Genomic DNA, 72,089 nt, shown 5'->3' on the forward strand with positions numbered 1-72,089 from the left:
TCACTCCAATGGTTCTCCTGCATTTGAGCAGCGCTTGAGAAGTCTAAACACAGTAGAAATGCTGCCACCACAGTGACTACTTTACAAGGGCTGCAGGAGGTAACAGTTTAGGATACACGAGGCCATCAATTGATTGTTTTACATTTAGCTCCAGTAGGCCATTGTAGCTACATGCTGAGTCACAGCAGTTACTTTCTAGGCAAGTACTTTCTTAACTGAACATTCATATACTTTCAAAAGTAGTAATCTCTTTTTTTAATAATCTTGTAAAAGATAAAATGGTTTCTTCTTTCAAAAACTACTTCCAACTGTGAGGATGTGTCATGAATTATAAATTCACTAGGGTAGCTATAGCACACAAACCAGCCCATATATATTCTTTCCATTCTTGTTTGAAAATTCATTACGAGCTTCTCTGTAGGTGTCTTCCAACTTAGTACCTGCTCTCCTGACTCCCATAACTAAAACAAATTCACAAGACAGATATTTTGTGCCATAAAAAAAACTTCACCTGCATGTAAGTGGAAGTAGAGCCTTCTCTTTGCAGCTCTGTAAGGGCTCATTGCAGTGGGCCAGGATTTCTCAAATTCCTTTTAATTTATCTAAAGTGTTCCATTCCAATGATAAAAAACTTAGTAGATCAATATAGAGCAAGTGTTCATCCAAAAAACTTCACACCCCATAAGCTATTATTTTGACAATTTTTTTAATCCTGCCTAGATAATTTTGGAAATTTCTCCCCAAAACAACAACCGACCTCTCATGAAAGCCTATGTGAAGTTTGCATGTTGTGACTTAACAATGGATATAAATAGTACATTTCCATCACCTCTACATCTGCAGTATCCTGGCATGCCCAACTGGTCACTCAGAATACCTTCACTTCTAATTAATTTTACTCTGACACAAAGCAAGCCAAGACAACAGAAACTCAGCTAGTCAAGTTCACAGAAGAAAAATACATGCATTTCTAAACAGCCACCATATTGCTGGGCATGTAGAATATCTCTGAGTTTTAGAAATTTCAAATGAACTTTTATCACATGGGCTTCCACCTAATACAGAAAATAACAGAATACAGATGTTTCACAGAATTAAACCAGGGAATTTTGTCAGAGAGATTACAAAAGTCCTGTCATGTCCTAATGCTGAAAAATGTGGATCTTCTCCTTTTGTTAGCCATTCAGATGCTGGGAGGGACTTCCTCCGGCCATTGGAGGTGTGATTAAAAGAAGGCTCTAGAGAGTGCACAAACAGGAGCAGGCAACCAGAGGTGTGGCACATCTTTGAGGGCGTGGCACAGCAGTTTGCACAGGCATGGTTGCAGTCATCCTCCTGCTACTGGGTATTTATTTTATGTTGGGGTTTTGCTTGTTTCTTTCTTTTTAGTTGGTTGGGGTCTCCAAACGATCAAAAGCCGTACCTAGTTAAAGTACCAACCCAAACAGAGCCCCCATTGACGGATGCATCTGTCCAGACCTCTTCCTCTAAGAGTGCTTGAGCCTGTCAGTAGCAGCATGGGATGGTGCAAAAGACTGCAGTCCAAACAGCTGAATGATCTCCTCTGTCTGGTGGCTGAGCTTGAGGAGGAAGTAGAAAGACTAAAGAGTATTAGGGAAAGTGAAGGGGAAATCGACCGGTGGAGTTCCACCCTTCCATCCCTGAGAGAAACCCATCAAGAGTCAGAGGACACCCATGCCTCCCACCATCAGGGAGAAGGAGGACCTAGTAGATGAAGGGGAGTGGAAATGGGTCCCTCCTCAGGGAGGTAATAAAAATTCCTCCCAATCCCCATCACCTACCCAAGTGCCACTTCAGAATAGGTATAAAGCCCTGGATCCAGAGGGTCAGCCAAATGACATTGAAGAAAATAAGCTGCCTGGAGAGCCTCCCACTTACACTTCATCTGTCAGACAGATTACTATCTCTAGCATTAAAAAGAAAAGGGTAAACAAGGGCCCCATATGTCAACTGGACCCATCCCACAGGGAGGGATATTACCAAGAGACTCCCTGGGCTGATTCAGCCTTCTGATTGTTACCCACTGCTGATACTCCAGGCTGGAAGTGATGAGATTGAAAAGAGAAGCATTGGAGCAATTAAAAGGGACTTCAGGGCTCTGGGTCAAGTGGTTCATGGCGCAGAAGCACAAGTGGTATTTTGCTCAGTCTCTTCAGTAGCAGGGAGAAATGCTGAAAGAACAAGAAAACCCCCCATTATCATCAAGTGGTTTAAGGGCTAGTGCCATTGGCAGAATTTTGGGCTCTTTGATGATGGGGCAACTTTTATGGCACCTGGCCTGGTGGAGTCAGATGGGCTCCATCTATCTATCTATCTATCTATCTATCTATCTATCTATCTATCTATCTATCTATCTATCTATCTAATCTATCTATAGCAAAAGGATTCTAGTCCATGAATTGGTGGGACTCATTAGGTTCAAAGGGGGAAGGATATGCAAATAGGCTCACCAGAAACAAGCCCAAGGGTGGTAAGCCTGAGTTAGGGGTGAAATCAGTAACTCAGCTGATTACATGTATACCATGCACGTATACCAATGCATGCAGCATGGCTAACAAACAAGAGGAACTGGAAGCCATGGTAAAACAGCAAAGCTATGATGTAGTCACCATCATGGAAACATGGTGGGATGACTCACATAGCTGGAGCACTGCACTGGATGGCTACAAGCTCTTCAGAAGAGAAAGGAGAGGGAGAAGAGGTGGAGGGGTGATCCTGTATATTAAGGATGCTCCCAATGCCATGGAAATTGAGATTTATTATGATAAGGTTGAGTGCCTATGGGTAAGAATCAAGTGGAAGGCCAACAAGGCAACAACTGCCTGGTGGGAGTCTGTTGTAGACCACCCAACCAGGATGAAGAGGTGGATGACTTATTCTACAAGCAGCTGGAGGATGTTTCAAGATCACCTTGTTCCTGTAGGTGAATTTAACCTGCCAAATATCTGCTGGGAGCTCAATACTGTGCAGAAGAGGCAGTCCAGGAGGTTCTTAAGAGTGCATGGAGGAGAGCTTCTCGTCACAGCTGGTGAGCAAGCCTACCATGGGAGGGACTATGCCAGACCTGCTGTTTGCAAACAGAGATGGGCTGGTGGTGGGACATGTGGTGGTTGGAGGCTATTTGGGGCACAGTGATCATGAAATTATAGAGCTTTCGATATTTAGTGAAATGATGAGAAGTAAAACTTACAGAGTGGACTTCCACTGGGCAGACTTTGGCCTATTCAAGAGACTTATTCGGAAAGTACCTTGGGAAGCAGCCTTAAAAAAAAAGAAATCCAGGAAGGATGGACACGCTTCAAAACATAAATTTTGAAGGCACAGGAACAGACTGTTCCTAGGTGCCTGAAGATAAACCAACAAGGAAACCAACTGGCCTGGACAGGCAATGAGCTTTTGAAGGAACTAAGGAAAAGAAAGTGGGTATATCACCTTCGGAAGGAGAGTCAGGTATCTCAGGAAATGCTTAAGGGAGTTGCTAGGTCATGTAGGAAAAAAAAATAGAGATGCAAAAGCCCAGTTAGAGCTCAATCTGGCCACTTCTGTGAAGGATAATATTTTTATAAATACATTCATGGCAAAAAGAAGGGCAAGGACAACCTCCATTCTCTATTAGGTGCAGGAGGGAATTTAGTAACCAAAGATGAGGAATAAGAACAGGTACTTCAAACCTTTACCTCACTTTTCAACAGAAAGACAGGTTGTCCTCAGGACAACTGTCCTCCTGGGTTGGTAGGTGGTATCTGGGAACAGAATGATCCCCCTGTTGTCCAGGAGGAGGCAGTCAGAGAACGGCTGAGACACTTGGATGTTCATAAATCAATGGGACCAGATGGGCTACATCCCAGAGTGATGAGGGAATTGGCAGATAAGCTTGCAAAGCATCTCTCCATCATTTACCATCAATCCTGGCTCACTGGTGAGGTCCCAGGTGACTGGAAGCTGGCCAGTGTGATGCCCATCCCCAAGAAGAGCTGGAAGGAGTATGCAGGAAACTGCACACTTGTCAGCCTGACCTCAGTGCCCAGCTCAGGGAACAGATCACCTTGAATGCCACCACATGGCACCTACAGGATGGCCAGGTGTCACGATCCAGATATTCAAGTTCTTAGAAATGGCTCTTCCCCAATTAAGTTGCAAACAAGACCATGTGCCCGTAACAATTGTATAGATTTTATTTGATAGTAAATATGAGAGAGAGAGAGGTAGGAGAGAAAAAGTAAGAGAAAAGACATGGGGGAAGACAGAGTGACAAAGACTCAAATAATAAGAAAAATTTCACCACTCTGTGAATCCCAACAATGTTCCATTGATCCTCTCCAGCTGGTCGTCTTGGTGGTGAAGGTCCCCCGAAAAACATAGAATCCGATGGGTTAATATATGCTCGGGCCAGGTAGGAAAACTCGGGCACCTTCCAGGGGCGGGGAGGGGGTCTTTGCCATTCTCTCTTACAACAGACTCTGGGTTTGTCACACCACACCCAGTTCTGTGGTGAAAGGCTTCAGGAATGATTCCAGGAAGTGCTCTGGGAGGCCTTTGCTTTGGGAGGATCATGGTACCCCCTCAGCTGCCTCTCACGTGAATGTCCGCAGATATTTCCTTTCCAGGGTTGGGGGTTTCACAGCTGGGCTAGTTTCTGCAAGGGAGGATGGGTCACTGCCTCTAACCAGAGGTTACACCCAAAACCTCCTTCCCTGTTTTAGGGAGGAGTCTGTGTAAACCTGGCTTCTGTGGGCTGTGGTCTCCCCCACCCCAAACCCAGACAGAAGAGAGTTTCTACTGCATTTGGCTCTCTTGTAGATGCATTCCTTTCCCTCAGCCTTGTTCATTTCTCTCCAGGCCTGAGATGAATAACAGGTTTATCTTTATTTAATCTCAGCAGTTTGACTTACAGACCAAGGTTCTTCAAGGAGGTTTCTGTGGTTGTAGCTTCTTTATAGAGTTTTTTCTGTAATGAGGAAAATTTTATATCAATGTTTAAGGCATGAACTATTTCAGTCCCTGACACCAGGGGATCAGACCCAGCCAGCATGGGTTTAGGAGGGGCAGGTTGTGCTTGAACCAATCTGATCTCCTTTTATGACCAGGTGGATGTAAGAAAGGCTGTGGATGAGAAAGGACTGTGGAAAGTCTTTTTGGACTTCAGCAAAGCCTTTGATACTGTCTCCCACAGTAAACTCCTAGAGAAGCTGGCAGCCCATGGCTTGGACAGCAGCACTCTGCTGGGTTCAGAACTGGCTGGATGGCCAGGCCCAGAGAGGGGTGGTGAACGGTGCTGCATCCAGCTGGGGGAAGTCACCAATGGTGTCCTCCCTCAGGGGTCTGTGCTGGGGCCTGTTCTGTTCAATATCTTCACTGATGATATCAATGAGAGGATTGAGTCCACCATCAGTAAATTTGCAAATTCCACCAAGCTGGGAGCGTGTGTTGAACTGTTGGAAGGTAGCAGGGCTCTGCAAAGGGACCTGGACAGGCTGGATAGATGGGGAGAGTCCAATAAGATGACATTTAACAAGTCCAAGTGGCAAGTCCTGCATTTTGGCCACAATAACCCCCTGCAATGTTATAGGCTAGGGACAGTGCCCACGCGGAAAGGGACCTGTGGGTGCTGGTGACAGCCGGCTGAACATGACCCAGCAGTGTGCCCTGGTGGCCAAGAAGGCCAATGGCTCCTGGTCTGTATCAGGAACAGTGTGGCCAGCAGGAGCAGGGAGGTCATTCTTCCCCTGTACTTGGCACTGGTGAAGCCACACCTGGAGTGCTGTGTCCAGTTCTGGGCCCTCAGTTTGGGAAGGATGTTGAGACACTTGAGCACTTCCAGAGGAGACAACAAGGCTGGTGAGGGGCTTGGAACACAAGCCCTGTGAGGAATGGCTGAGGGAGCTGGGGTTGTTTAGGCTGGAGAAAAGGAGACTCAGAGGTGACCTTATCACTCTCTACAACTCCCTGAAAGGTGGGTGTACTCAGGTGGGGGGTTGGTCTTTTCTTTCTCTTTCAGGCAACAGCTGACAGAACGAGAGGACACAGTCTTACCCTGTGCCAGGGGAAATTTTGATTAGACATCAGGAAAAAATTCCCCACTGAAAGAGTGATTGGGCACTGGAGTCATGTACCCAGAGATGTGGTGGAGTTACCATCCCTGGACATGTTTAGAACAAGACTGGACGTGACACTCACTGCCATGGATTAGTTAATGAGGTGATAGGTCATGGGTTGGATTTGATGATCTCAAATCTCTTTTGCAACCTAGTTCATTCTGTGATCACCAAGAAAAGACAAAGCTTATCATTCTCTCATTATAAAGTATGAGAGATTGCAATCAAAGTAACAAATAGTTAAATGGCAGCTATAGTATATTGCTTTGAGCAAAACTTTATGTAAAACAGGAAGTCTGTAAGAAAGCCTAGCTCTGTTAATGTTCTCATTTAAAAATCAAAGTTCTTTCTCAGAGTAAAGTTATTATTTTCTTGGGAATACTTGGTGTTTATTTCCCACCCCAACTTTGTTAATGAACCATATCTAATAAGGCCAAAGTAAGAAACTGTAGCATCTATATTATCAGCTGTGACTGAACTCTGTTGTTTATAGAACCTGATTCAGTAGGAATGTTGCAAATACTATGGCACTGCACAGCCTGCTTGCAATACTGCTTTTCTTAAAATTCCCAGGTAAGTCTTATTTGTGAGATCAGCTCTTCTGTAAACTGCAAAATCATCCTTCAAGTGAGATCAAATATGTTGTATTAGCAACCAAATAAAAAAGCAAGAATGTGGAAGCAGCAGCTCTCCCCACAAGGGACACTCTGAAATGTGCTATAACCACAGATTAGAAGTAATAAACACCAAATTAGAAAGGGCAGCAATCTTCTTTTCTATTGCAGTGTTTTAATTGGGAAGGAGAGGAGGGAAGGAGGGGGTATTGGGAAACAGGAATGGTTTCAACATTTGAAGTTTTATAAAGCTCAGAAATACAAGTGATATAAGTGGTCTTATACCTAAAAAGTTTACTTGAAATTTCAGGAGGTATTTTTGTGTTGCCTTGGTGATCCACCAAGTCAATACCAGGCCAAAAAAGCACAAAGTTTCTATTTGTGAGTGAGAATAGGAATTTACTTTTCCCCAAGCAAGCCAGGAAATACAAGGACCAAGACCCTTGTTTCACTTACAATGTACCTCCCACCCCTTTTCTACCCAACAGTAAAAATTACAAAATGGATAATTGTAATTGTAGCAAAAGGTCCTCAAAACTCTTGATCATTAAAATGCCTCTCTGCCATAAGAAAAGAAGATTCGATATCATGCTTCAAATTTTAAAGTCTTCCAAGAGAGATTCAGGAACTACAGACCTGACAACCGCAATACTTCAGAACAACATTAGATGGGCATGACCCACCAAAGCAGAATCAGCAAAGCTTCTGTCAAGGAGAGTCACAGCCCCCAGATTTCTATATTTTAGGAAAGAACCAAGAAGCAGATGGACAAAGAAGATCCAGCTGATAACAGTCTACTCACACTGCTGAAGGCCCTTCACAAAAGGATTTCTAAGGAGAACAACGAACCATGAGAAGAATTTCATACGGTTTAAGTAAAGGTGGCAACAATAAATACTAATAAAATTTTAAAAGACAAAATAGCAGCCATTTGTTTGCCTACTCTAATACCTCAATGGAGGGAAGGACCTTGTAGTCCCATATATTCATAATCAATCTAAGAAAAAAAAAGAAAAGGATAGCCTAGGACAACCATACACAACTGGGATATGCCCCATTTTTGTCAAATGTTGTCCAGCTATTTATAAACATTTGAATTCTTAATAAGAAAGAACATACAAAAATTTGAAGAGGAGAGAACATTGTGGAGGGAGGACGCACATGAAGAAAAAAAACTTCCTCCAAACATTCAGTGGAAAAGTGACTGGAAAAGAAAGGTCTGAAATCAGAATAAAAGCAGTCGTCTGGTGAAATCCTCACTGAAAAAGACATCCTTGCAGTCCTGAAACAAAAAACAGAGAAGGAGCCAAGAATGAAAGAGGGGTGAGCCACCAAACAAGGGACATAAAACTTGCTTTCAAACTAAAAGGAACAAAACATAAAATAAAGCTTTCCTTTAACTTCACACTTGTTAACTGAAATTGCAGTAGTCCAAATACAAAACCCTATTTGCATCCAAGCAAGCAACCAAGACAGACAGATGAAACAACTTTCAGAAGTTATACCTGAAAGATATGAGACTGTGGGAAGCTACTGTCAGGAAAGAGATATACAGAAGGATAAGGAAAAAGAGGGAAATCAAGCGTGGGGAAGAACAACACAAATACAAGAATCATCACAGCATTTTTCTTCATTCCATAGGTTCATGTCAAACACTTGCTGCCATTTGTCAAAGACTGGGTCTCCAGTGAACCTCAAGTCCAGCTTAGAGCCTTCAAATACTTCCAGAAGTGACTGTACAGATGAAAATACAACACAGACAAGCAGGTGTTTGAAGCGCTCATCCGATGAATCCTGCAGATCATAGCTGTAATTTCAGTCTGAAGGACAAAGCACATGTAACATCAGTACTTTTGTGCAGTATAGGAAATTAAGAATACAGTGGTCTAGCACTTCATTTCCCTGACATACTGAGACTACTGTATTATCAGCATAATCTATATTGCCCTAGGTAATGATATATCAGTGCCATCTTAAAACATTTATACACACATTAGTGTACTTTTAGTATAAACTAAGAATTACTGAAGGAAAAGGTCACGATGCCTAAATGATGAGCCTGCTCAGAAATCAAAACTTCTAGAATTAGCACAGCTTTTTTTGAGACTAAAATCCTGGTTTGTACTGGAAGATTTTGAGTCCTAAACTACAACAATTTTATTAAGACAAACTTTAAGCAGACCTTCACTGTTTGTTAAACATCAAAACTTCTGTCAGTCTTGGTGGTGTGAGCAAGGAAATACTATCAGAAACTGAAAGAACTTTAAAAAAAAAGTAATTCTTACCAAAAACACTAAAGATACTCCATTTGAATATAAATAAGATTATGCAGGAAACACATATCAATATTGAGATCAAATTTCTAATTCTGTAGAAATATTCTGCTGAAACAATAAGATCTGACAGGAAAGGTCAGCGAGTTAATGAATTAATAGGGCCTCAGGATGGAAATAATAAATAATACACAGTTTTATATATTATTATGCAGCTTTGTACAATAAGGCATTTTGTAGAAGAATTGATCATGACACTACACAATAAAGTCATAAGCCATCAATCTGGCATCGAAAATGAGACATTATGATTTATTTGGAGAATATTCAGATGAGACACGTAAGTGTTCTGGGAAATGTAGTATAAAATATCCCCCAGCTAAACTATTAATACTGAGGTGAAAGTCATGGAAGTCATTCTGAAAAGGTAATTGCCATAAAGAGGAAGACTGGCACAACCACTTTTAATCATTGGAGCTACTTTTAATATATTTAATATATTTGCATTTTAAAAGGCTCAGCCTTTTAGACTAAAATATGCACCTCTTATCAATGAGTATTTCCACAAGTTCACTCTTTTTCCTCAACTACTATAACACAGGAATGACAAACAAGAATACATCTGTCACTGGCCTGTCAAAGCACCACTCCTGTAAATAGGTTCTAAAAGCACAAGGTATTAAACACGACAAGAATCTACCTCAATACAAAGATTTTATTCCCTGCCCATGCTAAAATACTCAGTTTGATTGGAGAGAACCCAAATAGAGGGTCACAAATACAAGCACTAAAAATATTGCATTCATGTCATGTATATTGTACTAGACATCAGCATATTTTTTTTTCCTCCAAGTCAGACTCCTTAGAATCTGTTTATCTTAGCAAGGCAGATCTTAATAGCTGAACAGGTTTAATTAAATTGATCTGCTTACATCAAAGTATTTTTTCATTCTGACCACCCATATTTTTAAAATATCAAGAAGTACCCAGATGACAATGGCTTTTTATTTTTGGATGGGCAAAGGAGCAATTATATTAGTCATTTATCATAAAGCAGTACCTTGCAAAAACAAAAAGGTTGGGTTGAAAAATGTTAAATGAAACTCTGTAATATAAAATTCTGTCCTGACATTTCAGAAAACAGCACATTTTAAGAAGTGACAACCACAACCCCCAACTACTCCTTACAAAGCTACTTATTTGAAAGGTTTAGGGTAACTCAAGTATTTTCTGTGAAGACACCATAACATCTTGAAGGCATCAGCATCAGAAGCACAGTGTCACAGGAAAAGTCAGTTTATAATAGAGCCTGGTCACTTGATAGAGTGACTGGATGTAAGCACTGCAGTTATCACAGCCTTGAATCAGTTGCCTTCTAGAACCATGCATAACTACTTTTTTAGGAGTTAACTTCAGATCAGATTTATAAAACAATTTCCAGTCACCTCCAGCTTCATCATTCCTCTTAAAGGGGTGGTTTCCTCCCATGGATCCCAGAAGAGAGATATACTTCAGGAAGCGTCAAAATAATTATCTGTACTCAATGTGTGAGGTAACAGCATATTCCCTATGTTTTTAGAGGTAAACATTACTAAACACAGCTACCTGGATCAATAAAGCCTTCCAGAAAGTGGAAATGGGATATTATTAGTGTAAAATGAGAAGGCAGTTCCTCTTCCCCTCTCTAGATTTTGCCAGGTAGGGAAAAGACTACAAAGTACACTCAGAAAGATGCACTATGCAGTCACATTCTAAAACATGATGACTGCATAAGAGACTGACATTATTAGATTATCTCATTTGGAGCAGCAATTTTTGGCTGACAGATGACTATTGTCATTGAGTCATCCCCCTAACTCTGATGCGGTTTTTTGTTCTCTATGAATACACCTTTTCCTTGCTGGCCAAAGGCAGTCTATTTTGTGCTGCAGTTTTATCTTTATTCCCTGCAGTGCCTGACAATGGGGTTTTGAGAAAATATTGTTTAAAACATCTCACGTAGTGCAGATAATTATGAGTTTGCATGAGTCTGTGTTGTCCATATCTATCCATTTATTCAAACACATACCAAAACCAGCAGGATGCACTAACAAGATCCAACTGAGTATGTAAGAATGTTATTATACCTCCCCTAGAATAAACATCTACTGCTGTGAACAATTCAAAGTCTTTAAATGCCATCAGCATGCAAGAAAAGAGAAAATTACAAATCAATGTGTACCACAGATTTAAGTGTATTTTCCAGCTGCCAAAATAAATTATTCTTATGTGCACAACAGAGAACATCTGAAACAAATCAAGCCATGCAAATGCCTGATTGAGTGAAGTATACAGCATGCAATGACTCCCTAATACTAGAACACTGAGTGTGTCATTTTCTGGATACAGTGCTGCCAAACAAGTATTGTAATTTAGCAATACTACTACTAATTTCTACAATAATATTTATAATCTATTCTTCAAAACATTTTCTCTAGCACCATAATGAATTATCATGCTTCCATCTTATCAGAAATTTGCTGCTGCAATGCATATCGTGGTTTTTATTTCAGAAAATAATTTATTTCTTACTGCCTGCTAGAATCATCTTTAAGCTATCACTGGCATTGCATACTACTTAAGGTTAATCTACTTATTGCAAGTTACATCCATTATGCCATATTATGGGGCTTCAACATAAACTGGACTGTTCTTGTCCATCATGTATAAGAAATATTGTATAATTCTGTCATATTACATATGTGCCTCATTTAACCTCATCACATACATAATAGACTGTCCCTTGACTACATTCAGATGTTGCACATCAATATCAGAATTGGTGAAGCCTGTAGATTAATTTTTATTATTTTTTAAATTCTGGAAGAGGACTTTCTAATAGCTCAGAATGCTTAAAAATTTTCAGCCTTGGGGTGGCTTTTTTTTTTTTTTAATCAAATTATTTAACATTTCACTGTATGCTGTACAGAATAGTTAGAAGAATACCCAAGCTAACATTTTGCTTCCAGTTCCCAAACTGTATCAATACAGTCTGATACAAACACATTTGCCCTGTGTTGCCATAGCTATACTTTTCCTTGAGTCTGCACACAGTTCTACAAATCAACACTAAGGAACCACTTTGCCAAAGGTTGCACTGCCAAAAGCTTAATACAAATTGTGAGATTTTACAAACCCTATAATAAAAATAATACTTGGGATTAGTCCCTGTCCTGGTTTAGGGCAACAGGACACTCCCCCAGAACTTTACCTTTTTGAGGTTTTTAAGTGAAGCAGAATATTTTCTGAATCTATCCAGCTTGATGTGGTACAGAAAAACAAGCAGTTCTAAGGAAGAACTAGACAAAGCATTGTTATGATATCAAAGACAAATATCTAAGTCATTTGCAGAGCAGGGACAATGAAGAGTTTTAAAATCTATACAAATAGTTGGTTCACTGATGAAGATCTGCTAGCAAAATAAACATTTCAAAGCAATCTCTTGCTTCAAATTAGCTGAGCAATTGTTCCAACCACAGTAATGAAACAATAAGAAGTGAAATGCAAGCCACTTTCTATGCAATCCTTAGAAGCGAAGTCCAACTCTGACCCCACTTGAACATTTTACAGCGGAACCACCCCAACTCTTCTACCCAAAGAAAGTTTCTTTATTTATCCTGTAAAAATTAATGCAGCAGGATATAGAAACACTGGGATTGACTCAGGTATAATGAAAATAAGGATCCTGGAACAGAATTTACTGAGGAAATAGAAACTGCTATAAGGTAGCCGGATTGCTATTGAAAAAGCCGTTTAGGGCACAATGCTAAATGACACCAAGGTCACAGTTTCAATCCCCATTCAATCTCTGTACAGGCCATTCACTTAAGAGTTGGACTTGATGATCCTTGTGAATCCCTTCCAACTCAGAATATTCTGTGAACTCTGTGAAAACATTATTCAAGACAAAAATGCAGAATCCCTGGGGTCAAAAATGAATGTGAACTAGAACTGCATACTCAGTAACTCTTCAATGAGTGACTCTAGGGCCGTGATAACCAAGCACAGATCACCAAATAATCCTGACCTACAAACTAAAGATTGTTCATCAGTGCAACCCTATGGCGAGAGCAGTTATGTAACCACACGGGGAGAGCAGATACCCAGAAAGGACATTTGCCTGACTAACTCTGGGTTTACTGCTGCAGTTTCAGGATACATTGACTGGAAAAAGGAAAATGGCAAAGAACATGAAGGCTTCGCTCAGCTAACCCAGCAAAATTGGAGCAGCAGTTCAGCTACTTTCAGAATCCCTCTCAGCATCCATTTCCAATCATTTAACTTCACTTCTCAGGGAAAAAAAGGGTTTTTCAGAGAGACCCCAAGAAAGTATCCTTCTCACAATAATCTGTGAACCATTACAAGGAGACGTATTTTATCATTCATTATATTACATGACTACAGGTGCTTTAAGACAAGATCAGTGCTTCCTATGTAATGCTACAAAGATAAAGAAATTTTCCGATGAAGACAAGGATACACCTTCTCAAAAAGTCAGTGAGGGAAATGTGAACACAGGAGGTAAATTATGTATTGACTGAACTTCAGACATTTCAAATGTACACTCACATGTTTAACTGTGCTTATCACTTAAGCCCTGCTGGGATCAAACCCTTTTCCACAGATATGCTTCTGCCAATATTCTCACTGAAAAAAAAAACCAAAAGCAGATGGTGAATTCATTCACAAAAATCTAAATGAGACGTATGCATAAGTACTCAAAGAAATTTTGCAGAAAACACCTTTCAAGTCACTGGTTAAAATTTACTCAAAGAAATTCAACGTAGATTTCTTTCATTATCAGATAAGATATGATACCTTATAAATTTCAAGGTAGCAGAATAAGATAGGCCATGTAACTGAAAAGCAGGCAACACAGTCATGAACTGCTTGCATGCTAAAACCTATTTCTCCCCACAGTTAATTAAAGAAATATGAAAGTAATGAAGCTGCAGGTTTCTGCTACTTGGGGTGGAATTTCTGGATAATGATGATGATGATGCCAACTTGCTTCATCATCCTTACTATCTCTAGAAGAAGCAAAGCTGAAAGGACATGACTGAGGAGCTACTTGCCTGTGTCTGAAGGTGACATTCCCAGGCTGAAGTTGCTGATGCACCCTGCGCCATTCTTGACACACTTAAGAGTTTCTCTGCCTAAAGGAAGCACTTTCTACAGCCTTACATTCACTTAAAATGCAAACTAGGAAAAGCACCACCTATAATATCAACAGGAGTTTTCTAAATCCAATGAATAAAATTAACCAATTTCAGGGTCAATTACAAAATTCCCTTTCAGCCAATTCATTAAACTCACTTATGTGCTCTCATTAAATTCCCCTTTATGCTAACATTCTTTAGTGGTAGAAACACACACACACACTGAGGGCCAGAGAAGTCTCTTGATTGTTACCATGCATGACCACAATCCCCAACCTGACCAGGTTATACACATCCTGCAAGAAACCCACCTAGAGTGGGCTTTTCCTGGGAGTAGTGGGGTTCTGAGTGGGAGCCTTTCCCTTGGGGCTGGGACACCAGACAAAGACACTTTCTGGGACTGAGTGCCCTCAACACTGTCTTGTGGAAGTAATTTTTCTGCTGGATACCCTTTAGTGACCCTTTGGGCAAAGCAAACCCAGGCACCGCTGAGTGAGAGGGGCTTGGGGAAGGGGAGGGTGTTGTTGCTTTTGTGAACCCTCATGACTATTAGGAAGGTGCCGCAGAAGTTAAATCAAACTTCTTTGCAAAAGCATCTTTTCACTGCTCCCTATTTTATACCCTATTCTGCTAGATGAGAAGAAATCTATGATAAATAATGATGCTCTGATAAATAAATGATGCTAAGTCTCACGTGCCTGTGTGACTGCTCTTGCTGCCTCCCAAAGTTATGGAATACAATGTGAAAATGAGCATTAGTGAAAGTTTCAGGAAGGAAGTGTTGATTTGTGATTAATGTCCTCTAAAGATGAGATGAAAGTTCACTATGTCCCTGTTGCCAGATTGCAGCTACATTAATTAATACATTAATGTATCAGTTCACATATTCCTTACAAATGGTTGAATTCTCTTCTATAACCTGTCCAATTCTGACAATAGTAAAAAGATGCTACCCAAGTGACATACTCTGTATAAACTTTACTGTTTTACAAGTTTATATTACACTGCAATCTTCCGTCTCACAGTAATCTACTGGGCAGCTACCAGTTATTTTCATCAAGGACATCAGGAATTTCCCCCATGACTGCTTAAGATAGTTCCATGCTTGTGGGAAGAGATCAAACAAGATTTATGATAGTCACTATGTGGCAAGACAATTTGCCTGACACTGATGAGGCTAAAAAAGATAAGGCAGCTCCCAGCAGCAGACCTGCCAAATAATTCAGCAGATAAATGAATCCCTCTGTGATCCCCTCTATGAATACCACTAGGATTATGATAAAACAAAGGCAGATTCTGATGTAAGTGTGGGAAGAAACAGGTAAAGAAGCAAAAGCAGTAGAAAAAAAATAAGGGAAAGGAGGTAGAGACTGAAGTACAGAACTTTTTTCTACCTTCAGCTGCAGCTCTTATCCATGTTGTTACATACAGTGAGGTGTATCTTGCAGATTCCTGCTGCAGTTTCCAAGCTGCAAAGAGTAGCATATGTTGGCTACATTTGTTGTACCAGTCCTACACTACATTCCCTGAGTCCTTAACAGTGGCCAACAACAGAGGAGACGGGTTGTTAGTAACACAAATAAATTACAGAAAGCCTTGTCGAAAAACTCCAGCAAATTACTGCTCAGTAAATTGCTCATTGAATTCTGAGAGATATGCTGGAAATAAATTCACCTCTCCATAAGGATTACAACAGATCAATGCATTCCATGGCCATCCAAAATGACTTTCTGATTCTACACAAACTCCATCACTCTTTTGGGACTTGTCCCATGACAAGTTCTTTACTCTACCTTGGTCCATGAAAGTTCATGTCTAAGGCTCAAAGGCCTTAGATTTATCTCACCCCTTTCCATGAACCTTAGCAAGTTTCCTGTTACTACAGTAATTTGCCACCTTCATGGAAAAAAAAGAGGTACCTGAAGGAAGCCAAGGAGGGGGAAGTATTCATTTTCCTTCAAGAGAGCAGAATTTTGGAACTTGGGCTCATCAGATGAAGCCTTAGCATGCCCCATGGGAAACACTGGTAGCAACCTGTGCCTAATTTGCCTACACTATAACCCCTTAGTAATAAAAGTCTTTGCTTTCTCATGCCAATGTCTTTACAGGAAATAGCAGGAAATTAAAGTAGCAGGCAAGCATCTGCAAGACTAAGTCATTCAATGGAAAGAGATTACAAAGATGGCCAGGCCATCTTATCTTAGACCAGCTATTTAGGTGTCTTACAAAGCATCCCAACAGTAGAAAAAATGAATGCTTAAATTGTAGGTGACCTTGCACAGGTGCCAGATGCTGCCTGTGACAGAAACAGAGTGAACTGTCATGGGCCATTCTCTATGAGCAAGGCTTTCTGTGCATGTCAGTGTATGTTACACATCACATTGAAACAAGAAAAAGCAAATGAAAGGATTACACTGCCCTATACAAGATATGCCAGGAATGTTTAATGCTTGGTGCTTCCACAGGACTCGAAGAAAAAAATCAACGGAATAAACCAAAAATTATTTGCTACAACACTGTCAAATAGGCCTCCAGAGACAGAACAAAAAAAAACCAAAGACAAAAATCAGAAAGAGAAAAATGGGGGCGGGGTAGGATGGTAAGTAGGAGACATGTCTACATCTTGCAGCTTAAAATCACACTGGAGTCTTGAAAAAAAAGCCACAAAAAACTTCCAAAATCTTAGTCCTTGGAAAAAGATTCAAACTGCATCTTTAAAGGAAGCAGGAAATTATTTACAGATAGAAAAAGTTATGATTACCTGTTCATCAGTTTTCACAAACATACATACATATGTTTTACCTAGGTAAGAATGTCTCCACTATGAGAGTATCAATCTAACAAGAGATTGACAAAAAATAGTTTATAATTATTAATTGAGGGCAAATCAACTTCTGATACTCTTTAAAACGGAATAAATTACTTTTTTGAAGACAAATCTCAGAGAAAGCTATAGTAGCTGCTACAACATTTGGACAGCATGCAATGCTTTCAGTTGACTAAGTCATAAATTTGAGGTAGTCTGATAAGTTTCTATAGATGTTCTGGCCAAAAAACCAGTGAGAATCAAGACTGTTTTTATGTGACTATCTAAGTATTAGCTGGAAACAAGCCATTTCCTTAAATAGAATTTTCAACAGTCAAGACAAAACTATCAACACAAATCAAAAATTTAAAGCTTCTTCTTACTGAATGTAATTCTGTCCAGTTTCACTGCAAGACAATTTATTTGAGCTCTCAGAGACGGACCATTATAAAGGACATCTACACTGGAAATCCTTACTGCTGAATTAGTAGGAATAAACATAAAGAGCTGAGCTAAAGCTCCAACCAAAACTCTAGTTTTAATAAATCCTGGAATAAATGTCCCATGTAACACAAATATGGATGTGCAGTCTGACTTGCAGATGGGGCTCTCTTTGGATTTCAAAATTTGCAGACATTTTCCTCTTTTCACTGTAATATTACAGCACACAATTTGCACAAAATTACTGCAGGTGCAAAATGAGGGACCAAGGCATAGCAGAAGAAATAAAGGAGAGCCCTGTGACAGTAAATTTAGACTCCACATATAAGTGCACGAAGTAGCTGAAATGGAGGACCCCATGTACATTAGCAATTATGCTGTACTTGCAAACAGTGATTGTGGGGAGATGCCAGAAAAAAGCCTCTGTCTCTCAAAAGTGATAAACTTTGTGGCAGTTTTTTTCCAGTTCGGCTTGCTGGCTAATGAGAATGAGGCAATGTACTTATCAGGAATGGATACATTCTGAATTCATGCTTCTTGGAAAGAATTCACTGCAGATTGGCTCTTAACAGAACAGAGCTGCATAAAACAATGCAAACCTTTTCATATATTGTTCAACAATAAACAGGTTAACTACCACTTCAATCCAGAAGAATACCCTAAACCAACCCACAGACAGAGGTCTCCAGCTGCATGAATGATCCATGATCCAGTTATGATCCTTCAGAAATACTGAGGAACAAAGGCAATAATTCTTGTGCTCCACAAATTCCTATATGTTTACAAAATATAGTGAAAAATGAAGGCAAAAATAACTGTCTTCTGCTCATGCTTTGAATAAGTTTTAAACATGAAAAGCTGAATTTCTAAAAAACAGCATACTATCAATTACTTCTACTACTTTCTAAAGACAGTGTTATTTCCAGTTCAGTCTTTACCATGTGTTCTACTATATTTGAAAGCAGGTGCAAAACTTGAAATTAAGAAATTACTAAGTAATTGTATTACACTATTACTTGTTCATTAAATGTCTCTTCAGGATGCAGAACACTAGTCTTAGGAAGTTCTGCTTTACCTCACACACAAATATTCCATTAATTACTCTACAGTAGAATTAAATCTGAATTTTTAAGATCCTTATATACATGTGTCATTAGAACAAAGCATAGTGGACATGTGGTATAGTTACTATGATATGTTTTTTTCTCAAAAATATTGCTTTATTTATCGTCTCATCCAGATAGCAAGCCCAGAATAAACTTTAGTTCTTAGTACTTTACTAAAAACTTTTCATTAAACATTTGATGAAAACGTTTTCACTAGGTATACAAGTGTACCTGTCTTTGCCCATTTCTATCAGAAAAGGCAAAGTTGTAAATCAAGGTGTTAAAAACAAATGAGAAAACAATGAACAAAGAACCACTGAAAATCACAAATAATTAATTTTATTAATTATTTACAGGTTTTTTTTCCAAATACGGAGAGTTTTCTAAGGTTTTAGGGTTTTGTTTGGGTTTTTTTTTTAATCAAGTACGTTTATTTTCAGATTCTTCTAAACATCAAGAGAGTTTTTCTGCCCTATTTCTAAGGATATTGTTTCTTTGGCACAGAAGAGTTATTGATGATTCTGATATGCTAAGCATTTGCATTGGCTTGAGGGCTTTGGTGGTGGTATTTTTTGTTCAATGGTTAAATACTTTCTAACCCCTGCAGATTAAACTGCTTTATAGTATTTCAGTGAATAAACAGGGCATAACAGGCTATTTCACATTTCTCTCTACCTTGTATTTTTTGGGCAACATTTCATCAAGACAGCTGAATTTAATTTTATGACTAATTCAGGATAGAAATAATTGTTAACACATATTCTAAGTGGCCTATATGCAAAACAGAAGTAATTCTACCAATCAACAGATGATCAGTGTCTGACTCAGAAGTGCATTTCCCTTCAAAAGATTCATCTCTCTTCCAAAGGAGATCAGCAAAGAATAACTTCCATTTTAGTTTTATCCAATACATTTAAAAGCCTTACAGTTTTCAATTTCATTATAAACCTCTCTACAACTGAAGCAGTATTAACACAAAGTACTGTTACTCCTTTTTCCCTACCATTTTTAGAGGCATGAGACAAAATTTTAAGCCATTTAAGAGTCTGAGAAGAATAGAATAAGCAGTGCTTTGACATTCAGAATGATAAATTTCTCACCATACGCAACGCCCTAGTTTTCCCTGTTGCCATTATTTCCCCCTCTGATTTATGATGGACGCAAGAGACAGGATTTAACTTTCCATACGAATATCCTTCCAACTCACTACACACAAACAGAGATTAAAACCCATCACTTGTTCTTATTTTAACTTCTTGAAACACTATTTTTCTGTACAGTTTCTAATGCAATTATGTTAGAGCTCACATTCAGTTATCACAACTTAGACACAGCAGATCAGCTGAGCTGTAGCAATATGCAACAAAGGCAGAAGAATGCTTTTAGGTCAAATGCTTTGAGCTAAATCTCCTAATTGTTGGAATACATTGAAGTCTGGTAAAAACAAGGTATGCTGCTACGTAACTGTTGCCAGGCAGTAAATCATTCAGATATACCTAATATATAAAACTTGATCACTTGCCTAGATTCTTAATCTGAAGCAGAATCAATCCATTTCATCTGATTGTATCCTATTCATATATTTCTGCAAAGCACTCAATCCCTAGTATCAGGTAGCCATGTACCTTGCTGGGGAGAGAAAGCGGAAAAAAAGAAAAAAAGGAAGATAGTCCTTGTCTCAAAAAGCAAGCACATGGCAACGAGAACAACAAAATCAAGACCATAGCTAAGCACCAAGTGGATGAATGCAAATCAAAACATACTTCCTAAACAGGGGGAGAGGCCAGGGGAAAAGCAAAGTCAATGAAACTATCCACCATCAATCGTTTTACATATTAAATCACAGGTAAAAAACGCACATTGGAACTGAGATGTATTATAAAAGCAATTGCAAAAAGAAGGGAAGAACAACCAAAGCAACTGAAAGGCCAGTTGGAAGAAAAATACTGTGATTACTTGCCTATGCTACAAAGACTTCAGGATATATAGCTACTGTTAGCTTCCCACTATAGTAAGCCAACTGCAGAAAAGAGCAATAATTCCAGAGTGGCATTGCTAAAATTAAAGACAACAGTTCAGATGAACCAACAGTTCCAGCTTGCATCAATGGAAGATCACATTAAATGCCCAAAAATATTCATAAACTGCTCATTGAAGACATTTTCCCCTTTAGAAATACCTCCTATAATATTTTTTTTAAAAATAAAGAACACAAAATACAGAAGCATTTAGGTACACAGCAGACATCTGGCAAAACAAGGATAAATAGCAGGATTAACATTTAGATGTAGTTCTACTAGATGACAACTCCTCTACTGTTACAATAATCTCGTGAAAGCTCTTTCACTAAATCACTCTTTCACACTGATTCCTTTTCAATGCAATTTAAACTCATTGTGTTAAATGAGCACTATTATATTTGCACTAAAATAAACATAAGAATTGTTTTTATTCTTGTCTACCATGTAAATCACCCTCTAAAAATATCACAGTTCTGCACTTAAACATACATATTTAGAAGTTGGTTGGGGTTGTTCTATTTTTAATTGGATGAGTTGGTACCTGAAGTGCACAAATACAAGTAAAATCTTTAATTTACAGGTGTTTATACTGCCTCTCACAGAAATTGTCTTACTAATTGTATAAAGGATAAAATTACAACGAACACATTGTTCTGTCTTCAGCATGTAAGACAAAATTATTAAAGCAGCTGAAAGAAATCCTGAAGCATTAAAGGAAACTGGCTGTAAGGCTTATTGTCATGACCAGTGACAATGGACAACGATGAGATTTCAACAAATTATTATGACCAGATTTCAACCAGTACCTCCATCTTTCCTGTTTGTTCTAATACTTATCTTTTATACAACAAGAATCTTTTACTGTAGAGTGGTATATGCAACTCACTCTATCACCTTTTACTCCAGGTATATAAAAGGGAACTTAGAAGACAAGATGATTTTATCAGTTTTTGGAACTGATGTTTTCTTTCATTAAATGGGCCAGTGCAGTTCACCTAATGTAAACCCTTTCCTTTGTGGAGGTCCAGTGTATGTCTTTACTTACATATAAAGAAAGGAAGATGTGAGTTGAAGAAATGGAAGATTGAGTTAAGGCATATGTAACTTACCAGGTCTGATCACACAGGTGGTAGCTACTGAATTCACTTCTGTTGTGCAAGTTAAAAGCAACTGTCAGCTGAAATCAAAGGAGAGGCATAAATACCAAATCAAGTTTACGTCCATCTGAGACCTACTTCAGGACACATCCTTCATATCTTCAGAAAGGACACAATTATAGCCAATGAAGATACAGCACAACAACTCTGCAACAGTTAGGGCTATTTTTTAAGATCTTGGAACAGTTTGCTTGGGTTTGCTGAACACACATGGTGTTTATGAACAGCAGAAGCAAGTCAGCAATAACCTGAGGAAACTGCTCTGCCTTGTATCACCTTTTAGGTTGACAGTGCTCCTAAAGACTTATTCTCATCCTGATCAATTCAGTTAGTAAACTTTCAGGCTACTATATTAGCCTGTCAGGGGTAGGGATAGCATACTTTCTTGATTCACTTCTAACAGTGATGCCAGAATTTTCTATAATACATTCAACTGTATAACATAATCAAATACTTTAGAAATTGAAATTGCTTATTAAAGGAATTACTTTACTTTTTTTAAAAAAAACCCTAAACCCAGAATCATTGGAAATAAAATAAAAATTCAGCTAGAATGAACAGTGACAGACTTTTCACCATTTTATGACTGTTGGGTTCCCACTGACTTTGGTAGCTTCACAGCATGGAAGAGAAAACACTTTCATATTTCAAAAGAACAATGTAGCCAGAATAATTCTACGTTTTTGTTTACAAGCTTAGCAGTACGGCAAATGACTACAAAAACTTTGTGACTGAGCTACCATTTCCTTGGTAAAGCTAGTATCTCAAAGACTTGGGCAAAAATAAAATCTAGACTGGCCACTTGGCTGCACAGATCACTTTCGGTGTCTGTCATTCTGGCATTCATCACACCCAGTCCACATGGGTAGACATGAACAACCAGCCCCTATATCACTTCAAGGGATCCCAGTTCCCATCAGCAGTCAGTACGAAAGAAGACAAAATGCAGCTGATCATTCTTTTTAGTGTGGCTAAGGACCAAATGCAGAAACATTTCAGCTGCTTCTTTAGGTAAGGTTAACAAGGTCAACTAGAACTGTATCAGCCCTAGCTTATTGTCTTGGAAAGTTAAATTAACTCTCTGGCTGTAATATCTATCTATCTACCTCTGCAGCACAGAAGACAAGTGCTTACATACGAACATTGTTTGCACAAACCAATTAATGTATGTAAACAAATAAAGAGAGAATTTATTTTTAAGGAAACCACTACCATAATAAAGTCAGAGCAGTCAACAATATAATTGTCCTTGATAGGTAATGACAGCAGACTCACAATATAATGTAATTTTTTAATTTTTTTAATATAGGAAGTAGAAAATTTTATTCTAAAGTTACTCCAAGGAACTGGAAAGATCAGGCACATATATTCAATTTTTTATATGGATTCATATTGCTAGATAAACAATAGTATCAGACATACATTGTTTCTGAAACAACTGAATGTTACATGCATTCAGTAAGAACAGATATCAGCTAAGGTTGGCTGATAATTGGGACACTTACCCATAAGCCAGTACATGAGGCAAGTATCTAGGCTCAAGTCAGACAAGGTCAAAGAACATGGGAAAACAGAACAAAAAGGAATTTAAAGAAATGTCAAATTTTACACATGACTTTCTTAATAAATGCCTTGACTGACATATTTTTCAGATCTGACTTCCCGTCTACCCTTTCAATTTTTTACTAAAATATATTTAAGTGAAGTTTTTCTGGAAAAAGCGTTCAACAAAACCTGTAATTTACCAACAACACTACAACAAATCTGGAGTGAACAGCACACATCTTGTTTTAGTACTAAGCATAAAAGTCAATGTTGTCAAAACCAGTGTAGCATATGTAAGGTAAGGAGGCATCTTCACAGTATGGCTCTCCAAAGAAACAATTCCTTAACCACAGTAACAGGTGTCTACAAAGAAAAATCCTCCTAAAAATAATTCCAATATAGCCAGTGAGAAACAGACTAACCATATAATGTTCAACAGAGAAGAAAACCTCTCACATCAATATGTCTCTTTCATCCCTCAACTGCCAATAAGAAACAATTAAGCAATTGCACTTGTTACTAGTAGGAAAACTTGAATGAACAGTCTTGCTCATTGGTGTCCATCTTAAGCATTAACAGTTTATTGTGGTTTTTGTTGCAGGAGGGTTGTTTGTTTGGCTTGGTTTTTAAAGTAAGGAAATTAGTGACCTAATTAATTCAGTAGTTTGTTCCATACCAGCTATTTACCTTTTTGGTGCTTACATAAAGCACCAAACTGACTATAATATATTCCTTGGTTTCTTCCAACCATACAAACTCAACAGAGACTTTCCCCTCTGAATCCACATAGTCTGCAGTATAGATATGACCCATGTAGTCATAAAGGCCAGATGACTTGGCAGACAATTCCATGTGGACTGGAGCACTAAAACACCAGAAGGGCTTTCCAGTTTCATCCAAGAGAGTCAGATCCATCACAAAGCAGTCCTACAAACACAAGCAGAAGAGATTATTTCCTTATGTCATGGCACAGTAAGTAGATCTATCCCTGATTTTAGAAGAAATATCAAGGGCTCAGAGAGAGTTTCGTACGAAGGCTAAAACCTCAAAATAAAATTGATAGTGCTTCACTGACCTACTGCAACAAATACTTACTTGCAGGTTTTCTACAGAAATCAAAATTGTAACCTACAGACATCAAACACCGTAATACAGAAGGGACCACTGCCAAACCAAATCAGACATTATTTCTTGAACATTTTTAAGCCCTTAATATCTGTTTTTCTCAATTATTAGTTACTTTACCATTCAAATAATAATGATAGTCCCTTCAATATGAGAAAACAACCTAAGTTTAAACTTGGCTGCTGAACTTGTGTGAATGCAGCAATATTTGCAAAGATACTCAGGGACCACCCAAGGCAATGCACACATAATAACCTTTCCGAGCCAGCTGTATACAGCACTTTTTGAAAAGATCACAGCTTCAGTTCCCAAAAAGGAAATATTAATAATCTTGATGTAATACCTCCTCTTACAAATTCTTGAGAATATTTCTTTACAAGATTACACAACTAGCTAATTAAAAAACATTAACGCCAATTCTTTGGTCTTTGCAAACTGATAGTTTCACATATCCCTTGGAAGCATAGGAGTTGTGTGTCATTGTTATTATCAGCTGTTCCTTAACTCTCATGAGTTCTGAATCACTAAATGAATCAAATTATCTTAATTATGTTGTATCTGTGCTCCAAAAGCATAAACAAACCAACACCACATATTCCATGCCAAAAAAATTTATTTGGAATGCTTTATTTCTCTGTACCAGATAGCCGTGCTTCTGTTGCTTTAACACTGCTTTCACTATTACTTTACTTCAATCAAACAACACAAGGGCAGATGGCACAAACATGAGGCAATATGATATTCACAGTTTCCCTAAGCTTTTTACTGTAGACTATGCTGAAAATACAAAACTCAAACCAAACCTAATGATGGTACAATAAACGTATATGAGCTACAGAATCACTGGAAACAAGAAAGAATTACTATTTTCTGGTATGACAACTTGCATATAAAAGGCCAATTATGAAAATAAAGCGGGGGTGATGTTGGGTGGTGGAATGGTGGGGTCTTCCCATGCATTTCTGTCCTGGTTCTGGGTGAGGATCGTGTTAATTTTTGTAGTAGCCAGGAGTGAGCATGACTAAGACAGAAGTTTGTTCTATACCACCTCACCTCATTTCCAAGGGCAAGGGAAGGGCTTTCTTCTCAGCTGGGGTATTGTGGCATGGTCAGGTTGCACTGCACAGTGAGAGTCTGCACGTGAATCACTAGCCTCTCTTGTACATTCTGCTTATTAATATTGTTGATGCTACTCTCCATCTTCTTATCTCATTGCTGTTTCCAGTGAACTACTCTTATCTCAACCTTGATCTTTACCTTTTGTGCCTCCAATTCCCCTCTCCAGCCCAACACAGGGGAAAAGGGAAAGCAAGCCAGTAGCACGTCATTTGGAGTGGTCACAGTGAGATCAATAAATTGGAGACTAACATTCCTAAGCCATGACAATTCCCAACTATCTGTACTTCAGCAATTAATTTTTTTATTAAAAAACCCAGAAGTGACAAAAAAGATTTTGGGGTTTTTGGTTTTCCTTACAGTATTAAACAAACCAAAAATAAATTCAAAGTAGTGGAATGTCCTATTTCTGAGGCTGATGTTATTTGACCTGCACACATTTTAAGAACTTTAAAGACTTATGGTAAAAACCACATTGAATTCAAACCACAGCTATACATGTTGACATGTTTCATTTGTCACCATAAAATGAGGGGTTTAAAAAAAAATGGTATTCTTTTTTATATTATTATAATATTCTTTATTATCTATATTATATATTTTATTATAATATATATTATTGTGTAATATATTATATTATATAGTATTATGTATTCTTTATTATAATACTCTTCATTATATTATTATATATTGTCCTAGAAACAAATACTCAATATAATTTATGCTATAAGTACGTATAAGGAGAGAGACTAAAATGGATAAACTAAAGACTACAGCCGTAGCTCTCTGTTCGCTCAGAGAGATAACTTCCTAAATTGTTATGTACCACTCAGGGTTATTTTCATGAAAAAAAAAATATTCTGCCAAGCAGCTGTTAATCCTATAGAATCATAGAATGAGTTGGGTTAGAAGGAACCTTTAATAAGTTATCTAATTCCAACTCCCTTGCCTCAGCATGGAGAAAGAATTTTTTTGTGGGTTTTTTTTTTTCCCCAATGTCCCATTTACATTTACCCTCTTTTAGTTTAAAAACACTGCCCCTTGTTTTGGACATGCATGGTAAAAAAGTCTCATCTTATCAAACAGTATTCCATTCCACATTTTTACAGGACTGGCAAAAACAACAGTTTTATTAATTTTGAGGTTTTTTTCAAAAGAAGTGCCAAAATTGAAATCAAGTGTTGAACTAGATGACTTTTCAGTAGTGCTTCAATTACATTCATCAGAATTTTCACAACTTCTGAAACATTCATACTGATAAAGTACATTTAAAAATATGTGCCTTCACCACTATTGCAAAACCTACAGAACTACTCTGAAACTTTGTTTGAAATAATTCTTTAGGAATTTTATCTAATAGAATGTGTGAGCATTCCTCTAAAAAATAAAGAGTTATTCCAGCTGACTGATGTACCTGATTGGAGCTAGGTGCTGACTGTGTGGATGTGAACTGTAGTTTCTGCCTGTGTCCACTGGCATTTTAATGCTCCCCAGCAGTTTTTAACTTTCACTGCATATACAGCACAGAACTGCAGAGTATTTCCCCAGAGGTTCAAGGCTTATTGCTTGCAAAACGGAAAACTGAATCAACAAACCAAAAACCCAAACTAAAACAAACAACCACAAAAAAAACCAAAAAACAAGTAACACCCTCACACAAAACCAAGAAACACCCTCACAAAAAGTACATCTGCAGTACATTTTTTTTGTGTCCAGTCTTTCCAAGCAGGGCTGGTCAGTCACAGCATCTTTGCTGAGTGGAAAGCACTAGTGTAATAACGCACACATAATGAGTCTATCATGCAATCCAGACTCTATGAGAGAAAGGAAAAAAGGTTTTTCTCAAAATTAACTTATTTTTTTGGAATATTTGATTAGAGGTTTTTGTCGAGTTACAGATACCTTCTACAAAGCAAAAAATTGTTGAAAAATTAACATATTTAGGATGCACAAACATAATTCTGTTGTGAGGTAAGCATTTCCAGAAACAAAAAATATTTCTGACCTTTACATTGCCTTTAAACACATCTGTTTCCCAGCATATGCCAAGTGTCCCAATAAGAGGCAAGTGCTTCCTATTATCCTTTAAGTTTACAACTCTGAGCCTCAGGTATCCATTTTCAATGTCACCTGAAAATATAAACAATATAAAACATTATAGCATTATAAATCAAATCCAGCCCAAGTACACTGTAAATGTTCCCTGATCCTCTTTCCAAGTCTTTTTCTTCCCGCTCACCAATAAGAAACCCTGGCATACACCAACAGCTAAATATCAAGCACATTATAGTGGAATTAAGTAGCAGTACAGAGCTTTGATTCTGTGATCCATAGTAGAAACAGCAGCTAAGAAATTATTTTGTATTTTTTAGTATAAAAATAGGAATGCCACCTAAAGAACTTACACAAGGATGAAAGGAGTAAATTTCACATTCAGCATTTCAATTTCATGCCATTAGTGCCTCCATCAGTGCCCATTCCCCAGAAGTCAAGTTCAAGGCTAACACACTAAATAAAATTATGAGATACCTCCCTCACCCTTTTTTTTTTCTCAAGTTATTTAAGTATCTCTCAGCTCTGACACAAAACTCAAATAACCCAGTATAAAAGGTATACAGATAACTATTCCTCCTAAGAAAGGATATTGCATCATTTAAATTGACATGCAGTATGATTTGAATCAAGTTTTCAAATTATGGATTTTTTTCATTTTTTTAATAGCTTTCCAAAGCGTCTGGGGGTTTTTTTGGCAGAATTACTATGATTTCTGATTTTTTTATTACTACATATAACCATATTTCTTTGGTATCTCTTCCTCTCCTCTCAGAAGAGACTGACTTTTTTTTTTAATTGGGTTTTTTTTTTTTCCTTTGCTATCAGAGAAGAAGAGTTAACCACTGATTCCAACAGTCTAACTGTAACTTCAGGTGCATCACAGTGAACACGATCTGACTACAAAGAAAAGTGAAAATAAAAGCATCACATCATGACACAAGCAGATTTCTTGGTAGGACATCCCTTAAACAAGTTTCCTTGAATAAGAGACATCCTCTCAAAAGAGCAAAACAAAAGCACTAGAGATCTCAGCACAAAAAAAGGAAGTATCTAGCACTTGCATGAGACTGATGGGAAGGGAGAGAAGGAATTCCCAGGAACATAGTGCTTGTCAGGATCCATTAGCAGGTCATGGATGGTAAGGTAAAAAGTGAAGGGGCTTGCGGAGGTTAAAGATGCAAGTGAAAGAGTGAAAAAATAAGTGTTTTGCCTGTGATTCTCCTTCAATCAAGCCCAAGTAGCAGCATGAGGCTACAGACAGAAGAAACAACGTCAGAAAGGCTGGCTGTGAGTTAAATGGCTGCAGCCTGCATGCAGTGGGAGCAAAACCTCTGCTTGAAGCAGATGGAGGCAGTGATGGAGAAAGCAAGCCCACACTTTAGCACAGAGGCCAAAAACTTCCCTGAACTAGTACTGTAGAGCCAAGCAACTCCCAAGATACAGCTGGACACAAACTAGTGCTGGAAAGGAATCACTCACCAGTAGGGAGTCCAAAGAGTACTTACTCTGGGAAGGAAGCAGCCCAGCACATGATAGTGAACAGCAGCTGCAGGGTTTTCAATACAGACACTGTCTGGAATAGGAGTATGAATACAGTGAAACCAACATGACTGTGCTCAGGGAATATTTTGTATGGTTGAAGGAAAATGCAATCCTCCAGACCATGATACCCACTGTCCTTGCACTGAAGTGCAAAATAAATCAGTAAGGAAAACGTAACCAGAATTCATTTCCAGGATCCAGCTCTAAGTAGAAAAGGGCCATTTAGTTGATACCTGTCTGAATGCTTCACTTCCAAAACCTCAGTAAACCAAATTCAATGACAAAATTTCATTCAAGGTAAAAAATATCCTATTTAAATAGCTTACTGACTAACCACTGAAAGTCCACATTTAAAGTTGAGCTTTTATACAAGAGACTTGAAAACATCAGTCAATAAGCATTTTTTCCAAAGGGAAGGACTATCTGGTTATCCACAATTCCAATTTGAATGGATTGAACTATTTCTCTTACTCATTCAAATCAAATGATGTTTGAATGGAACAAAAATGGATTGAAAAAAGCATTCTGCTAATAAATAATGATGCCCAGGACATCGCTACCATTGCATGGCATTAATACATCATTGCTAGATAGATCAGCTGACTAAGGTGTTTTGCAGTTACTTCTACTAACTTTAGCCAGAATGGAAATAGGCAACAGATCAGGAATCTGGAGGCTAATTATTCATGGGTTGGTTAATCCAGTCTTTATATATGTTTTTTTAAATTTAAAGCTCCATTGCAGTCCTCACATTCAGGAGGAAGGAAAAGAAACTGAAGGCTAAGTACAGAAATCTCCCCTTCCTCACCCCAGTCAGATGAGAAAATGAAATTAAAGATATGTTAAATATATGAAGGAATCAAATTGGACAGGGCTTTCTTCAACCTGATCCAGACTTTGTTTCATTGTCCCTTTTTAATATCTCTAGTCCTTGGTTTATACAAGACACGTATAGCAGCAAAGCAGCAGAGTAAGTTACAGGGAACAAATATTTCCACATAAAGGTAATACCAACAAAGAGAACATACATCATGTAGACAAACTTCAGGGGAAAGAGACAAATAGACCAACAGTTCCAAAGCACTTATTTTAGCTAAAAGTCAAGGAAATTTGTTTCACTAACCAAGCCTTTGTTTCAAGTTGTCATCTGAATGGTATTTTCAGAGGAAAAGCTGTGCTTAACATTAATTCTGGTGCCAACAACCAGCCTTAACAAACTGAAATGGTTTGAAATTAACTTAAACTTGCAAATCAATCTTCAAGGTCAAGCAAAACATTTCAAATGCCTGATATAAAATTTTACAAACAAATCTTCAAAGCTCTCTAAATACACCAAAATCAACTCTTACATTTTGCAAGCACAACACATCAGTTTACATCAACAAAAAATGACATTGAAAAGCCAAAGCTTAAACTACCATGTGGCTACAAAGCTGTGCTTAAAAAGTTGAAAACCTAGGTAAATACATGTCAAAAATATTTATTAAAAAGCTGGATTCACAGCTTCTGGGAGTCATATGAAAAGCCTGTCATAGCTTCCTGAAAACAAGGAAAGTTTTCTAAATATTTTCAATTCAGTTACAAAGTATTTAGCATATTCACCCTACAGTATCTGTCAATGAGACCATATTAACAGTTCTGTTTACATGAAAGGGAGCATAAAATAAAATTCTAAACCCCATCCAAAAAGCTAGTTACTGCAATGCAAGTATTAATAACAGAAAAAAAATCTGAAGCCATATACACTCCATCTGCTGCGTTCAATGAAGTGTGACATAACTTTTTTTAATTTAGTATTAAGAATTCTGCAAAAATAATTGAAAACAGAGTAGCAAAATGAAGCCAAATATTAATAGACCCTAACAAAAAGCAGACAAAAATTAAACTTGAACAAATAAATCAGTTACTCTGCAGGATACAAATAGGCACTCTCTGGTAACTTAGGAATGCCTAGAGCTTCCTAATGAAAACCAATAAATAAGTAAAACAACAGTGTAATAGCTGAGAACTGATCTGTGCCTCAAGTTATGGAAACTGCCATGGGCATGTCACATCTATAATTTAAAATAAAACTGGACTGAGTGGAGTTTTCAGAAATAGCAAGACTTCTCAGTATGTTGCAGACCTCCATGCTTCCAGAGTCCTCCCAGAGGATGGGACAAGGAATACAATTAGAATGGAGCCTAAAATCTAAACAAAAACCCTCAAACACAACCAGTTTGGACAAACCTGGCCACATGCAGCAACACCATGTTCACCACAAGGAGAAAATTGAACAACAAACTATAATGAAAAATGTGACAGCAGACAGTCATAAGCTGCCTCACTACACCATTTTTGGAGGAAGTCAAGCATTTTCCAAAAGGAATTACTGTGCAAGCACATGGAAGGGACTAGATGATAAATGAGCTTATTGTCTGCAGAACCATGGCTTCAGCTGTCTGATGTCCTCTGAGACCAGAATCTGGTGGTTATCACACTGCTGAAAGTCACAAAACCAAAGCAATTCAGAAAATATAAAATGAGCATAAAACAGATTCTGTAACTTGCAAAGTGAGATGGCATTCACAACTTTAGCTCATGGACCTTTGCTTCAATTTGCATAAACATCAGCTTAATCCTCTGTGGAAGTAGCTTCTAAGCAGCAAGAAAGTGATACCAAGAATAGAAGCGTGCTACATAATACTTTTTCTTGTGCAACTGTACTGCTAGGAGCATAACATTTTCAATTTCAAAAACAAACGTGATATTCAGCTAAAAAACAAAAACCAACACAATCCCAAAACCCCAACCCTCTGGCGAATTTTGATAAATTTTTTTTGAGAATATAAAGAGGACTCTTGTACTGCACAACACTTCAGGTAAGATTTCTTGCTACATACATAGACTTCCACTGAAGTTTTAGCCTTAGAAGTTTTCCTTTAATTCAAGCTTAGAGCTTTTCTGGAATCTGAAAACATGTATATTTCATGTTCAAGGACTACAAACCTCCACACTGCACACTGCACAAGGCTGCAGTCTAAATGACAGCTCTTGGAATCACCAAATACAAATGAGAAAAACCAAACCAACATTCTGCAGGGGACATTCTGCAGCCCTGTAAAAGCACTCATGCCTGACAACAGCGCCCTCTACTGACAGAAAAACAAAATGTTCTGAAATCCACAGCGCTCAGGCGGGCAGGTATCAAAAAAAACCACTGGGAAGCAGCAATTAATTTACTGTACTTAATTCTAAATTAAATTAATAACAGTGTTTAATTTTAGTATTTTAATCTGTCTCTGCTTACAGAAAGACAGCTGTAGGAAGCTGTAGCTGTAGGAAGTTACACTCAAGTTATGTCAAAAAAGAGATCTCCTATGTATTTTTCAAAACCCCAGTACAATTACAAATTTGGGCTGTATGAGAACAACAGGGATGGTCAATCATGTCTCATCGAAAGAAGTGCTGAGAACAGAATGAATCACCAGTTAAAACCAATGACTGAAATTGTTTACCACACAATGAAAGGATATCAGAACAGGCAACCTTAAGCTCACTGAAATAAAAACTGTAAATCTTAAAGTTCACAGTAACTTCTATAAATTCATCTATATATTTAATTTGTCCATGCATCCAAAGTATACTTGAGGAGAATTCTACAGAAACAAGCTTGCAAAATGTATGAGGACAAACTGTCTCCCCTTTATAAAATAAAGTGAAAAAACCATCAACCTGCAACAAGAGCTGCGCTACTGCATTAGTATTGCAGCACAGAAGTAAAAGAAAAGACCCTAAAGATCTGCAGAATTTGTATCCCTGGCCTGACACTGTGTCAATGTAACAACGGGAGGACTTCTTACACAGCAGGCTCAGGACACAACACAAAGCAACATGCAGATATGGTGCACACAACAAACAGAAAAATAGCTTACTCTTAAAATTCCATTCCATGGAATTTCACCCCTTACAGTTTCACCCCTTAAAACAGAGAAACTGGATACAAAAAGGAAAGATGTAATAGCAGGGATCATTTTTAAATGAAAAACAGACACTATTTTTCCGTCAACTTTACGTTTTCTGCAGAAGAGGCACTTGAATGTTCCACACAGGTACATGCAGTTTCTGCCATGGAGATCAAGATGCAGGCTGTAGTCATGCAGTCCATATTCTGAGTCAACATCATCCAGTAAAGGTTTATTAGGTGGAGGAGCATATTGACTCAAAAAAAAAAAAAAAAAATTTAGCAACAGGGGAATGAATTAAGAGATATAAAATATAGCCTACACTGAGATTGTCATCTTATGGCAGTGTTGAAATCAAACCTCTCTAGTTCATCATGCTTCTTTTATGCAAATACAGTGAGTGTAACTGAAGTCTAATACTGCTGATCAGCTGTTCAGACTAGCCAAAGGCAGAAAATACAGCAGTCAACTTTAAAAGGTACAGCTGTTAAACTTAAAAACATGGACTTGTCTACAAAAAAGAAAACAGCATGAGCTTAACTTCAGATCTAAAATCCCACTAGGTTCTAGAGACTTCTCTGAAATAGCAAATATTGAAATAATTTTGTGCCTAACTAAATAACTACACAAATGACCTGACGAGACCACTTGCCAGAGGAAACTGAACAACTTCTACACAGGATTCAATTTGGTACTCAGGAAGATGGTGTTAAATCTTACATTCTGTGTGAGAAGAGCCTCACTAAGTTATAGCAGGCATTTAAGACTACTGGTAGATACAACACTGTCTGACCAGAAAACTGAGTGGGAAATAAATTCCCCAAATATTGTTTTAAAGCTAAAAAATTTGTATTTTAAAACAGTTTACAATATATAAACAGGTATTCTATTGTACACTGCAATATACACTTATATAAACAGTTCATAGGAAACCCAGCTACTTTCTCAATAGGACTAAAAGATAAATGCAGGCATCTCACCAGTTTACCAGAATTTTTCCCCCCTCTTATACGGCCAAAGATTACTTCCCTACTTTGTGAAATGTCTCCCTCTTTTCTATTTCTCTTTCAGATAGGAAGAGGAAATAAAGACTACTTATGAAAAAGGAGAAAGTATGAGCAGCATATTTCTAACTTTCTCAATACAACAAGTACTAACACACTTGTTAACTAAATTCATCTCCTCAATAGCATAACAATGGCAATGTTCTGTATGAAAATGCTTCTACATTATTGTATTTAGTTACTGTAACTATTGTTTATATTAAACAAGAATAGTTAATTACTGCCTAAATATAAACCTCTTACCAGCAGCCAATTTTAAGTGTAAAACTCAAAGCTCTATTCAAAAGGTTATCTTTATTACCCACAAAGGAAAACCAAACTTACACAGTAGCAGAACCCAAAATGCTTCTCTCAAGAAGTTGATTATAATGAAGATTCGCCATAACAAAAGCAATTTCATTTTTCACCTGAAAAGTTAATTAAAGTACATCTATTTTCATCTGGAAATTCTTTTTTTCCACAGGGTTTTTCTGAGCATTAAAAGTCATGGATAAATTCTGCTACTTATTACTTTGCCAATTACTGTAATAATGTTAGTAATGGCTTGCTTTAACACTAGGACTCCTGAAACCTTTACTGTCTTTTCACGGGACTCCAGAATATATACAAAAGATTACCGCATTTCTGTATTAAAGGGAAAGAGAGGGAAAGTACCTATGCCAAGGCAAAAAATAATGAGAGCAATCCAAGAATTGTATTTCCCTATCTTCTACTCACCATTTTAAAAAAGATACCTAAACAGAACCAAACAGCACTTATTCCCAACTACTGAAACATCAAGTTTATTTCCTTGTATGTAAGGAACTATTTCCAAAGAGGGCTAGCATCATGGAGGAATACATAATAGTTTAATCAAAACTCTGAATTTCAAAGTAAAAATCACGTCTTCACCAGGTTATTTACTCCTGGGAAAACACTAAAAACATGTTTTTAAACTTCTATATTTGCCTATATAGTCATCAATGTGAAAACTAAAGAGACAAGGAATGGATTTAATTCAAGAACACAGAATGCTAGGATATCAGCTTTTTTCCTTTAAATGCATTTTTTAAATCCTACATGTACATACACGTAAGTCAACAGGAAAATAATTCACTGCCACAAGTCTATTTTTCTCCTGAAATGTGGGCAACTACTGTTTTCATCTCTCTGGATTACCAGAAAATTATATCCTCTATGCAAACCTTTGACTTTTTAACTACTCCTGTATTTTCATAATACAAAATTATAGCTATAAAGGATTTAACTAGGGAGATCTATCACATAATTTCTCAGTCTCTCTCTCTATCCAAATACCAGGAGGTGCACATAACCTGCCCTTGGTTTCTGTTATGCAGCTATATGCAAAATAAACAAGATGTGTGGCATTTACAATTACTACACCCACTGATCCTTAACTACCTCATATTACTCTGCCTACACAGAAAACAAGAAATTTTCTTTTCAGAAAAAGCAAGCAAGGAAAATACACTTGAGTGAGCCACTCAATTCTTAACAACACAGAACTTAGTTATGATTGAACCATTTCCAGGTGCTGAAAGCGTTCTCTTTCCAAGCATGGACGGGGCCAATGCATAAGACCACAGAGCCAAAAATACAGGGATACCACTCTACAAAACTTCTGAAAATACAAGAGAAATGGCTGTTCATTTAGGAGAGCTTTTCACAAGACTGAAACAACCTGTAACAGGTTTATGCTGGTCAGGCAGTCTCAAGTTTTCTAGGAAATGGACTTCACTCTTACCTTTAAGTAAGAGTGAAAGAAGTAGTCCTTCTGCAGTTTTAAACATTGCCTCTGGTGATTGTGCACATTTGAGACAACATGCTTACATCTGGAAATTAGACAAAACTTGGAGGAATTGCTCACAGCCTCCCAGAGGAAAGTTCCTTGCCAGTTCTAAATAACTGAAGTCTATGTCAGTAGCATGACTGAAGGGAGAAAAAATGGGCTGCCACCTCTGAATTCAGATCAAGAGCAGAACACCTGAGACAAGCCTACATAGCACCCAGCCCTACACGGCTACAGGCAGACACAGAGGTCCCAGTGCATTCTGTGCAAAGGTGCCAATTCCTTCTGTGTACAACTCTACTTCAGGTGTTCTGCACTGCCCTCTAAAGACATTCATCTCTACACCCACCCTACAGAGGCTAACTGCTTAACTTAGGCTCTTAATAGGGTGTGATTTACAGCATTCCTACTGCTGGAGCAGGACACAGATACCTGCTGATGTAGAATAAAGCTAAGTTGCTATGAGAGAACTCATCACTTTGAGTGATGTGGACAGGTAATGGCATGAATCAGAGGAAGAAGCACTTCTCAAACAATTCTATTTAAAATTACTCTAGGATATCAAACTTGGACATGTGAAGACTGCAAAATAAATAAAATGGAACACAGTATCTAATACAGAATGATACATAACTGATCTTTTAATTAGAAGTGAATTTTTTTTTAAAGTAAAGAGCTCTTTAGGATACAATAAATCATCCACTTACTGTCCCTATATATGTTTTATGGTTACTAGTTTAAACAAGATCTTTCAAAATCCAAAGGGAAAAAAAAAAAAAAAGGAAAATGAAAAAAAAGCCCTCCCCAAACCCAAACTATGAGCCAAAAAAAAAATATTTGCCTTCAAAACATAATAAAATACTGAAACAAAATGTTATCTTACCTTCCAAATTCCTACTAACAGTCCTGGACTCAGACTGAAGAGCTGGACAAGCTCATCAGCACCAACTGCTACACTACTTTCAGTGAGGTTAGCAAGATGATATTCAGCCATCAAGGAAAATCGACGAGGTCTTTGAAAAGAACACACAGAATGTAGCAAAAAGACTATGTCTCATTTATGTAAAAATTCAGCCTAATTTCATTTTTAACTCTGAAGTCTGACCAGCATCACATGATGAAAATGGTTTTGAAAGCATTTGGCATGCAGAGTCATAAATGATACATTTGAACTACAGTGTAATACTAGAATATCAACCCCTAACAAGAAAAGAAACAAAAAACACTATATGATCTTATAAAACACTTAAAAAAAAAGAACTTAAATTCTTGCCCAATTTTTCAAAATACAGAATTACTTTACAATTTGTTTTTGATACTTTATCAATAATAGATGGAATCATTGAACATTTATCACTGTGAAGCAAAAGTCAAAGGAAAGGGTCAAACTGTACATATAACAAGTTTGTGTTACAAAGAAGCTTTCCTTTTTTAGAATTTTTTTGCTGTATTTTACCTACAATTAAAGCCATTTAGCTCTAAAACACTCTTAAATATAAGTTCACGGACACTCTTATTAACTAATGATGCATTAAGAAAAAGAGCAGAAGTTAGCATTTGCATTATTTACATTATTCAGAATGAAGAAAGAAGTCTTTCTAAAATCCTCCCAAATCCTCTCCAGACCTAGGCTCTTATTATATTCAAAACAGTTCCCAGATTTGCACATAGTATCACTGTAGTATCACCTACAACTACACACTGAACACTGCCTGAGAAGGGACATCCACAACCTTCCCGGACTACCTGTTCCAGCGTTGCACCACCCTCAAAGTAAAAAAATTCTTCCTAATCACCATCAACCCCTTCCATCTTTAAGTCAATCCGGCCTGTCTCTGCACTACTGCCTTATGACATACTGAGATTGGTGAAACCATTGCCTTCATCTATAGTCATAATTTCTAAAAATTTGCAACTGTGAAATAAATACATCAACCGCCTGCTAGCTTTCTTTTTTATTTTCTACATATGAATCATCATCTTGGTAAAACAACTACATTTCCCACATAATTTGACTGCAAGACTTGTTCAGCTAACTTTATACAAACAATTTCTCTTGATTTATTTCTTTTTTTAAGTAAATATTTTGCTTCTGGTTGAGGAACCAGGTTGTTCATAGGTGAACAATTCTCTCCTTTCAGAGCTCTATGGCTACGGGCTTTGTGTAAGAAGCATGTACGCTGCACCTACTACACACATAGGCCTACATGTGTGCAAAACTTATTGACAGCAACCAAATACCTCAAATAGACACTTTTCATTTAAATATATATTTTAGAATATAATGACAAAAGCCACTGTACACATTTAAGCTAAAAAAACAAGGGACGCGATGTGGACTGCGTGACTTTATATGCATGTACTGAAGATTGTGCACATAGATAAACAAAGCCACATAAATAATGATGACCTTTTCAAAGCTAAATTTCTCACAATAAATTCTCCCAGTCCAAGTCAGGACTTACCAGTCTGCAGATCACATGCCAATAGCTACATTAACCTACAAATTAATGCCATAGCCTGCTGGATTATACCATTTCTTGCTAAAAAGCTCCACCAAAGAAGAGAACAACATAGAAAGAAATATTGCAGGGAGGCTTTCTAATGAGGAGTTAACTCATTGAGATAAACGAATGTCAGACAGGTCTTACAGACACATTATTAACCAGTTGCACCCAAAAAATCCTCATAAATTCTATGTTAAAACTCACCCATTCTTGTTAGGAAGTTTGCATTGGTCAGGAAGCAATGGTGTAACTCCAAACAGTTTTAGGGTTGACAGGATGTCTAAGCATGGCCAGTCTGTATCGTACCAAAGTATGGTAACAGATGTGTCCTTAAATGATAGGTTTGACTTCTCTACTACATGTTCTTTTCCATTTTTGTCCTTTAGAACAATTATCCAACTCAAGCCAGAGACTCTGTTATTTAGGAATTGAGAGGGGAGAGCGGTGTTTAAAAAGAAATTCCCGAAGTGATAAAACTTAAGCTATGCTTTCAACAGATTTTTTTAATTCTAACTAACTGCTCTTTATGTTCCTCAGTTTCAGTCATTTATAGATTATCATTGTATCTTCCCATTATGAAATACATTTTATAGCTCTAATTCTACACCCCCCCAAGCCACTAATATTTTGTACATTGTACTCAAGTAAATCTTTGTGACAAGGCATTGCTTACTTCATAGCTTCTTTGTTTTTACATGGAAGGCCTGTATAAGGATCTAGAAATTTAACGAGCCGCATTACTCTAGTTTTGAAGGCAGACACTTGTTTGATGATGTATTCTTTCTTCCAGTACCCAGGCTTTTTATCATGTAGAGCAGCACAGCCCAAAGAAACAGTTTCTGTGTGTTTAGACTTCATTTTCCTAATTGTCCATTTTGGGTACAAAGAACTGGAATAGAGTTTCAGCCAAATTCCACTGAAAATAAAAACAGAATAAAGAGGAATACATTTCAAGAATAATCACTTCATTTTTTTATATGCACATCTCAGATACCACTAAGTACAGTGTTAGCACAAAAACAGTCTTGTCTGTCTTCCTGAAAATATGGGATCCAAAATGAAGCTCTGTGACAGTATAGTCATAGTCAGCAAAGTACGTGAAAACTGACAAAGGTTAAGCAGAAAATTTTGAAAATTCCACACCAATACAATGATGCATCCCCTTCATGGAAAAACAGGTAGTGGAAAAAGTGGTTTAATGCCTCCTATTCAACAAAGATAATCTTTACACTTCAAGTTTCTCAGATCCAGGTGAAAATGGGGTGGAGGAGGACAATTAGAATCACCTTTGTTTGGTGGTACCAATGCCATGTCAATCCCTTCTGCACTCTCTTTGGAAAAGCCTAGAGAAGACATGACTTTCTGAAGTCAAAGAAATATGGGACTGTAATGGTTCATCTCTCTCATGCCAGGAAAACTATGAGGTCACATTTCACCTCCCCACACCCCAGTATCTCTAGAACAGTCCACAGAATATTGAGTACAGGAACCTACAAGAATTCAAACAATAATCTGTGAATACAGGTTGCCAATAAGTTTTCTAATTTTGAAGTGCTACACACACAGTGCACATAACTGCACTAAAGAAAATGAATAGCGAAGGCAACAAATTCTTAAAAGACACTTTCTACCATTTTTCAGCAAGATTACCTTTACCAGTTCTCACTTATCCTCAGGCAAACTCACACTAGCATGTATTGTACAGCATCTTGCGCTCTCCTTAAAGCATTCAAGGACTAGATCCATCCCACACTACCTCCTACCCATCAAAACCATTCTCAATTCATCAGCTGCTGAGAACAAGTCCCCACATGCTGAGAGCCGGGCTCTGGTTATTGATGCAAACATACTCAGGAATTTTGCAAAAATCCTCCAGCCTGCTGTTCTGTAGATATATACAGAATTCCCTACTGCCACTTTTTGAGATAACAGTGTCTAAAACACACAGACCAATAAGCTACCGTGACTAGTAAAAGTGGGTTCACAGTCAACATGAGTTTTCAACCCTCCTTTCACCAAAAGCAGAGTGGGAAGGATAACATAAAGAACAATTCCATAACTGAAACAAAGTTTTAAGATACGTCTATTTTAAGACCATAAAAGGGCAGCCAAGTTACCAGATAGTATAAGATATTTCTGATGGAGGGGGGAAATTATTTTTAAACTCCAAAGCAGCTTAGAATTGTCCAGTGATGAAAACAAGGAGAGATGTCCTTAACATAACATCACCAGGGAACATGAGCTGGTCTTCATCAGCCTAAAAGTCCAGTAAAATAACCTCCTATAAAATTCTCCTGTTAACTAGAAACCCCCTCCCAAGAAGGACATCTTTTAATGGAGACATAATCCGCATCTTACTGTATGATGCTGAAAAGACAGGGCGTAGCAGCAAGCATTTCCTGCATTTTGAAGTTGCAGACTCAGGCAATTTAGTTGACTGAAGACAGACTAACGACAAATACCTACCATCCTCATCCTCACTTTCAGTAACATATTGCATTTTCCTTTCCCAAAAGAGTGTTGTGCAAGCAAAGAAATTAGTTCAAGAAACACATAATTCAGCTAGTGCAGAGAGACAGAGAAGATGATGAAGGACTTGGAACCACAACTGTTTAGGAAGGTATCACTGCCCCTTCATCCTCAACTTCTGAAGAATTCAGGGCAGATAAATCAAGACATCCAACAGGGAAGCACAAGTTTGCATATTTCACAGCAGAATACATGCCCCTCTTGCCTCAAATTGTTAATGCTCATTTCAAGGCCTCTTACTGGACATTACTACAACAAGCCAAACAAACCTTTTACTGCTAACTCAAATGCCAGAATCAGACATCATCATCAGTCATCACTTGACCACAATGGCAAAAAGACTTTCCCCTGTGCTCTCACTTCCTCTCACACAAGCATGTTCTGCTGGTGATTAGAATCCTCAGGCTTTTGCAGGCAGACCATAGCTATGAACTTCCCATACTGCATGATAGGAAGGCTGGAATACCCCATGCCGGGGCAAGGAGGGTGCAGAAAGGGAGCAGTCAAAACATTTCCTTATCTTCAACAGTTATATTGGATACATCAATGCCAAGAACTGTTCAAGTGCAAGCATTATATGAACAGCCCAAAGACAATCTCAGCATTAGGCAGCACAGACACACCACAACAAAAGACTGATGGTCCTGTTGCATTGAGGACAGCACCCTGTATATCCAGGAGAGCAGAAATATCCTAAAAAAAGATACTCAGTCCAAAAACCAAGATCAGATTTTTTTATAGAAATATGCAGGGACTTCAATTAAAACTTCTATTAATTCAGTGCAAGATTCAGCGTCTTGAGAAGGTCCATGAAAATCCACCAGGAAGAAATGACCTGGTCCCACTGAACCAGTCAGGCTCCTAGATAAGGGAAAGTAACTCTTCTCCAAGTGACATTTGTGCACATACACTATTCTCTGTTGAGATTAGAAAATGGAAACAAACATTGCTGAGATGGAGACAGATGAATCATCTTCCCCTGGACAGCCACAGTGATTTTATCCTGCCTTACCCTCCTGAAGTGTAAAACACATACCAAGACTGGTAATTTGTGTCAACTATGCAATTTTTATCTACCCTTACCTGCTGACAGCCTCAAAACCTAAATCTGGATTACAGATCTTCCTTTTAAATTAATCAGTTCTGAAGGTATCAATACCAAGGTAAACCAATTAATTCACCATACAAGTTTTAGTAAATAAGGGAGAAACAGAATCATACCAGGTACAGCAACTTTATATAGAGGAAGACATTTTTCTCATTCAAATAACACTAATTCAGTAGAATCCTAGAAAGAAAAGGATGCCCAGATCCTAGTTATCACATACCAACCCAGTCTCTCCTCTTTACCCTTTCACAAAATCATCATGATATTGGTAGGAGCAATTTATGAGCTATGTATAAGCAATAAATAAAAAAATGTGTTGGTATTTATCTTCATCTCTTTTGTTCTCATTTAGAAATCACCAAAACTTCACAAACAGCGCAACCAAACAACAGATAAAAACCACTAGTGGATTATTTGATTGAATCAATCCCTCTGCAAAAACTGGATGAAAGAATTAAGTAGGACTTCAAACTTGTGAAAGTTATGACAATTCCATAAAGCTACTGGCAACACACCATTAAGGATCATCTGAACTGAGAAGTTTGTGCAGGTTCATGTGAATACAAACAAATATATGCAAATTCTAGAACAAAAGTGCTAACAACAACATTTCAAAGCACTGGATTTAGTTTTTGCCCCTTAACTCCCTTGAACAGGCCCTGCACAGCTAGAATTCCATGCAACATGTACTGTGGGCTATGCAGGGCCATTTCAGCAGTTACTGTCCATAGGTGCATGCATCAGCGCTCTGGCATCAGAGAAACTAAATTAGAAAGACTCATAATTCAGGTAAACACAACTGCGGCACAACTGAGACCTTTCCTCTTCCTTACTTGTCATTGGCCAGCTCATAGAAGCGCTTATTCACACAACCAAGAGACAACAGGGACACAGCATCCAAATAGGAAAATATCTTCAGCAGCACTTCTGATGGCATGCTAGAAAAGAAGAAAAAAAATGAATACTGTTAGATTTGCCTGCGAACTCAAGAAAAAACAACGGCAAAGAATTTTAATTTCAAGACAGACAAAAGCAGAAGAGGTAGAAACCAGCAAGTTGTAAACAGATGAATCAAAAATCACCTGAAGAGTTAAACTGTGGAGTTTGGGTTCTCATTTCACTCTCTGGTATTTGGCACTTGACTAAAATAATTCATCACAACTTATTCAAGTGGCACAGCACAATTACATTAAAAGTTATGGGCTCGCATTTTCATTAAACTTTGTTAACATTAACTATGTTTGACATGAAACTACATCGTTTAGCTTCAGTTTCTTACTGCTAGTACCATAATTTTGACATTTATTCCATAACCACCAGCATTTGCAAAACTGCAGATGTATTCACTCTCCCTTTTGACTGCAGTGTCAGGCCTCAGGATGCACCAGGACAGGAATGTCCTAGTCTAACAGCAAGATCATGCTCTACCTCATTATAATCTTGAAACTGTACATGCTCAGGGGTCTTGCGCAGTTTTGATTTATGTCAACAGAAAGATGTGAACTTCAAAGTAAGAGCCAAGTGATATCTTGAAAACACCGATGTTTCTGTGCATCTGGAAGGCTGCCTGAAATGCAGATGCCAGTCTAAGATTGACAAGTAGAACATACCCTGGAGATGAGCTAACGTCATTTTTGCATTAGCAGACAGGAACCTCATACCATTCAGGCAGTACCTCATAACTGCACAGAGTTTAAAATACACACATTTTATACTCTAATTTTCTTCAGCATTGACTATGGTCACATCAAAATCACTGCTGAAAATAAAAGGTGCTGTGAAAGTCAACACCCCAGCTGTGCCTCTCGTCCTGCTACTACTAGGTTATTTGCAACACTTGTTGATTTATAACACTACTTCAGAAGCAGAGAGCTTTAAGGGGTTGCATGATAATGCCAATACCTCAATGTTTGTATTGAACTCAGAATCTTAGTCACATTGACATAGAAGCAACATGCCAAAACTCACACTGTTATTATGTGAAATAACTCATACACTGTAAACCCAAGCAGTTAGTGCACTCATTTCAGAGATAGTTTAGAAGCGATGCCTTAAAAAACTGCAAATTAGCTAAAATAATATGCCTAATCCAGAATTTTCAACAGCACTTTTTACAACCATATTCTTTCTCCTTTGAAGAAAACTCAAAGGACTTTTTTTTTCTCTCACTATTACATCAGTCTGACACCACTGAACTGGTCACTCACTGCAAAAGGGAAGCTATCAAATGTATAAAACAAGGAAAACAAATTACTTTTTCAGGTAACATATTCTTAGAATTTTTTTGTAAAAATTTTATTAATTTTCAAAAAGAAAACAACTCACAATTGTATTGAAAGTGCCCTTTCACTGTCAAACAGGAAGAGAAACATTTAGCTTGCAGTAAATATGCAGCAGCCACTTATTCCTCCCCCCACATCCCAATCCACCATTGTCAGCCTCTCTATACACTAAAATACACTTGATGACAACCAATAACCAAGAGAAACATATGAAGGTTAATTCTGAACTGGATTTCGGAATTAGTAATTAAAGTAATAAAATAACAATTTTTATTCTCAAGGAACAACACTGACCATGACTTGCAAAGGAGTTGCTGAAGGCTTCACATGGCTTGGAAAACCTACATATTCTTTATGAACTTACAAAAGAACACAAAGGATAATCATGCCAAAAAACATTAGAAGGTGAACACAGGATCCCCAAGTAGGCCAGCATAGCAAATCTTTTCAACTGAAAATATTTGACATAGAAATCTCCAATATATGAATATAATTACTGCAAGCAGTCAAAAGACAGCTTACAGGGGGATTTCCACTCTTACTCCTAACATAAAGACATACATACATACTCACCACTCAATGCACACATTTTGTTTCGGTCTTATGGGAGGTGTCAAATACAGACTTTGAATTCCAGCATTCACAGTTTCAGAACATTCCCCAGGCTGGGCAGCAAAGGTCCTTAACCTACTTGTAAGAAGGACAAGCTGTTAAGAGTCACATATTCAGAAAATGAAGAAATACACATATTGTGCACACCTAGACACAACATTTCAATTAAGGCAGAATGCAGGGAATACATCACATGGCAATCATTTTGATTTGAACAATTACACCCAAGTTAAAATACCTGGCATTAAGAAGATTCAAATTTAAACTCAGAGCTGTCAATCCTGCGATTGATCTCTCACAGCAGGCAAAGGGAACAGTGTTGCTCCCCCAAATCACTTTGAATCCAGTAGAACTCTATTACCCTTAGACAGCTGCACCACTGCGGCCACCACAACCAAGCTCCACTGAGGCCCCTGTAGCAAGTCAAACTCGCCAATTAATCTTCTGTTTCACAAAATTACTCTAGATATATTTTTGAGCCACCCAACTTTACTAAGATACTAGATAAATAAAATACCTTGAAACTTCCTCAGAAACTGAGGTTCAAAAAGGATTTGTATACTTTCAAGCATAAACGGCAAGAAAGGAGATTTAATCCAAGAAACAAAGAGCAGCTAACAAGCTCTAAGAGATGTCCTGGTGTTAGACAGACAAATTTCTTGTTGGTAGAATTGCTTTGTTAAGGTTTAGGACTTGACATGCTTCAATTATTTCAGACCTGGGGGAGGTTAACAAAGCATGCGAAGAAGGATGGTCCCTGATAGTGGACACAAAGAATGCAGAATTTACAAACCACAAGGATACCTGGAATAACTCCCAAGATAAGGAAGAAACTATTAAAGCAAACTCAGCAATTGTGCTGAAATCAGCTCCAGCTCCAGAAGTGTGAGACTGCAATCACTGACCCAAGAAACTCATTGACTCAAAAAAGAGAAAGACTGAGCATGCAAACTAATTAGCATGAGAAGCAAGAGACCAGTAGAAAAGCAATCAATAAGAGAATTATGTAACTTGTACCCAATAAAAACTAATTCCTTCCTTTGCTAAAAAGTATAAAATAGTAAAAAGTTTTGACAGCTGGTGTGCTGGCTTTGTAGATTTGCAACCCAGCACCCCCTTCTTTGCAGAACTGCAAATATATCAAATACCTGAACTCTGTGTCTAGACTGGCCTCTTGCACACCATGGTGAAAAGAAGCTATTTTGGCAACATTTCCACATCACAATTTAGACAGAAAAGAACTTTCCATATTTCTAACACAAATTCTAACAATCCAACCACTCACATTTTTTCAGGTTTTCTGATAGGAAGGACTTTGTAAACTGTAATTGCAAACAAATACTATCATTAATCCACAGAGAAATATGGAGACAGAGTTTCATTCTTAAATAGTTACACTTCATACCCATTGATGCCACCAAGCAGGCAGAGCTCCTCATTCACTGCATTACTGATGTTTTAAATTGCTAGCAGATTTCCAACACCTATTTAAACCAGCTCTGGGTTTCTAGGCAACCAATTCATATGGGGGGAAAACAGCTAATTTTGAAATGTATGGGTACCATATACATTTAATGCCTACTGTTCTTGATTTAAGATTCATTTATGCTCAAAGAAAAATAAAATCAAAAGAAATTAACATCTCTGGTCTACATTGTAAACTGTGCTATGTAACAAAAAAAAATATAAATAAAATCCAAGACATTTTGCTGAGAATTGTTATAAGCTTAACAAAAAGATATGCACATTTCCGCTTGGGTGTCAACTAATAGTTGGTGGATAGACCAACTAAAATAAAATTTAATTAAAGTAGTCTTAAAATAAATACAGCCAAGACCAAACAAGGGTTTTACTCATGTATCATTATCCAGAACGCTTAGATGATGAAGCACTAACAAACTGCCATTAAAGGGATTTAGACACACAGGTTGTGTTCAACAGCAGCAGAGCTACCACTTATGTATGTTCCAGGGCAGCATATCCCAGGCTATTCTGCCCTGAATCCATGCTGAAAGCAGAGAATTTGGGCATACTCAATAGGGACACAACTCCACAGACTCCAGGCAAAATAATAATTCAAATAAGATTCTGGATTTTAAAGCCTTGGACAAGCATAACCTGCATAGCCTGTATCCAGTCCTTCTTGCTCACTTTAATCATCCCCCCTCTTGTTCACTCCAGGGAGAAATATCTGAGGAAAGAAACATTTTGCCCACACATGCCTTGAAAACTTTAATGCAATAGCTATTGTTTCGTAACTTTCAATTAAAAAAAAAAAAAACCCAAAAAAGAACTGCTGAACTTTTGCATCTTCCAAAACAAAAATATTCTCTAGGTGTGAAGAAACAACCAACAAACCCAATCCATAAATTACTTTCCACTTACTGTGTGTGCTAAGATTTTAAATTAGTATTAATAAAATGCTTTTACATTGCATTGACACAGCTTGGGCAGATAAGCCTAAAATACAAGTCAATGACAGTTGTTACACCCTCTCTTTAGAGACTTCTAGAACAACTGAGATGATCTTACTGAAGAGGCATAAAAACTTCAATTGCATTTTCATTGGCTTTCAACCTGGGGGGCTCAGTTTTGTACCAGTATTTTCACTTTCACACCCTGTAATACTTGCCATGTGCCTTGGTTTTTTGATGGACAGCAAACAATTGTCTTTAAAGTTTCAAATTTAATTTCAAATAATGTACACAAAGCTTTAAGTAGTGAAAAAAAAAACGAAACAACTTTCTCCTCCACCTGTTAAAGCTTATCTGGGGATAAACAAAAATGACAATAATGGTTTCAATAATGGTTTGACATGGGTTTGTTGGGTTTTTGTCCCTCAGCTAACAATGCCAGTCGTTTTAGAAGGTAAATATTATCTTAATCCATTCGCATGTTAAAAAAAAGAAAAAAAAAAAACCAAAAACAGCTGGTGGAATGAAACTGCTATGAAACCCAAGGTGGTACCAACATGTTAGCAGAAAAATCTGCTTTCTCAACTTTGCCTGTAAGACTGAAGATTTAAAACTTTGAAAGCGGAACTTGTACTGTTAGAATTAAGGCAACCACACCTTCCAAAGTGAAACCCTCCTATTTATTACAAAGGCCTAACCACCCTGGACGCACATAAAGCAGTCTATGTAGCTACGTAACTCACTTTATGGCTACTCATTACAGCACCTCCTCCTAGCTGAAGGATGTAACGAAGTTTAAGCTCCCCTTCCCAGGCAGAAAGGAAGTGTTAAACCCAGGCCTCCGTGCACCTAGCAACACCAGCGTTTCCCACTGCAAGATGCCCATAGGGCCGGGGGCAGGGAGAGGAGAGCACCTTGGCCACAGCCCTCGCCGTGAAGAGTCGAGAGCTAGAGACCAAAGTCGTGGAGCAGGTGAAATAAGTTTCCCAGAGAAGCAATGGGAACTGAGGGAAAACACCAAACCACCTTCCCCGTTAAAGGTGAAGAAGGCCGAGCAGGCAGCCCCGGGCCGCCAGAGCCCCGCTCGTCGCGCCCATGATTACCTGCCACGGCCCATCGCCATGGCTCCTCTGCCGCGGGACAGCGGCGGCCTCGCACCGCCGGCGGGGAGGGGAGGGATGAAACAAGCGCCGCCAGCGCCTGGGATAAGCCCTGGGGCGGGGTGGGACTGCGCCAGCCCGAGGGAGGCGGTGCCCGGGAGCGCCGGCTCGGGGAAGGCGGGGCTGGAACACGCCCGTGTGGGAAGGGTTATCGGCCCGGGGGTCGCTAGTGCTGCCGCCGGGAGCGTACGGGCCGCTCCCAACCCGCAGTGAGCTCCGAGCTCCTGGGCACTGTGCTCCCGGCTCTCAGAATCACAGAATTAATTAGGCTGGAAAATACCTCTGAGGTTACTTAATCCAGCCTATGACCAAACACCACTATTTCAATTCGACCACAGGACTAAGTGCCAATTCCAATCTTTCCTTAGAAACACCTCCAGAGACAGTGGCTCCACCATCTCCCTAAGCAGCCCATTCCAATGTCTAATCGCCTTTTCTGTGAAGAAATTCTTCCTAATTTCCAACCTAAACCTCCCTTGGTACAACTTGAGGCTATTTCCTCTTGTCGGAGGCCGACTCCCACCGGGCCACAGCCTCCTTTCTGGGATTTGTACAGTGATAAAGTCCCCCCGAGCCTCCTTTCCTCTAGGCTAAACATCCCCAGCTTCTTTAGCCACTCTTCATCAGACTTGTGCTCCAGACCCTTTTACCAGCTCCGTTGCCCTTCTCTGGACCCGCTCCAGCAGTGCAATGTCTTTCTTAAATTGAGGGCGTCAAAACTGAACACAGTACTCAAGGTGTGGCCTCAACAGAATCAAATGCAGTGGGACAGTCACCTCCCTAGTCCTGCTCACAACACTGGTTTTAATACAGGCCAGGAAGCCATTGGCTTTGGCCACATGGCACACACTGGCTCATGTGCAGCCGCCGTCGATCAGCAGTCCCAGGTCCTTTTCCACCAGCATCTTCCCAGCCACTCTGCCCCCAGCGCTGCATGGGGTGGTTGTGGGCAGGACCCGACACTTGGCCTTCTTGAACTTCATGCCGTCCATCCCGGCCCATCGATTTAGCCTGTACAGACCCCTCTTGCCGTCTCCATCCGTGGAAATGTCAACTGCATGGCTTTAACACATATATGTGTGCAAGACCAAGAAAAACACATATGAAAACGCAGCTTTAAAAGGGTGACCGCAGGCGCCGCGAGCAGCCTCTTCTCCCCTCCCCCTGAGACGAGCCGGGGGTCCCCGCCCGCGGAGGGCTGTCTGTAGCGGTGGCGGCGGCGGCGCTGGGCATGGTGGGCGCTGTAGTGACCTGCCTGGGAGCCGCTCCCGGCGGCGGGCGAGAGAGGGAGCCCCCTCAAACTACCGCTCCCAGGACCTGCTGCCGTCGCTCGATGCTCCGCCGTCCCAAGCATTTCCGCCGGGGCAGCGGCCAGCGGCGGCCGCCGGCGGTAAAGGTCCAGGTGGGCTTCTGAGCTGGGGCAGCGGCCGCTCGGAGCAGCAGGCTGCCCGGGCACTTCCCCGAGGGTTCCGCGGGGGAGCGGTGGCGAGCGGCACAAACTCTCCGTTCGGCTCGCCTGCCCCGGCCGTGCGCCTGTGAGGGCGGCAGGAGCCATGGCCGGGGTGCTGCCCCGGGCACTGCCCGCCTCCCTCGGGCGGGGCTGCCTGGGCCGCTGGCTGCTCGCCCCTCGCGGGTGGGCGCTCCTGGGCACCGGCACCGCCACCGGGTCCTGCTCCTGCCTCAGGTGGCGGCACCAGCCCCCGCTGCTGCTCAGGGCCGCCCGTCAGAGCATCGGGACGCAGACGGGAGGGCTGAAAGCTGCAAAACCTGGCGGTGATAGCAAAGATGTGTCCGTGCAAAGGGCGCTGAACGAGGAAACGCTGGTGTCGGCGGCACAGAAAGGTAAGGCAGAGGATGCTGTGGCTGCTCAGAAGGGCTGGAGACGGTTCCTATTGCAGCTAAAGTCTTGGAGTGGTTTGTAGTTTGTAGTTCCAAACAACAAGCATCTAGGAAAAAAGCACACCAAGCGGGTTTCTTTTCACATTGTATTGTTTGGAGCGGCTGTTATATTTCTGTGTATGCATTGCACAATCAGAACAAATTTATGGGAATTCTTCTAAGCAGACTGTTGATTTAAGTAAGTGTCAGGCACAAGATGTAATAGTCTCTCGATTTCCTTTTCATAAGGAAAACCTACCACAGTGCAGCCTGTCTGTAAGCCTTTTGAAATAAGTTCACCTCCAACAAAATTGTCAAAGCTCTACATGTGATGGTAATTTCTTTATGGATTACCTTCACTTTAGTTGGTCTCATTCACTTCAGTGAAAAGTGATTGTTACATGATTAGCCTCAGAAAATCTAAGTACTTTGAAATTACTTATAAAACTTTCAACTCCTGAGAAGACTGCAGGATAAATGGTTATTAACGTTTCCTCCATAATCCATACTCCACTGAAAATGCACACCTTATCACTAAAAGATAGTAGTCTCTTTCCAAGTACTCAAATATTTTGAAACAGAGAATCTCATATAACTTATTTTTCAGTGTACACTGACACTTGTACTTTAGATCAAAATTGAAAACTAATCAGAGAAACAGCAGTTAATTACATTAATAAATAAAATATGTATTTTGGTCTAATATTCCCCTTTTATTGTTCTATTGATTGCTAATTCATAAAATCAGTTCTTTTCAGTATGCGCAAGTTATGAGCTTTCACTTTTTTATCTTTACTTCTTTGCATAAGGATTGCAGTGATTGTGGATTTAGGTGGTAGCATGAATGCTACAGTGCTAAATACCTCATTAGTTCCTAAAAGAACCTAGCTCTCATGTGCTGAAAAAGGAGCAGTAATTGCTACTTTGGATCTTGAAAACATCTGGCAAACAGAAAATAATAAGGCTTAACACAGAGATGTGAACATGCCCTGTACAATATAAGAGATGTTCCATGGTCTCTTTTACAGCAATGAGGAGTTATGGAAACTTACTGGATTTTTTCTTTTGCTGAAATGTTATTTGAGCAACAGGCTAACAGAAGAGCATTTATGTAAGAAAGTCATACAAGTGTTATTATCCAAGGTTGTAACTTATGTGTTGTTTTTTGTTTAATTTCAGTGAAAGAAGCTGGAAGAGACTTTACCTATTTTATTGTGGTGCTTGTTGGAATTGGTGTTACAGGTTATTTTTTTAAATTACATTCTTTATCAGAAGACACTTTTCATTAATTCCATCTGGTTTGATAAGTTTTCATTCCATCTGCTGTTGTTTCTGTTACAGGTGGTTTGTTCTACGTCATTTTTAAAGAGCTATTCTCTTCTTCTAGTCCAAATAAGATCTATGGAGATGCCTTGGAGAAATGCAGATCTCACCCCGAGGTTGGTTTTTGAACTTTAGTCATAAATTTGTGTTTCTCAGTAGTTACTGTCTCTCTTAAGTCAAAATTTTGCACAAGAAATCTCACAAGCTATGTGAAGACCCATGTGCTGCTTGAGCAGTTCTGCCAGTGCTTTTAGCCAGCATGGGGTGGGTCACCTCCAGAGCAAAGCCTTCATTTAGGACAAGTCAGTGCAAGCATTGAGCTTGTGTGAACTAGCCTGCTAGAAGCCAAGTGAGTGTGCCACAGCACAAAAACTGATGGAAATACAGTCTGCCCTTCAGAGAATGTGCTTGTGTCACCATAGAGAAAGTCTGAAGGGCTTACCTGAGTGTGTGCTAAATGTAGCACTTGAATTCTGTGGGTCAGAGAGGCAACTGGTCCCACTAAGTTCTGTAGATCTAACCTGCTGCCTTTTCTCTGCACACTTACTCTTTTGTGACACTTTACTGTAGTTCTGTCATACTGTGAAGCACTGCATTGGTACCCAGGAACTTAAATTCTTCATTTGAAGCACAATTAGCATTCCTTTGGCTAACAGGAAAACAGGCAGAGAGCAGTCATGGGATCACACAGTTGTCATAGCTAGGTGTAAACAAAAATCTATGTGAAACTAGATTTTATGAAACAGTACTTCAGATAAAACATCCTTCAAACAAGGTTGCCGCAGATGCCTTTGAGAATAATCTAGACATGAAGTGACAAGTTGTTACTCAAATGAAAATGAAAACTGCTTTGGAAAAAGTTTGTAGAATTACAGATTCTTTCCAGTATTTGCACAGTAAAACTTAACCTCCTCTTCGAACCAAATTTAAAGTAAGTTTAAGACTAAATTGATCTACTCTGACTTAATAGATCTGAAAAAAAAATACTGAATTTATTATTCAGTAGTGTTTTTTAGATAATACAAAAGGGAGTGTATTTGCATTTTAAACTTTGAAACATGTTCTCTTGGAGGAGATGTGAGCAAATATTTTGTGCTTTTTTTCCTTTTTACACAAAATGTCAGTTTCCATGTCTTCATCTCAGAGAACAATAAAAATGAAAGATATCAATAGGATTTATTTTAAATGTTTAATAAAGGACTGTAAATACAGAAGAGTTTTTCTTAAACTGTTTTCTTTCATAAACACTTGATTCATTACATGTTAGATTCTCCAGGAGCATTTTGTTGAAAGAAGATGCATTCACAGCAGAGGCGTGAGCTGATACTGGAATATCTGTTTGTATGTGATTCCTTCTGACAGCTCAAACCTCTTTTCTCTTGTAGGTAATTGCTGTTTTTGGTGACTCAGTCAAAGGTTATGGAGAGGCAACAAGAAGAGGCAGACGACAGCATGTCAGGTACCTGTTGGTGTTTGCCCCATACAACATCTGTTTTTGCATAGCAAAGATATTTTTGGATCACAAGTTAGTTCTAGAGTGATGAACTGAATGTGACCTATCCTGTCACTTTTGAATGAACACAGAAGTTTTTTGCAGGACCTCTTGTGTGCCATATACCTCTAATACAGTGTTCATACAATATAAAATGCGAGTTCTGAGTGCCTCAAAGCAAGTAATATTCATTATGGTAGACATAGAGCTCTCCAAAAATAGTACGAGTCTGAAAAGAGTAGTACAAAGGCCTAGGCTTGCTTGGCGGGGAGCAGTAATCTGACAGAAGTTTACAGTTTGAGACTATATGGAGCTGGTATGCAGAATGCCTTTTGGTACTTGAGGCAACATCTCTACTGAGTATTTAACAGAACATCACCTAAGCCTTTCATGAGTGTGTCTATTTATTTCCTTTTGAAAGAAACAACAGAACTATTTCTTACAAAATGTAAGTCCTCCCTTGCTTTGCCTTTATTGGGTTATTTGACAGGAACACGTTCAGTGAGGTTTCATAAGGGATGAAACATAAGCCCAGGCACAGGTTGAACCAAGAAATGGAGATTTTTTATTTTGTCTGAGGAAAGTGGCTTTTATTGGTTGAAACTTTATCTCTTCACCAGACTCTTTCAAAAAATGTTTAAAGTGAAGCTGCTAAATGAAATAGATGTGCACAAACATTTTGAGCACCTGTCTGTAAATAAGTAAATGTACTATGAAACAGCTTTCCTAGTATTTAATTTCCATCATTTTGAATGCCTAGTATTTCAAATTAATTTTTTGAGCTAAGAACTGTGTAGGATTGTAGGCTTTGCATCTGCAGTATAAGAATGATCTTAAATGTCTCGAAATCTACAGGGTTTTTTTTGTGTATGAACACCTTGAATATAAATTTACTGCAGTAAGACTATTCATATTTATTCTCTCTACCCCATCGTGTCACTTTAAACTGTATTGGAAATTTATTTCACAGTGTGTACCTGGGCATGACTGACGGAAGTAAGAGATTGGTGCTAAACAGCAGTTAATAATTTCAGCAGGAAACAAACTGGCACCAGAACTCTCATGGGATTATTGGTTTCCCAAAGTGGTCACTTTGAAAGTTATGTGCTATTTATTTAATATTTGAGCATAACTCAACTCCAGTCTAAATACCAGCATTTAGGTTGGAGATCTCATATCAGTGCCAAAATTACACAATTTCAGCAGAACAAAATTATTGCCAAAGTAAGTAAAACACATAGTAAACTGGTTGCTTTGATGTGGTTTAACCAACCTGATAATTAATTTGAAAAAAAACATGCTGTGTGTGTTTTGGTTTGATAACTTAGTTTAAGTGCCTAAAAAAATCTGGAAGAACAACTTGGTGATGTGGGGTCATCATCTAGATGTCAGGCTCCCAATCTGGGGCTTCTTTAGAATAAATACAAGGAAGTTGCATGGTCTTCAGCATTGGATTGATTTTCAGTTTTGAGGGGAGGACTGGGGTGAGGACATTTAAGCATTTCATTTCTTAATCCTCAGCAGCTAATTAGCTCTTCTAACTCCACTAGTCCTTAGGCACTCACAGTAAAGCTTGAGAGAAGCAGTAGAGAAGGAACCCAAGGTAGCATAAGGACACCACCGGAATACACTTTCTTACAAAATAAGTAAGCAACTCCTCTAAGTAAGTTTAAATTTGAAGTCTTAAATAGCATATAATCTGTATTCTTGCTGGGTGGTTGGGTTTTTGTTTTGTGTTGCTGTTTTTAGTCACATTGAATACGTAAAGGATGGACTGAAACATCTGCGTTTGAAGTTTTATATTGAGGGCACTGAATCGGGGAAACAGGGAACAGTCCATGTGGAAGTCAAAGAGGTATGTACAATTGCTTGGTACACCTGACGAGCTTAGTCTTGAATTTAAATTACAAAAGAGAAAAAAACACTCTGAAATTTTTCTTTCCAGAATCTTGAAACAGGAAGATTTGAGGTTCGCTACATTTTTGTGGATGTTGAGACCTATCCGAGAAGAACCATTGTCATAGAGGACAACAGATAGCCGATGATGAAAGCTGCTGCCTTATCTCACATTGGATAATGTTGTTGCAGACAGTCTACACAAGAATTGTGTGGTGTTGCCAATTGTGTCTTGCAGCTTCAGGGCTGTGTTACCGGAAGTAGCCTCTCAGGGCCTCCACTAAGGACTTTTGATAATAACAGATACAGGATTTAAAGTGAAACCAATGAAATATAGCAGAACTATCATGGCAGATATTCTTGACATGGGAAAATAATGCCTCCTAATAAACAGTTTAATCATGGGCAATAGTTCTGCACACCCAATGCCCAGATTTTCCAAGGTTTTGGGTTTGGATGAGGAGTTTTTTGTCTTTCTTGGTTTGGATTTCGCACTACCATTGCATAAAGAAAGGGGTAGTTTAACTGTAGACAGAACTCTACTGTTTTCATTTTGGATACATTTGTAGGTAAGAAGGTAAAATAAGAATGTTAGTTATGCAAAAGAGCATGTAAAGGTAGGAATGGTGGAGGCACACACCCATGACAGACAACTAAAGATAAAGACTTGAATATTGGTGTCTTCTAAATAAATTACCAGCAAACAGAATACCACTGCCATCTGCTCATTCCAGTGTTTGCCATGCTGCTCTGCATGGTTGTCACAAGGTGGGGATTGGCCTTTTCTCCCAGGCAGCTACTGACAGAACAAGAGGACATGGCCTCAAGCTGTGTCAGGGGGGATTTGGGTTGGACATACCTTCAAAATGTTTTGAAAACCACAATATTCCATTTAAACTTCTCTCTTTCCACCTTGTCTGCATCTACATGTTATAAACACACATGAGGTGTTCGTCAGGGTATGTCTTTCGTCTGTAAAGTGCTCAGCATTATTTTCTTTTGCTGTCTGCATCAACTTGCTAGCTAAGCAGATTTACCAGGGTGCTTCTGTATATTTCATGAGTGGGGGACACAGCTGCGAAGGACATCACTTCTCCTGTGTTGTGAAAAAGCTGAGAATATGCTTGATAAAATGAAGACAAAAAAGTAGCAGAAGAAATCCACTTTTATCTGACCTTAGATGTATTAGTGTTGTTAATTTGAACAAATGAGAAATACAAGGCTCAAATGCTTTCCAATCTCACTGGAGGAAAGCTTTTTGGAATCCTTTTTTCTCTGAACACCTCTTCAATGAAGAAAAAAAAACCTATGGCTTGATTTATCAACTTTGCAGTAGCTAGATACCTATCACCTAGCAAGATTATTTGAGTCCCTTGAAACTTCAGGAGTCTTAAAGCTTTATAGGAATATAGGTTGTCTGCAGAAAAAAAAATGCTAAACATATTTTGCTAACAGAAGTCTTATGGGAGCTGATTATTTCTTTCCATATTCTTCCTGAGGCTGAAGTTCTCATGGTCTTTATGGACCAGGCTGGTACCCATGCTTAGAAAATTTTCATAAATTCTGTTTCATGCAAACATATATGGAGGCACCTTAATCAAAATTAGGTGAAGATTAGTTGAAAAACATCTGGAATAGAGAACATTGGTCTCTTGTGAAGTATTACTTGTGAAGTAGTTTGCACTGGAGGGGAACATCTGCATTTACTGAGTTTAAACATAATGTTTTAGAATACCCCTTTTGTAATTCTGAAGAGTGTTAGCCTCAATTTTCCTTATGAGGCTGCCCCTCCTTCGTTGGATCATTGCACTGCCAGTAAGTCACGCAGAGATCCTTCTCCATGGCAAGGAGCTCAGGGTTCCATCCTCTCATTGCAGGATGTTATGCTGGGGAGACTGCAAAATACTGAAGGGTTCACCTTTGGTTGTCAGTAAACACAAGAAGTAACCATTTCACGGTTTCCATTTTAAAGCTTTTGCTTCTTTTTCTCTTGGGAAAAGACAAAATTACAGCATATTGGCAGTTACTTTTTGAAGTAAAAGTGCCATGTTATTGTTACTACAACATTGGGGAAAAAATCATTGATAGCAAGTCAGAGCCAAAGGAATAACATTTTCAGAGAAATTAAACACATTTTCCAAAATTCAGTTTTGATTGTTGCAGAATTAATAAATATATATATTCTCAAAACCCCTCTCTCCTTTAGGAAATGAAAATACATCATTCACCAGTGAAAGGTTGTTTTTCCAGAAGCACTGTGTGGCAGGCTGTTCAAAACGTGTTTTACATAGGTGTACAACTTGGTCTTAACTTTCCCATCTCTACATTCATTTAGTGGATGCCAAAACCTGTGGATGCAGCATAGGCAGCCATTATCCTTAGAGGTGGTTTGTGGGAATAATGTTCCTGTGTCATCTCTATGAGCTGTGTTTGATTCTAGGTCCTGTGTATACTTGCTATATAGTGACAAAAAGAAATATCCCTCCAGGAAATGAACTCCGCAGAAACTTTAAAATATAAAAAAAAAATAATAATAAAAAAAAAAATTAGTCTTTCAATAATCTTCAATAAACAGAAGCTCTTGCAAAGAAAAAGTAGTTGTAGACTGGGAAGCAAAGGTGTTGTTGTGCATGTCTGAGTTTAAAAATAATTATGATATCTAAATATTTCCTGCACTGAATTCAAGATAAATGCATGTCTGATACAAGAAACTTCAGCAAACTCACTTAACAAGCAGAGAAGACAGGAATGTGAGTAAGACAATTACTGTATCACATGCCAGCTGCAGAGATGAAAACCCAAAGAAAATGTGCTGGGAGTTTCCACAAGTAATTTCAGTTCACTTTGCTCTCAGTCTCATTCACTATCACAACAGATGCTATCCACCCTAATACTTACGGGATTATTCCAATATGTATATTGTCAGCAACCTAATGTGTTGCAGATTATGCTCTAAAAACACTGAGGATACACTTTGAGTCCAAGCCCACTTTTAGGGTTAACTGCAGCTTGTAAACTGACAGAAATACATAAGGCAAGCACAGAGGCTGGGGAGAAAATTTAAAGGAAAAAAGGTTTGAAGGGGCAAGCTTAAAGGTGACAGTAAGGGTTCTTAACTGGTCTCTGTATATGGGGTTCTGAAGTCTGCTTGAAGATCTGGAATACAGTTGGCACTGGAAAAACAAAAACTTGAAAGCAAAAGATCTCCCTCTTTTTTTTTTTTTTGAGAAGGGAAAAGAGGCTTGGTCCCTAGTGAGGCATTCACTTGCTCCAAATAGGGAATAATAGAACTCCAGTAGAAATTTTCCTTAAGCATCTGGGAATGTATATCGTTACAATATACAGTGGTTCCAAACAGTACTATAAATAATTGAACAGAAGTATTTGATAGTAAATTCTGAGGGTGTTTTATTCTGTATGTGTTATGTAAAATAATCCATAGGAATTATAGAGAAATGTGAATTAATACCATCCTGTATTCAAATTCAGTATATTTATATATTTATATATATATAATATATATATTTTATATAATAAAAAATAGTTAAAATTTGAAAATATAGTAAAAATGTTTTGCAATTTAAAGGAAATGAAACAAAAACACAAAAGCATTTTGTAATTCTTCTGGTTGTCCTGTGAGGAATGTGGTGTATTTGATTCACTTTATCTTGTACAGGTCGTTGTGGAGTATTTGTTACTCAGCAAATAAGAATATTAAGCACACATACCCATTTCAGTAAAACAGATCAGTGTGGAAAGCCTCTGTTTGCCTCTCAGGTTTCAGTGTCAAACTACTGCATTTCATTTGGATATCTGTGTAAAAAAATCCTATCAGTTCTGGAAGAAGCATAGTATGGGAGGGATGCCCCCACCTGCTCCAGCCCACAGCCATCCCGGGCAGATCAACCTTGGCCAGCACCCAGAGCTGCTCTCCCCACAGCAGGATGGGGACCAGCAGAAATGAGAAATCTTGGGGGTTGTAAGCAAGACAAGGAGCTCACTTGTCAGTTAGTGTTGCAGGTGACCTAAACTTCAAAATGAGCTCAATTTATTGCCTTTTGCTGGCCAGAGCAGCAGTGTGGGCAGTGTGCCGCAGTGGTGAGCACCCAGCAGGGCTGGCAGCAGTGGTGTCTCTACTTCCAGATCACGTACAGGTGTCTGCCTCCACATCTTAAAACCTCCCGGTAGTGTGATGGGAAACCTTTTCAGGATAATCGTGTTTATCCAAGCTCTATTTAATTACAATTCTCCTTTATCAGAATCACAATTATCTCCTCTAGCATGAGTTGCTGTCTTGTATTACTGCCCACAATTAACTCTATTAACCTTTTATCCAAGTACATTTTTACCTTTTATGGGAACTGGGTTGTTTTTCAATTTCAATCCTAATTCTTTTTTTCATTAAAAACATAACAATCTCAGCCATAACAACATTTTGTTACAGTTATACATGTACTAAATCATGGCTATATTCCCTGTGATGTGATTTGCTTCATTAGTGCTACAACCTCCATAGAGGAGCTGGAAGTGAATTGCTATTTTGTACACTGTCTGGGACCATGCATTATCCTGTGTTTTAATAAAATAGAGACAAAATTTTGCAAAATGCCACCAGTTGCTTTTTGGTGTGATACCTGGTGAGGTACAGATGCCCTGCCCTCCTCTGTGTGGCTGAAAAGCCACCACATTCAGCGGTCTGACACTGATGTAGGGATAATAGTGGTGGAGAGAAATAACTGAGATATCTTAAGATTTAAAACAGCAACTTACTAGCAACTGCCTTGAGCATAAAAGCCTCATAGTAAGTCACAACTATTTTTCCCAGAAAACATCCATGAAAAATGTCCTGCTGTGCTATTTTTTTTGTATTTTCCACACTTATTTTCCTTTAATTTATCTTTTAACACATTTTGGGGGGGAGTCCTTCCAGCCTCTGCATATATTTCTCTTTTCCTTCAAAATACTGTGTTTAACTTCTATGTCTGCATGTCTCACCTTTACCTGTATTTAATTTAGCAGAATAAAAGCTAACCTCCCTCAGCTTCTCATTTTAAGACGTTTTCTAGACCCTTCACCAGATTCATTGCCCTTTATACATATATAGACCTATGCATAAAACCACTATAAATATATAATGTAGAGCATATATGTTACAGAATATATATTATGTAGACAAAATAATACCTATCTACATATGTGTATATATTTATATTCCTGACTTCATCTTGAACGCTTTTCAGGTTACATCAAAATAAACCAGGTTCTAGGGCCATTCCAAAACAGATACCTCCCATTACTGACCAAGTCATGTTGCAGAGCTGGTCTCCATGGATGTTCCTGAGAGCACTGTGAGTCTCATAAGCCACACGGAACAAACAAGTCTTGAATTCTGGGTGGTGGGTCTGATTGACACCTGAATTTTTAACTGATATCCAGTACCCCATCCAAACTTTCGGTGGCTGGCAGGTACAAAAGCTCCAGAAAATGCTCAGTGGCAAATACTTCAAGGTGAATTATGAAATCAGATAAGCAAAAGGATGTGACTTGTGCTAAGATTAGAGCCAGTCAATTCTAATCTCTTCTGTATTGAGTGAATCACGATGACAGTTCTTCTTGATAAGCCATCCTGCATTATAATGGTGAAGGCCAGTAAAGTAGTCCTGCTTTGCTGGTGGTTGTCAGCCTTTGGGATGGAATTAGAAGTGGAAGTATGTGAACATGGCTTCTGTGCTTTTGTAAAAAACATGCATTTTTCATGTGGGTAGTATTAATCCTAAGGCAACCATCAATGTCACAGTCAGCCCCATTTACCCACAGCCCATAGCCATCATGCTGTACTACTCACACAAGGGATGTGACACAGAGACTTCCTTTACATGGAGGACAAGCTCTGTGCTTCCTAAACAAAGTATTCCTGCATAATGTCTCCAAAATAACTATCCACCACAATGTAAATATCAATGCATACACAAATTCAAGGGAAAACTTATGAAAGTCTTATGAAAGTCTAAAAAATGAAACATCAAGAAAACAGTATGTATTCCATGGATTGAAATCAATGTTTTTAGATTAGCACACTTCTATGAGCATTACTAGGTAATGCTCAAACCAGTGAGCAATCTTGCTGTGTGAAAGCATTAAATACTCTGCTATATGCCCAACTGGATGTGGTTACATTGCTGTCCCTTGTCACAGAGTTCAGGACCAGCACATAAATATCCCTGCTGAGGTCATTGTGATAACTTTTATAAAGGGTTCTGCTGCTGTGCCAGCTGGTGTCCTGCTCGTGGGAGTCTCCAGCTTTCAAATGGCAGACATCTGATGGCTTTCTAAAAATACATTCTTCTCAGTCTTGGCGCCCCGGGGATGATTCTTGTCTCTAATTCATCTCTTCTCAGGGAACGAGAAGCTGTTTGCTGGAGGCCAACTGCAGGCTGGTCTTTTAGACCTCTGCATACCACACATGTCCCTCAGGCCATTCTTTCTTTAGCAACTCCATGCAGATCTCACTGGGATTTTAAAGACAAGAAATAACATGGGTATTTTTGGAACTGCCTGGACATTACCACTGCTTCATACAGGGTTATGTGCAAATCACACTTTCACACTGAAATAATTTACTTAATAGAAATAAGGACGTGTTAGTAATGATACAAATTATTGTTTTCATCACACAAATGGGTGACAGAGCTGGCACTCAGAAAATACTGATTCTATGATAAATTCTATCACCCTTCTCTTCTGTGGACCAGGAGTGAGTATTTTTGTCTTTCTTTTTGCTGTAATAATCACCTGACCCAAATGTTGTGAGAATCAGGTAAGGAACTGAAGCTGCAGACAGCCTGGGCAGGTGAGCAGGAGCCCTCAGAACAAAACAATGAGTTCGAGGAATCCAGGGGGATCCATTTTCAGAAATCCTTGATTTCTAAACACATTTCAAGTCAGTATTTGAAACCATTTTTCCAGGATGAAGATCTCATCACTTCTGTCTATTAAAGTGATGAGTAAAGAAGTTGTTTGATAATATGTTACAACATTAAGGAAACAAACACTATTAAACTTTCAGGCCATTCCTCAAAAAAATCTATTATTGTATAGGAAGTTTCACAAGAAACTGATATTAGCACTGATAATGAAGGGTCAAAGTGCCCAGTAGCCCAAGCCTGGTATTCCTGGACATCCCTGCACCTGAACTGCAATTAATCTCTGGCTTTAGTGAAAAAGGCTTCAGACTTGAAAAAGAACGTGACCAGAAGCTCACTTTTAAACTCAGGTTAAAAAACAGCAAACCAATGAATTTTATGCATAGCAGAACAAAACCCATCACTTGAGGACAGTATGAAATTCTTTGTGCATATGAAGAATAAAATATATTTCTCTGAGCTGGATGCAGATTTTTTATGATGCAAACAGCAGCCGCAGCACTGCGTGCTGTGAGTGGGAGCACATACATAGCTCTACAGTATAAACAGCCTAAAAGCCACGAAGTTGAAAGCACATCTTGATTCTCACAAAGAAAATAAGGAGATGCTGCAGAAAGGATTGAGCTTTTCTAATACTGAACCGGGAAATTCATCAGGAGATAAAAAACAATAGTATCCTAAGTCTATTCACCTTTTTTTTTTACTTCCTATAGCATTGTTTCTATGGTCTTTCTGGATTTTAAGAAATGGCAACAACCATCAGTAAGTCCTTTATCTGCAGGGAGTGCAGCTCCCACAGCTTTTTCCATAATTTGTAGTTTAGCACCACCTTCCTAGACACCAAAGAATGGCAGCTTTGCACTGCCAGAACAATTAGCTTGAAAGCCTTAGAACAAAAAAAGGAAAGTGCAAAGAAAGGTGGTTCTTTCTCTGTTTTAATTACTAGGCCTTTTTAACAAGATAGCATTCTCTGTACTCAGCAATTTTTGCAGCTCAGCAGTTTTCAGAAACCATCCCACAGACTAGTGCTCCCTGTTGCACTTCAATTATGGCTCTCTAGCTGTTGCTCTGTACTGTCACAGTTTCAGAGGCCATCATTTTTGTTTCCAATTCATGAAAACTGAATTTTCTAATGTAAACTGTATTTTATGCTGAATATAGTGTATTTTAATGTTTAAAAATGAGGTTATGAATGCTTGATATGGTACTTTCACTCAACATTCATACATTCATAGGCAACAAATTTTAACCTCTTTTCTACATTCATGATAAATGGCTGTTAAGGAGAGAGTTTTGAAAAAACAAACAGAATTGACAATGGTAGTCTCATGGAAAAACAGAATTGACAATGGTAGTCTGTACCCTCATAGCACAAAATATAAATATTTTCTTCCATAATCTAAGGAGTTGGTAAGAAAAATTGTAAAGGTGCAAAGGCATGTGGGTGCAATGCTGATCCGCATTGGTGTCAAAGACAAACGCATACCTCAAAGAAAAATTATGCAAAGCATGTAGATTATTTATTTTTTTAATTCATTATTCAATTTTCCCTTTCTGTGTGTTCCCCAGCATGTCCTCACTTGCATGGGGTATGTCCGGGATCAGCTACCCAAGAATAAGCTTAATCACAAAATTACCTTACAGTCACCCCCTGCAAAACCTCCTTCTAGGCTGAGCTCCTTATCTTGTGACCCAGAAGCTACAAATACCCACCATGACATGACCTGTTTTGCAGAATTCTCACATACTGATCCCTGAAAACGATCCAGAGGTCTGTGTCCTTGGTGCTTGGCTTGGTGCTTCCCATCAGCACTGTATGAGGAAGTCCCAGGAGGTGCTCCCTAAGACGTGGTCACAAAATTCTGGTGACATTACCATCCTCCCCAAGTTACTCGGGACAGTCCGGTGGCTAAGCTGCTCACTGCCATGTTGGATACTGAAGCTCCATCCCCTCTTAAGCCTTTGTTTCCCTCTCTACTTTATTCACTAACTAGAAAACACTTATATTTGGGGAGACCTCTTTGGCATTTTGTTCCTTCATTTCTTTGCCTATGCAATCACTCAAGCAGCTGCAAATATAAAACAACCCCTCATTTTTCTGTCTGTGATGAAAGAAAAAAATCCATGGTATTGCATATTAAGCAATATTTTCCCTGCTAGGTATCCACCCTTCTATCACACACTTACTTTCCCAAAATCAGTACCTCAGTGGCAAATGATGGCAGTTTTAATTAAGGCAGTGAGTTGAGAAATGGACACTCATTTAACATCTGCTGACTGTAGGCAATAACACAGAGATAAAAGTAAACAATAAGAAAGGAGCTGCAGGTGTCAGCCTTTAAAGTCTTCCCTGAACTCCACGTGTGAATCACGTAAGGTTTCTGGAGGCAAGTTCAAGAAAATGCATGTGAATGAGTCTTTTAAGGTGTATTAGTTTAATTTCTTTACACTTTTATCTGGATGTTCTCATTCAGAATTTAAAAAAAAAAATCTTGAAGTGGCCTTAATTTAATTTGTTTTATTTCCAAGGAGAGCTAAAGCAGATTGAATTAAGGAAACTGAAATTCTGGCTAGAAGTGCCCATGTAATACTTTTTAATGCAGTTTAATTCTTGACTTTTCAAGTCACATCTTTAATTTTTTGGGCCTGCATTTCTAGTACAGCCCTGAGAGGCCAAACACCAAATGCATTACTTAGAAGAATGTCATGATAGTGGGCAATGCTAAACAAATATATAATAATTTTTGTCCCAGCAAATGGATTATACAAATATTTCCACAGACATTGCTACTCAATAGAGGCAATTGCATGAACACATGCAACTGCGTGCTCATATGACACATATTTTTGATGCTTCTGTTAAGATTTGAATTTTACTATAACTGCACCTGGAGTTTGAATAGAAAATGTGTTATATAAGAGTATTCTTTCAACTGTATATGATATTTACCTTTGCAGGAACTACTCATTTTTATGCAAATTTTCCCAGTATAAACAGATTAGCTCCTATTCAACAGGGAAACTGTTTTTAGTTGTCTGTAATTCCCTGGCTGTCCAGACCTTGTTAGACACCAATCATTATTTCTAAAACCCCTCTGAGATTCTCCAGTATCAGATCCAGACCAGCCACAGTGTAGGACAGGTAGCTTTGTTGGAAAAGCCATCGGAAGGACTCAAGCATCATGGCATTTTCCAGTCATAATATTTATATCCCCACTTCATTAAGTTGATTTTGGTAGGCTTTGGCTACTCTTTGTAAAACATTAATAAGTGAGCCAGCAAGTATCTCAGAGGTGTTAGCACTGGATAAAAAGCCCTTTACAGCTGTGATCCATCAGAAGTCACAGTCCTGGCAAGCACAGCCAGCCAAGTAGGCAGATGCCCTGGGCTGGTAGTACCTCTTTCTCCCCATCTTCCTTCACACAGAGCATTGCTGGCAGTGCCAGAAACCACACAACAGCAGCACCTGGGGACTCTGGGGTATTGTGAAAGAGGAGCCTGCAGAAGGATCTGTGGGCTGTCCATGAGCAGGAGTTATGAACTTCGGTCACTTTGATTTAATGCTTTTCTTCAGTGTAGTCTATCTCTTCTCCTGAATGACAGATGAGGAAGTCAAACTATTGTGAGCAGTGAGATATATCTACCTCAAACGTACTGGCCTGGTGATGACATTTGTTTGCCAGGCAGTTTTCCATCTTTCAGGTAAGTGAACTTCCCAATTAGCTCTGGAGCATGGTATTTGCATGAAAATAATTCCATTAATGACGCTCTCTTTGTCTCCAGCTGCTGCACTTCAAATTTGATGGCATTGTGTGTTGTTAGAAATTTGAACAGAACAAAAAGCATACAGAGAGAACAGAAGGCACACAGAATTAGCAATTATTGTTTGATGAATACAAAGTGATAGCACCAGCTATAAAAGCTGAAAAAGTTGTGCTTACAGTTCTTTAACAAGTTGGAATTAAATTTTACACAATGAGCATCTGTTATCAGCTGATTTTCCCTCACACTCCAAAAGCTTCAGTCAAGATAGTTTGCCCATTTCTGGGGCCAAAGCTGAGGAAAAAATATGTCACAGCTTTTGCTGTGCCTGATGTAAAGTGCCAAGACCTTCTACCAGCTCCAGCAACCTCAGATTTGAAGTAAGGATTCTGATTTGCCTGCAGACAGTTTGTGCAGCAGAAATCTTCACTTTTATTCCCATGAAAATCCAAGCAAACTTTTCCAATAAATAAAAAAATTATGATTGCACTTGTCTGCTCTGACCAAGGCCAAAGCCCCCGCCTGTAGTTATTCCCCAGCAACTGGGACAGAGTATCCACCAAATGCCTTGGGGTGCTCAAGCTCAAGCACCTCGGGGGGACCATGACCCACCCCATGCTGCTGGGTCACATCCATGTAGACATCCTGCTGAGTAGCAGGAGATTCCCTGGAGCTTTCTAAACAGCCTTGCTTTGGCATCTCACCATTCCCTACAGCATTTATAGCAAGCAACAGGGGATTTCACAGCTTCTCTTTCAACTGGAGGGCAGGGCAATAAAAGTGCTGAACAGCTATAAAACAAGTGTCAGAAAATGACATCAGAGAAGAGCCAGTTGCAGTAGGATGCTGGAGACATGCTTTGTCTCTCTTGGTCTGTCACAACAAAATCTAAATGTGGCTTTGAGTCATTCCTTCAAACTGTAAAAAGCATAATAGTCACCTCCTGACTTCTGGTGGACTTGTGGCAGAAAAGGGGTGTTACACTGTGACTGCTTTGGACTACACATTCATTTCAGAGTGATTCTAGGGATAGAATTAAATTAGAATTAATATGCCGTAGTATTTCTATGATATCTGAGTAAACCTGATTCTTGTCTTAGTGTCAGTTTTAGCTCCATGGCATTCTGCGTCCACAGCCGTTAGATACAACATAAAAATATTGCAAGCATCCCAATGGAATGCTCTATCTTTTTGGAAGCAGAGGGCCCCAGAGCACCCACAGTTATGGGAATGACACCTTTAAGGAATTCAAGGAGTCGGATAAGTTCCGCCAGACCTATACACTGTTCTCTCCCCCAGTATGTGTCTACTGGTGATGGGCAGAAGAGCAACCTCCCTGCTCCTAATGCTCATTCTCCATTTGCAAAATACACAGCCTGGAGCAGCTCGCTGCCACACAGTTTTGGAACTAGAGTGGGTGTGTCTCTCGTGTTGAAAACAAAAAACACTCTTGGAAAGCACCTGAATGTTTATTGAGGGCAAGAGCCAGCAAAACAGCAAGCTGGCCACAGCGCATTGCCGCCGCGCTTTGCCAATGGAGCTTCCAGCTGGGCCTGGCCTTCCCTCTGGGCCTGGTGCTGTGGCAGTGGTGGTGTGAGGGGCCCGTGTTCTCTCTGTAGGGGCTGGCACGGAGCACAGTAGCAGCTGGAAGGGCTGCCTGCAGAGCAAGCACATCGCCCTCGGTCCGGCCCAGCACTGGATACAGCCGGAGCAGAACCCATGGAGGCAGAAGGGCACACAGCCTGACGGACATCTTCCAGGGAGAGGGGGCATTCTGGGCTCCTCCAGGCCTGCCTGTGGCAGCTGGCTCATGCTGCTGTTCCTTGCTCCTGCAGGTCTGGCTCAATGGTGCCCAATGCCGTGTCCTGCCAAGAGAGGCGTCCATGGTGCTGGAGCTTTTCTGGGGCTGAGAAAAGAGGAGTAGAGAAAAGCCCAGAGAGCTGTGGGGGAAGCCCACATGGATCTCCTCAACAACTCCCCAGTTTTCAAGCTGCCAGGGGCGAGATGCCTGGGGCAAACTGTGGTGAGCTCTTGGGGGGACCTGTGAGGAAAACTGGAGCCTCCAAGCCCCCAAAAGCACCATGCTCTTCACCAGGCACCAGCTGGACTAGCACAGGGCACGTGCCTTCAGGAGGTGGTCGGAAAATCTGGCACAAAATGTTCAGCGCCGCTGAAATCCCTGATGCTCTCGTGGTATGTCTGGTCCCAGGGCAGGTACTAGGGATTCTACACAGCCCTGCACAGCTGAGTAGAGGAGCAAGAAATGCTGGAAGTGGGTTTGAACCTCAGTGTCAATGTGTGATATGGGGCCAGTGTACTAAAGATGGAGACCTGGAAAATGGGCAGCCCCACACTACATTGGGGAGCCCTGGTGAGCTCCTGAGTGTCAATGCAGGGAGCACCCCAACTCAGCTCTTCCAAGGGCTTCACTGGGGGTAGAAGTTCCTGACCCTTGTCACTGAAGGGAAAGGCTCTGAGATGACAGTTTAGGTTGGAAGGGACCTCTAGAGGTCACCATGTCCAAGGTCCCCACTCAAGCTAGGTCAAGATGTACAAATACATTAGAGAGAATTTATTTGAGAGTAAAGAATTAGAGTTCTTATCTCAAAAAAAATTATTATATTCTGCCAGGTTCTGTCTTTTTGGTCCTCCTGGAGCCAGTCTGTAATGGAGTGATCAGCAAAAAATACAACTAATTGCTTTACTGGAAACAGGTCCTGCCATATTCAGCATTTATCCTTCATGAGCAGCAGCAGTTGTATGCTGAATGTGTTAATGAATTCTTCATCCACTAGTGCTGAAGGCTGTGAACATTCTCAGTGTAAATTTGAAATAGACTAACACACACCCTGAGTAACTGGTTTTCCTACTTTTCTCTGTCTTCTGCTCTGACTTGCCCTGTTAATACTTCCATGCAGAGCTGGTAAGAGCCAGCATTTCCTACCTGGGTAACCAATGGCAATATGATGTGCTCACTCATACATAAAATTTGATGTTTATTAATTATTTCAGTGATACAACTATTTGTCTTTCTGCTACTACCTGAACTTCCATGGCCTATGACAACTTATTTTCAGGCTTCTGTAAATAATATTCTTAGCAGCTATTAAAATTATTAATATTTACATTATTATTTTGAAAGTTATTGCCTCTGATTAGCACTTCAGAACTTTGTAAAGAACTGTGAAATATAAATTAAATTAATTTATATGTAAGTGAAATTCTAAATGTTTCTATTGTCTATCTACTTTAGAAGACCAGTAATGCAGTAACCTTTTTAATAGATGTAAATGGATCTGTCATTATCTGCTCTCCTGAGACTTTGAAAGTGCTAGTAGAATTCTTAGGTCCAACCTTACCTATTCTAAAAATCCTTGTGCTCCTATATGTCTTTCTCTCATCTTTTGGTCCCTGATGACTCTTTGAAACATGATGCATACATGAAAATTTTCTTCTTGTCAGTTGTTTCAATGAAAACTCCAAAAATGAAGATTCTTCATAAGGAATAAATGCTACATTTCAAAGGGCATTTCTAGATTTTACAACCACAGAATTTAAGACTTTGAAAAAACATTACACTTTTAGGAAAATGGAGCTTTGTCAACCACAGCTTTTATGAAGTGTTTGCTTTGTTGTATCACAACCAAACACTGCCTATTCACTAATCATGGATTAAGCTCTTGAAAAAAAAACATTTCTAATCCTTTTATTTTCCTTATTTATCCCTTTTGGCTTTGAATTTGATTTTCATCACAGTCACAAAGCCTACAAACTCCTAAACTGTGAGTCTTGGATAAATCACTTAACTCTAGAAATGGAAGATTTATGTACATCTGTTTAAAAAAAGTAGTGCTGCAAGTAAAAGCCTATAAACTAAAGGGAAAGAAGTTTATTACCTATTTCTAATCAAATTCAAGGCGTAGACAAGAAAATAAAGTAGGAAATCTAGATTAGATACTTTAAATCCTTCTTTTTTCTGTAAGAATTCTTGGTAGACAAGATAAGGATTATTTATAACTTAAAATATAATTTAATTGTTTAATCTTCACTGTTGTGGTTCCACTGAGAGTTCCTAGTCACATGTGTTTGCCATGGAACATGGGTGTCTTGGAGGACACATAGGACAATGGAAATTGTACAGCAACTCCTAAAAAAGTACAGCAAGGCTTCTTTCGTCATATAGTAGGACAGAAAGACTAAGCTCACTTCTCTGGAAATGGTAAAACCTCTTCCCTTTGGCTGTTTCTTTAGGATTTATGGCATTCAGAAGAAGGCTTGAGTTTAATGACAGCAGAAGGGATCATATCAACCCTACAAAGTGATGTCTGCTGCCTCAGATCTGCTGATGCTCTATTTTGAGGGGGATTGATCACCACATAAAAATCAGTCCTGTGAATTATGTCTTTGTTTCAAAACTGTTTTGTGGTTATCTAATGCTTCCCACTACACTGCAATGTTGCAGTGACAGGCATTTTACCCTGAATGAAAAATAGTTGAAAGGTAACTGGAAATGCAGTTTCTTGGGTTTTTTTCCAGAACAATACAAAAAATTTTTTCTCTATTCATAACCTACCTTGTTCAGCTGATCTTTACAGAGACCAGGTATAAGATTTCATAGTGCTTTTGTGTACATCATGCATAACTTTTTACATAGCTACAGTGACACACTATAAAATGGGAAGACAACTTCCAAACAGCGCTTACAAGTTTACAGATTTTCCCTGATAGTCAGCAAATTTGGCTAGATATTTAGTGATTTTCTTTCCAATAACATATGTCAGCAAACTATGACTCATATCAAATTCACAAAGCCCCTAAGAGGATAATATTAACTCTGGCTGAAGCCAAATAACTCAAAGTCTTTGTGTGTGAGCAGGAAACAGATTCAACACAATTTTTTGTTAGATTAACATAGCAGTGAAGGGGCTACAGCAGGCAGAGGAATGAGCTGTTGGGTTGGATATGCCTCGTGGTTTCTGAAAACTGACAAAATGTCTTTCAGAGCCTATGGGTATTACCACAGAATCGGTAGGTCATGGCAAAAGTCCTACTGACTTAACTAAACTACTGCTGACTGGATGGATATTCCCTGATATTTAACTGCTGACTTGCCTGGAATTCATCCTGGCAGGTCAGCCTGCAGGCACTGATGGTGAATAACACAGAAGAATTTGCTATAGCTGTCGCTGTTGGACACGATGTATCAATGTGGGCTCACAGCAAACACACCACGAGTTGCTATGAAAAGAGGCCTTTATTCTCTGAACATTTCAGCTTTTATAGGGTCTTACGCTACAGGGTTAACATGACTGGGTAAGGGAACATCACCTCTTGTCCCATTGGTGGGACAAGAGAAAAACATGCTATCTACAGTTATGCAGAACTGTTTTGAGAAAGCAGGATGGTTTACAAATGTCCTTGAGTGCAAGATCTCCCAAGAAACTTTCCCTTGGGAACAGATCTGCCACTGACAGCCTGCAATTCCCTCAGGCTCAGAGAAAATCAGGTCCACATATAGCTACATTGCCTGTGCAGTACATGTTGCGTACTGCAAGCATAATAATAAAATTGTGTTACATTTCACAATAACCATAAAGAACATACACATGAAACCATAGTAACTACTGAGAGTTAACAACTTTTATTCTTCCTCCATTGTTCCAGTAAAGCAGAAGTAGCCTATTAGTTCAAAACATACACCTTTTTCCTAGTGTAGTTACAAAATATTTTAGTGCATCATCACAAAATTCAAGAGAAAGTGTATACTAGTTTAAATGCCCAAATACTGAATAGACAAGCTATGCAATAGTTTTAATGCAATTCTTAGCCAGTAAGGAGAAAATGTTAAGACTATTAAAGGAAATCACAGTAGCTTTTAGCTCTCATACAGTCCCGTGCTAATTTCCTGAAATACAGTCATCCATCTTTTCAATTAGTAAATACTTTACTAAAGTTGGAATATTTTCACTAACTCAATTATTTTTTTCACCCACAACTTTTACTGCTATTGGTTTCCACAATGAAGCTACGCAGCCAGAAGTCACTTGCCCTTATCTGTGACGCTGTGTACCTCTGTGGGGCAGAGGGAAAAGGGAGTGTGCAGAAAAGTGAAGTGTTTGATCTCCTGCTGCTGTTCACACTGCCCCTGGATCTAGGATCCTTGGAGGGCCCCAGTCTGGGTGTACAGCTCCATACTCTTGCTTCTTTCACAAAGAAGAGCAAAGGAAAAACATTAAATTCAATCTCCTCTCACCCTCTGAGTATCTAGATAGGCATTGTATAAATACACAG

At 38.9% G+C, this 72,089-nt stretch overlaps 2 protein-coding genes across 4 annotated transcripts; one reads left to right on the top strand and one right to left on the bottom strand.

The window, feature by feature from the left end:
• Nucleotides 1-23,094: 23,094 nt before the first annotated feature.
• Nucleotides 23,095-49,377, bottom strand: FBXO15 (F-box protein 15). Of its 3 annotated transcripts, none has more exons than XM_005517302.3 (10): nucleotides 49,175-49,377; nucleotides 44,912-45,025; nucleotides 42,890-42,994; nucleotides 39,093-39,335; nucleotides 38,624-38,833; nucleotides 36,796-36,925; nucleotides 34,448-34,530; nucleotides 33,170-33,315; nucleotides 27,524-27,648; nucleotides 23,095-24,204 (listed from the first exon to the last, which is right to left on the bottom strand). In XM_005517302.3, exons 3-10 carry the CDS (start codon nucleotides 42,991-42,993, stop codon nucleotides 23,935-23,937), a joined length of 1,311 nt encoding a protein of 436 aa, XP_005517359.2. In that variant the 5' UTR covers nucleotide 42,994; nucleotides 44,912-45,025; nucleotides 49,175-49,377; the 3' UTR covers nucleotides 23,095-23,934. The 3 variants fall into 3 exon arrangements, with proteins under 3 accessions (XP_005517359.2, XP_087914649.1, XP_087914646.1); XM_088058523.1 differs by lacking the exon at nucleotides 49,175-49,377 and adding an exon at nucleotides 48,468-48,579; XM_088058520.1 differs by lacking the exon at nucleotides 49,175-49,377 and adding an exon at nucleotides 48,468-48,509 and having other exon boundaries at nucleotides 44,912-45,028.
• A 524-nt stretch (nucleotides 49,378-49,901) lies between these two features.
• Nucleotides 49,902-55,822, top strand: TIMM21 (translocase of inner mitochondrial membrane 21). Its single transcript, XM_014258301.2, has 6 exons — nucleotides 49,902-50,366; nucleotides 51,582-51,644; nucleotides 51,744-51,841; nucleotides 53,111-53,184; nucleotides 54,967-55,072; nucleotides 55,163-55,822. Exons 1-6 carry the CDS (start codon nucleotides 50,078-50,080, stop codon nucleotides 55,253-55,255), a joined length of 723 nt encoding a protein of 240 aa, XP_014113776.1. The 5' UTR covers nucleotides 49,902-50,077; the 3' UTR covers nucleotides 55,256-55,822.
• The last annotated feature ends 16,267 nt before the right edge of the window (nucleotides 55,823-72,089 follow it).

This window comes from Pseudopodoces humilis, chromosome 1 (genome assembly GCF_049639895.1).
Source record: "Pseudopodoces humilis isolate 2021_Gansu_Grassland_sample_001 chromosome 1, ASM4963989v1, whole genome shotgun sequence".
Taxonomy (NCBI): Eukaryota; Metazoa; Chordata; class Aves; order Passeriformes; family Paridae; genus Pseudopodoces; species Pseudopodoces humilis.

Bases quoted from the DNA above. Each gene is read 5' to 3' on its own strand.
- FBXO15 (XM_088058520.1), bottom strand. From the start codon at position 48,487: ATGGCGATGGGCCGTGGCAG. The intron at 42,995-44,911 runs GTGAGTATGTAT...CTTCTTTTCTAG, and splicing joins CAAAATGTGTGCATTGAGTG to CATGCCATCAGAAGTGCTGC. The intron at 36,926-38,623 runs GTGAGTTTTAAC...TTCTTTTCAAAG, and splicing joins AAACTTCCTAACAAGAATGG to ACCTCGTCGATTTTCCTTGA.
- TIMM21 (XM_014258301.2), top strand. From the start codon at position 50,078: ATGGCCGGGGTGCTGCCCCGGGCACTGCCCGCCTCCCTCGGGCGGGGC. The intron at 50,367-51,581 runs GTAAGGCAGAGG...GTTTAATTTCAG, and splicing joins GGTGTCGGCGGCACAGAAAG to TGAAAGAAGCTGGAAGAGAC. The intron at 53,185-54,966 runs GTACCTGTTGGT...TGCTGTTTTTAG, and splicing joins GGCAGACGACAGCATGTCAG to TCACATTGAATACGTAAAGG.